Source organism: Gadus chalcogrammus, chromosome 8, assembly GCF_026213295.1.
Source record: "Gadus chalcogrammus isolate NIFS_2021 chromosome 8, NIFS_Gcha_1.0, whole genome shotgun sequence".
Classification (NCBI taxonomy): Eukaryota; Metazoa; Chordata; class Actinopteri; order Gadiformes; family Gadidae; genus Gadus; species Gadus chalcogrammus.
In genome coordinates this window covers 20,943,483-21,013,579 of record NC_079419.1, presented here as the reverse complement: position 1 = coordinate 21,013,579, position 70,097 = coordinate 20,943,483, and the positions used below count along the sequence as shown (strand labels likewise).

General features: G+C 43.7%; 1 protein-coding gene across 1 annotated transcript; it reads right to left on the bottom strand.

Annotated features, from left to right (window-relative positions):
• Positions 1-17,464: 17,464 nt before the first annotated feature.
• On the bottom strand, positions 17,465-51,796 carry LOC130387572 (cadherin-6-like). The gene is made up of 12 exons (XM_056596739.1): positions 51,716-51,796; positions 36,459-36,800; positions 31,424-31,718; positions 30,954-31,073; positions 29,179-29,352; positions 28,307-28,494; positions 26,993-27,243; positions 25,512-25,648; positions 25,301-25,422; positions 24,206-24,323; positions 23,576-23,827; positions 17,465-20,546 (listed from the first exon to the last, which is right to left on the bottom strand). Exons 2-12 carry the CDS (start codon positions 36,711-36,713, stop codon positions 19,990-19,992), a joined length of 2,469 nt encoding a protein of 822 aa, XP_056452714.1. The 5' UTR covers positions 36,714-36,800; positions 51,716-51,796; the 3' UTR covers positions 17,465-19,989.
• Positions 51,797-70,097: the final 18,301 nt, after the last annotated feature.

The following is a 70,097-nucleotide window of genomic DNA, read 5'->3' as shown; positions in this document are numbered from 1 at the left end:
GTCTGTAAACAATGGATATTGGGCAGCATTTATTATGACGTCATTATAGACTCTCCCTCAGCACCCCTCCCTCGGACTGACTTCCAGCGTCCCTGTGCCGGGCTCACCCCGTTAGCACTCTTCACCTCTGATTCTATTTGCCAGTAACCCCTCCTACCACACTGTTAAGTGGTAAGATATGTTCAGGTTCCTTGGCAGCAGGCTCAGAGTCATACAGACCCGACAGAGCATCAGGCTTGGTATTTTGAGACCCAGGTCTGTAAGAAAGTGAGAAGTTAAACTGATTGAAAAAGAGGGACCACCTGGCCTGGTGAGAGTTAAGTCTCTTGACATTCTTTAAAGGTTGGGTATGGGATTTGCGAAACGCCAGCAGATTTTGAAAATGCACAACTCAAATGGTCCTACCTCCTCTCCTTCAACGCTGACTCTGACTCCAACCATTCCAAGTACATGGACGCGCAATCATGCACGAGCAAACACAGATGTGCGAGAGCGAGCCATTAGCTAGCTCCAGTAGCTACCGGAGGATAACAACAAACAAAAGCTTGCTCTGGGTCACGAGCTTTGAGTACGTGCACGAAGGGGTCACGAGCGGGGGAGGGGGAGTGCAGTACGACCGTTTGAGTGACGTACTTACTGTCCAATGTCACTCAGTGGGTCTGGAAATCATTGGCTGGAGTTTTTCAAGCCCGGCCCGTTCCACAGATGATTGACTTGTTTAATTTTCATTTCAGTACTTCTAACTCAGCGGCTGTAAGTGGGTTGTGATAACGATTTCAAGTAATTTCCAAAATGGCCCAAAAAGAGAATTCCATACCCAACCTTTAAGTACTCAATGTTTTTATGGTCCGTCCAGACCAAAAAAGGCTGCTCCGCCCCCTCCAACCAGTGCCTCCATTCCTCTAATGCAACTTTGAAAAAGTTCCTTGTTGCCTATGTCATAGTTCTTCTCAGCTGGATTCAATTTACGTGAGAAGAAGGCACAAGGGTGGAGTTTGTTGTCCTTGGCCGACTTCTGTGACAGAATGGCTCCAATGCCGACATTTGAGGCATCCACCTCCACCACAAACTGCCGTTGGGGGTCCGGAACCGTGAGTATGGGAGCCGCGGTGAACTTTTCCTTCAGCTGTTGGAAGGCTCGCTCCGCCTGAAGATTCCACCCAAACGGATCCTTGGAAGAGGTGAGAGCATGCAAAGGGGACGCAATGGCACCGACATTTCTGACAAACATCCGGTAAAAGTTAGCGAACCCTAAGAACTGTTGCAGCTTTTTGCAGCTGGTTGGAGTAGGCCAATTGACCACAGCACTGACCTTGCTAGGGTCCATCTGGACCTTGTTCTCTGAGATGATGAACCCTAGGAATGAGGTAGTGTTCACATAAAATTTGCACTTTTCAGCTTTCACAAACAATTGATTTTCCAGAAGCTTCTGGAGGACCTGTCGGACGTGCTGGGCCTTTTCATCAGGGGAGAATATTAAAATGTCATGCAGATTTACAAACACAAATCTGTTTAAATAATCTCTAAGCACATCATTTACAAAAGCTTGGAAAACACCAGGTGCATTAGTTAAGCCGAAAGGTATCACAAGATACTCCTAATGTCCATGAGGTGTGTTAAAACCTGTTTTTGATTAGTCCCCCTCCCTGATTCGAACCAAATGGTAAGCATTACGGAGATCTAGCTTAGTGAATATTTTGGCGTCCTGTAAAAGTTCAAAAGCAGAGGAGATGAGTGGGAGGGGGTACCTGTTTTTAACAGTGATTTCATTCAATGGGGCATAGTCGATACAGGGCCTGAGAGACCCATCTTTCTTCCCTACAAAGAAGATTCCGGCTCCCGCCGGTGAGGAGGAAGGCCGAATCAATCCAGCCTTCAACGAGGAGTTGATGTAATCAGTCATGGCCTTCTTCTCTGGACCTGAGAGAGAGGACAGTCTGCCCTTGGGGATGGGAACCCCAGGGAACAAGTCTATGGCACAGTCATAGGGCCTATGTGGGGGAAGTGATGTGGCCTTAGCCTTGTTGAACGCCTCTTTAAGATTCAGATAACATGGCGGTATCTTGGTGAAATCTGGGAAGTCACAATCATGCTCGATTGGTTCAGTCTTGGTCTGGACATGATTGACAGTTAGACTAGTGTCGGTCTCGTGAACCTGGTCTATCTTACCAGTATTGTCTCTAAAACACAACTCGCAGCAATCGAATCCCCACTCCTTGATCCTGCCCGATCTCCAGTCTATTTGGGGATTATGTCTGGTCAGCCATGGGAAGCCTAATATGAGTGGCTACAGTAATGAGTTGAATAAATGGAACTTTATGTCTTCTGTGTGTTTATCGGCGAATGTAAGTGTGATGGTTTCTGTGACATGGGTGACATTGAATACGATTTTACCATCTAGAGCCCTGGCTGTGATGGGTTGAGGCAAGATCTCAGTCTTAATGTTAAGCCTTTTAACCATACTCCAGTCCAAGAGATCTGCATCCACTCCTGAGACTACCAGCACCCCCCGAGTGAGAGCCTGGTCATGAGCAGATACCTGGACTTGAGTCAGGGGACGAGAAGGGAAGTTGAAGACAGGGGGTCCGCTTGCCAGCGCTCTCCTCCTCAATGGCGAGCCTGCCCTTTTGCTGGGCATGATGACCGCTGATGGTCTGGTTGGCCGCAGTAGAAACAGCAGCCCTCATGTTTACGACGCTGTCGCTCCTCGGGTGTGACCTTAGCCCAGCCCAACTGCATGGGCTCCTCAGGAACTTTAGTGAGCGCTGGTCCCTCCGGAGAAGGATGAGGCTAGAGCTTTGGCGTCCAGGCCGTCCTGGGAAAGGGAGCAGAAGTGCGCAGTCTTTCTCTGCGTCTCTCTTGAAGACGGTTGTCTATGCGAGTGGCCATGGAGATTATTATATCCAGATCGGTGGGAAGCTCTAGGGGTGCCAACTGATCTTTGATCGAGTCTGTGAGTCCGTTCATGAAGGCATCAATTAAGGCAGGGGTGTTCCATCCACTGTCTGCAGCCAAAGTCCTGAATTCAATGGCATAGTATGTGACTGGCCGATTGTGCTGTTTAATGTGCATGAGCACCCTAGAAGCCTCCCTAGCTGGGGAGGAGTGATCAAAAACTCGGCTCATGGTGTCGGTGAACCTGAAGAGTGTTTGGCAAACAATTGAGTCTCTGGACCATTCTGCTGTGGCCCATGCTGCTGCTCTTCCCGTCAAATGGGACATAATAAAAGCTATTTTAGCCTGGTCGGACACAAACGCAGCCAGGTTGTGTTTAAAATGTAAGTCACAGAGCACCAAAAATGGCCTACAGTCTTCTGAGCCTCCGGAAAACTTATCTGGGGCAGCCAGCCGAAGTCCAGTAGACGGGTACCGGGCATGGTCCAAAGCAGCAGGCGTGGGAGTCATGGCAGGGAGTGACGCCGAGGGATCAGCCTTAACATGGCAAATGAGAAAACTGAGTTGATCCGTCAGGAGGTTTACTTGTTCGGTGACAGAGGACTGGAAATTCCCCTGTTGCTCAGTGAGAACCCGCAGTCCTTGGTTAATGGAGGACAGGTGTTGCTCATGCAGACGACAGGGATGCAAACAGTTCACTTTTTAAGTGAGACTCACTTTTTTGACGGCCAAATGGGTCACTTGTGTGGTTCATGCAGATCCAAGGAGTTTTTGTTTGGGGGGGGGGGGGGGGTCTAATTTGCGCCGGAACTTTCGTGCGCATGCGCACTCCTCATTCCCGTAACTAACCGTTTCTGCTATCTAGATCGTTCAAAAACTATCAAGCGGAGAAATGGAGCTTGCGCCCGTATATTAATCATTACGGTAGCCCACACCACTTCCGCAGAACTACCGTCAAATCACAGAGACAAGATTCACCAGCACCTGAAGTATTTGAAACGTGAGCTTCTATGTACCGTAACTCCTGAATAGTTGGGGAATTTCAAAAATTTCGACCGGTTTCTGAAAGTTAAGAATGAGAGCTTAAGGTAAGGTTGCAGTCTTTTGCTGAAAGTTTAACATGAATATTATTTGTCTTGGAAGTATCCATGATGGAGTGACCAGACGTTCCCGGTTTCAGGGGACAGTCGCAGCTTTTTGTTGCCTATCCCCGGGAAAATAAAAATAAAACTCCTGTCCCCGTTTTTTTTAAGATAAAAAATTAAGGAAGGCCGATATCAATCAAACTGATGGCCACACAGGAAATCTCCCCGTTTCTCTCCGCCTTTTTGAGATTTATGTCCTGGTATTGAACATCGGATGACTGGTCATTTTCATCCATGATATCAGTTAACTTGAGCTGATGTTAGCTAGCGTATAGACCTGCATAGTTAGAGATAACACTGTTACCAATTAAGTGTGGCGTAGGGAATCTAGGCCTAGGGAACGTGAAAGTTTGCGATGTGTGCGTTCGCACCAAACGCGACGGGATCCCATACAAAGTGAGGCGTATCATGCAATTTTTTTGCGAGGGAAAACCGGCGATAAGTTTTGATTTGTCACACCATACTTTCGCCGTGCACAGGCGAGCGCGTTCATGAGGATTTGTGGCGCGACAAATTCGCTCGACTTGAAATATTTAAACTTTGACGCGAATTTCGTGTGATGACAGCCAATCAGCGTTCAACAGCTTGGCCACTGAGTGACATGTGTAACGTAACAGGCAATCAGGCAATCTTTCTTTATTATTTAAATTAGTATTTTTCTATTCCTCAGCCCCCCCCAACGCTCCACTGCTTGGTCAAAGTTGAATTGGCCGATCTCGCTTCCGCCATCTCTCTTAGGTTCCTGACAGTAAAACGACGTGATCTTCTTCTGCCCCAGACAATCCTTGCTTTTCTTCCCCCCACGGCACGACATTTTAAAAACACTGTAAACTAAGTCACCAAACGCTATATTTTCTTTCTTCTCAGACACTCAGATTCACTGAACTGATACATTTGGTTCGGGAAAAGAGATAAAAGCCCGCCTACACTGTAAACTGATTGGTTGACTTACCGATCCAGGCCAATCAGGAGGCGCCTGAGGCTCACGTGCACACTGCCTCATGCACAGTTTCTAGATCCCTCTCTGTTGTGCTGCGCGCTCGCTACACAGATGCGAACGCGGTTAGGAGCACGTCTGTCTCCTGTGCGCGGTCTTGCTCGCTCGCTCTCCATTCCGGGAGATTTTAAGCAATTTAAAAATTTCGACAAGGAGGCGCTGGGTTGAAACAAGGAGGCGCAGCGCCCCTCTTTCCCGGTTTAGATTAACCCCTGTAATATGATATAATTGTATATATAATATCACAGCCAAAAGCTCTGCGCCTCCGGATGGCCGTAGCGCGGGGAGCTCACAGGGATTGGGCTTCTCAGGGTTTGTTTACCGGCGTTGCTATGGTTTCCGGTCTTGTGTGTTACATGATGAATGAAACAGGCGGTCGAAACTTTTGTGCATTAAGCTTTATTGTTTAGTGACTCTTTTAGTCAGATTCTATCTAATGTAGGGAGGTAAAGTAAAAACCATTCAGGTAGTAAATGTTGAATGAAATTAACTAGGACTTAAAATTTGCAATTTGGTTCACCATGGACTAGGCCCACATGTTTCAGACCTGGCCTATATCTACAAAATAAACTACCTTTGGAGAACCCCATCCTACAATCCCTCTCTGCTGTAGACCCCATCCTCAGAGGTCACTCGCAAGCTGTGATCCATTTGAAGAAGCTGGCCACCAACCTTCAACACTTCACAGACCCTGAAAGTGATGTCCACCTCGAAATTGTGGGGTACAGTGTGTCTCCAGATTTGGCCTCATTCAGTGAGGGAGAGGACCTGGTCACTTGGTTGGCCAAGGACTTCAATTCTCAAAAGTTCCCTGCATTGAGCAAAGTCGTGAAAGCCGCCCTCCATCTTTCATGGCCCATTGGTGGAGGCCTCCTTCAACCTTATGGGGGACATTATTGACCCAATGAGCAGCAACATGGCTATCCCTACATTCAATGCATTCCAAACTGTTAAATACACACTAAAATCAGGCAACATGTCCGCCACTCAAATTTTTAAGAGGGACGATCCAAAATATGGGAAATTGGATCAAAGGCTGTGTCAAAACATCAAGTCTGCTGGGGCAAGGGATGCGGCTAGACGCCAAAAGAACCGGATTTCAGCAATGGAGAGGGCTAAAGAATATGGGTACGAGAAAGCACAAACTGCAGAGGACAGTAAAAGGGCTGCACTCGAAGCCGAAAAGAGGGCAAGAATGAAGCATGCGGCCAAACAAAGGCGTCGGGCACTCGAGATCCTGGTGGCAAAAAAAAAGAAGTAATTCTGTCAAAATGACAATGAAAATGTTGTTTTGTTTGTTGTATTAATCCGTTACTCTAGCTACTGCTAATACGTTTACAATTCAATAAAGAATGGAGTAGAAATCTTTGGCCCTTTTCATCATTGCGCCCCTTCCATGGTCTCATGTGGGATCGGCAAGTCGCCGCGATGTACTCACTTTTTTGACCCTTCACCTGTTTGCATCCCTGAGACGAGCACCCTGGGCTCGCATGGCTATCTTCACCACTTCCGAGTCTGCTGAGTCCATATTTTTGGTCGCTTCGTTCCGTCCCGTCTTGACTCAGGGACCTGGACTTAAATCACAAAAGACGGCAGTATGTTTAAACCAAAAATGCTTTACTAGAAAATGGTACCAAAAACGCTCTCATGGAGGATACAAAACTAACAAAAGGTGCTCGCTAAGGAGGATACAAAACACAATTAAATACATTAGTATCTGCAAGTATCTGGGCACAAAAAAATAGCAAATACCGAGGCTTGACAATACCCAGGGGACGCAAGACAAACTGACATTAGACAAAGGGAAACAAGGGCTATTTATACATGAGGGAGGGGAACACAGGTGAGACGAATCAGGGACTAGGGAGGCAATCACAGTGGAGGAAGTCAAGTGCCTGAAACGAGAGGGAAAAGGGAACTACAAAATAAAACAGGAAGTGAACGACAAGACATGAGTGATTTAACTTGACATGAAAATGCTCAACAGAATTAGCAAACTTTGCGTGACATGACACTCGGGCCCCAGGCCTTCCCCATCAGCGAGGAATAGAGATGGAGTCAAGATGGGAAGCAGAGTATCTGTTAGTAGAATTCAAAGGCAAACCCATGTGTCTAGTTTGCTTAGAAACGATATCAGTCATAAAAGATTTCAACTTAAGTCGCCACTACAACTGAACTGAATATGTTGCACTTAATGTTGGGCCACTGTTTATCTGTTTTGTTTTATTATTGAATGATGTATGTGAGCCCTTTGCACTCATCAATCATGTTGTTGGGCTGTTGTTGGATGTTGTTGCTTCTTTTGAAAGAAACTTTTTGTATTTGTCGTTTACAAGAGTATAAACATGTTACAATTTGTGTAACAAATTGCTCGGTCATGTGGCCCTCTGATGGTGATGCTAATTTTTTTTGTCTCTTTTTATCATGAAAGTTGCCAATCCCTGGTGTAATGCAAAGGGGAAAGTCAAAACAGCATGATATCACCCCTTTAATTCCCCTCAACTGTGTGTCCTTGTTAATCGTGTTTTGCGTGTGTTGTGACTCATCTGAAAGACGTTTTTCCCAGTATACATCAGGCAAGCCTAACAATTAACCCCCAAATTGTCCCCTAGCCCAGCAACAGACAAAATACCTGGCTTTCAGATGGAGAGGAGGAGGTCTCAGAGTGGAGGCCTTCAAAGCCAGAAGGTGACCAGCTGTTACATCCATCAATTGGCTGCTCTCGCCCCTCCTTTGACAGATCTGACGCACAAGTCAAAATCCAAGCTGGTATGGGGAAAAGAGCGGGAGAAGACCTTCCAGGATCTAAAGGAGGCTCTCTACAAGTAGCCCGTTCTCCAGAGACCAGATTCTAGCTGACCCTCAAACCTCCAAACAGATGATTCTGTAAAGGGCATTGGAGGCGTGCTACTGCAAGGAGAAGGAGAGAACCGGCGAGCTGTGGCCTACATCAGCAGAAAACTTCTCCAGAGGGAAACGCCTTACTCTTCTGTTGAACTTGAGTGTCTAGCAGTGGGCTATTGACAGTTTAAAATACTTCTTGTTATGATATGTTAGATATACAGTGAAAAGCAGAGTACAGTGTACCTTATTTTCTTCAACAATGCATACATCCGATTGCAGTAGATCTGGCTATTCAGGGAGTCCAGCAACCTGGCACATATCTATAATTGAACCCTACAGAGGTTAGTATTGCATGAAGACAGAGCCACCGATTGCGATGTCTGCAACTGCATGTACACACACACGCGCACGCACACACACGCGCACACACGTGCGCACACACACACACACACTTTTGTATCTATCTTATGTTTTGATATATATGCTTTATTTATTTGAAAAGTGGAGATGTTGACTTTAGAGAGCAAACCTATTTTGGGGTACAATATGTATGGGGTGCAATATATGTAACATGAACATGATTTTTTTTTATCCGGGACCATCCTTTCCACCATCCCATGAACCTTAATGCAGAAAGCAATCTTTGCTGTAGCCTTACCCCACTCGTTTTCCTCAACCTCAAATCAACGTTTCTCCCCGGGGAGAACCTCCGTCTCCCCAAGAGGACCCACCCTATGCACTGCTCACCATGGGCACTGAGACATGCTGCTGGGGCCAAGGTAAAACAATACGATAGATATGTTCTCACATAACTTGAGAATTTATTGTAAAATATAAATTGATGAAGTTAACATTTTAAAAGTTTGAGCCTGATACATTAATTTTGATTATTTGAATTATTATCTATAGATGTTTTGTAATAATACCAAAGATGTGTGTATCAATATGTGAAGAAGCTTGCATATACATATATTATTAGGCATGGTTAAATGCAACAGTATTCTATCATTAATAAAATATACACATCACTGCTCTACTATGTATCTCAATCTACAAACGGATCAACAAGTCCGCAAAATTTTACGACCGTATAGGTCGTTTGTACTGCCACGGATTACGACCCACTGGAGCGTATCAAGCGCCTCTACAGGTCGCGGGAGGTATGCCTATATGACCAACAGGGCATTTGGTGAAATTGTTACGTAGCCATATTAATCGTTATTATCTGAATGGGAAATGCAATATTTTAGGACAGATACACCATTAAACGTGTTTCTAATGACATTTCTAGCGAGAAATGTACATTTTCCTTGCATAATCTTCACTCAGTGAATGTGTATGATCTTTATTAATCTTTATTATCTGAATGGGAAATGCAATATTTTAGGATCGATTCACCGTTAAACGTGTTTCTAATAACAATTCTAGCGAGAAATATACTTTTTACTTGCATAATCTTCAGTCAGTGATTGTGTCTGATCTTTAGTTTTATAGTTATTAGGAAGATTTAATCGGCTCGCTCGCATGTTTCAACGACGTCAGGTTGCGAGGGACGCTGCTTTCGCTACTCGCAGCTCACGTGTTTCCTGTGTTGTGTTATTAAACCATTACTTTATGTAACTTTTAATGATATTGTAATAACCACAGGCGAGGTATTGAGCGAAGTAAGCTTGATAGCAGGTTTATTGGATTCCACAATCGGACAGGCAGGCACAGCTCCACCGGAAAACTACAACAACCAAAACTCCCGCCCGGAGGGAAACCCCCGGAACCCCCTCTCAGAAGGCCCGCCCCTTCCTCCCAAACCCTGTGACGTGAAACACGTTTATCTGAGAGCCAACCCAGTCGCATTTCAACATGAAATAGCGTGTTAGCACACACACACACACACACACACACACACACACACCACACACACACACACAATGCATTTCGCTGCTAAAACAACAACTTGGGCTGCTTCTAGGACATTTTGGGTGGATTTGGAACGGTATGTGGGCAGGACGATTTTTGCAGGCAGGACCTGGCAACCCTGCGCTGTTGCCCGAGGTGCAGAAATGCTCTGGAACAGATCTGGATCCACCATGGCCAAAATAATTGTCATGAATAGCATGAATAGATTCATGCATTATCATTCAACTTGAACATGTGTTTTACAGTATAGTGGTGGAGGGATGACGTATGTTGGCCAACCAGGAAGTGAGCGTCGACCTGGGTTTCCCTTGACAAAAAGCCAACGGGTTTTTCCATTGGATTTTGGATTATTGCAGAAAAATTAGCATCTTTGAAGCACCTCCACAAAAACTGAAAATAAATAAATAAATAAAAATAACTGTGCTCCAAAGAACGAAATGTAAACCAATGCATTCTGAATGGGAGTGTTTCTCCGATTTTTCCATGCTACACAGAACGAAATGTAAACCCATGCAAATAAAGACTTCATGGTCATAATAATTTAAATATCATTATTCTCCTCAGTGTGTAGGGTGGTATTCTATTTTCTTCAACGGGGTTGCATCCAGTCACTTGACCGTCATGGTTGCTATGGTGGTTGCTATCGACCCGCCCTCTAATCCTTACATGGCTCTAAAAACCACGCGGCAAAGGAGCTGCCGTCCATTGTGTTGTTTTTGTCGTAAAATAGGGTCCGATGGTTAAAAAATAGACAGATATTCCAAGGTATCCTTAAAAGGCAGCTTGGTTGTTTATTTTCTGCAGTTTAGATCTTTTATAACCTATTTTTGAAAGCAAAACACCAAGCTCAATGATTTAACGAGGCAGGGTTATTTGAAACAATTTATTAAATATATATTTGCGAGAGGTCATTCCTTCTCCTGAGTTTGCTTCCTATTTATGTCTAGTGTACAACCCTACTGTCCACAAGCATCACCCCCCCCCCCCCCTCCCCATATGGATTTGGAGAATTGTTGCCACGTCCCAGTGGTGGAGGTATCATATATGAAGGAGGGCATTCAATTATACTACAATGATCAATTAGGAGGCCGAAGCCCGAAAGGAAGTGATGCAATAGGTGACTGCAGGTCGACAACATTTAAGTAAGCTGTACTTTGAGGTCTCTTATAGATCAAAGGGGGTCTCAAAGGACCCCCTGTCCTAGAAGCAGCCCAAGTTGTTGTTAGCAGCGAAATGCATTGTGAGTGTGTGTGGTGTGTGTGTGTGGTGTGTACGCTTCAACCTGTGGCTCCAGCCCTACAGGAAATGACTCAGCAAGTGCTCCATCTCGTTGCACCTGCCCAGCGGCTCGCTTGCAAGATTTTGGCCTGAAGTTCTTCCCAGACCTAACCGTAGCCATCCAACCTGCATATCTGAGAATCAGGCCTTCTTTAATAATGACAAAAAGTTATGAGAGAAATACACATTAACTTTTGTCTCATAACGGCGTGCGTGGTGCCGGCTCCTTTTGACCTTTTGACCCAGACTTCTGGGGGAATAGCTGAATCAATTCATTAGTCAATCAGAAGCATGTAAATATCTTCCCGGAGGTGTGACGGGGCAAACAAGGTGTCCTTCAACATCTACGCTTCCAGGCGATTACAACGATGCCACACATGAGGATATTCGAACATGTTTAATGGTAGTAATTAGCTGTCGAAATTGGAGGCCTTAATCAATAATGAGCAGCTATTGATTTGCTTCCCGATAGAAATTTGTGAAAAATGACATGTTATTTAGCATCTACACGTTGAGCTGAGTCCAATGACACCAAGAACGACACTCTAGCTAATGGTAACATGTATTTTACATGGTACACCTAGGTCTAGGACATGATCTCGGTGTAGCAAGAGGCCGAGCTTGATCTCATTGGACTCAGCTTAACGTGTAGATGCTAATTAACATGTAATTTGTCAAAAATCTCCACCGGGAAGCAAATCTATAGCTGGTCATTATTGATAAAGGCCTCCAAAATCGACAGCTAATTACTACCCCGAAACATATTCAAATATGATCATGTGTGGCACTGTTGCAATCGTCTCGAAACGTAGATGTCAAAGGACACCTTGTTTGCTCTGTTGCACCACCGGGAAGATATTTTCATACTTCTAATGGATTGATTCATATTTTAAGGTTCTCGGAGTGAGACTTTAAGTGGCTGCAGCAGAAGTGATGAGACGAAAGATGATATCAAGAGATTTATAGAATATTCCCATTCACATTATGATTCTTCGTCGTAACATCCGACCAAACATCCTTTACATTCACAGAGCGAAGATTATGAAAGTCCAGGCTCAGCAAGTGCTCCATCTCGTTGCACCTGCACCCAGCGGCTCGCTTGCAAGATTTTGGCCTGAAGTTCTTCCCAGACCTACACCCATAGCCATCCAACATGCATATCTGAGAATCAGGCCTCTCTTTAATAATGACAAAAAGTTATGAGAGAAACACACATTAACTTTTTGTTATCTCATAAGCGGCGTGGTGCCGGCTCCTTTTGACCTTTTGACCCCCGACTTCAAAAACGTGGCCACAGGCCAGCTGTGTCTACACACCTTTAGCCACAAATGTACACCTCCATCCCACAAAAAATGGGGACTAGAAACTAACCTCTGTCTTACGTACATTTACTGTACTGTTGGAGGTCACGCCCCTTTGCCGACCTTTTCGAGATAGCTAGGGATGCTAAAATGTTTACACACATTTCCCGGGGCCCCGTGTACGACATATCCGAGATTTGGAGTTCTAGCCCTTAGAGAAAAAAGTTTTCCCAAATGGAGTGTCATTTGGACAAAGCCCCTCAGAAGTGTAGCCTGCAAGACCTAATGGTTCAGAATGTGGTGGAAAAACAGTTTTTGAGATAGGAAGGTCCTACCGCCCTGAAATTTTAATACCTTATTCTAGGGCCTAACTGGGACCTCCGCACCGAAACTTGGCCCGGTCGGACCCCGAGGGCAGGAAGGGGGGGCCTACCCTCGGGGTCTGACCGGGCCAAGTTTCGGGCAGGAAGGGCCCCCCCTTCCTGCCTCGGGGTCCGACCGGGCCAAGTTTCGGAGCGGAGGTCCAAGTTAGGCCCTAGAATAAGGTATTAAAATTTCAGGGCGGTAGGACCTTCCTATCTCAAAAACTGTTTTTCCACCACATTCTGAACCATTAGGTCTTGCAGGCTACACTTCTGAGGGGCTTTGTCCAAATGACACTCCATTTGGGAAAACTTTTTTCTCTAAGGGCTAGAACTCCAAATCTCGGATATGTCGTTCACGGGGCCCCGGGAAATGTGTGTAAACATTTTAGCATCCCTAGCTATCTCGAAAAGGTCGGCAAAGGGGCGTGACTTCCAACAGTACAGTAATTGTACATAAGACAGAGGTTCGTTTCTAGTCCCCATTTTTTGTGGGATGGAGGTGTACATTTGTGGCTAAAGGTGTGTAGACACAGCTGGCCTGTGGCCACGTTTTTGAAGTCGGGGGTCAAAAGGTCAAAAGGAGCCGGCACCACGCCGCTTATGATAACAAAAAGTTAATGTGTGTTTCTCTCATAACTTTTTGTCATTATTAAAGAGAGGCCTGATTCTCAGATATGCATGTTGGATGGCTAGGGTGTAGGTCTGGACAGAACTTCAGGCCAAAATCTTGCAAGCGAGCCGCTGGGTGAGTTGAAACGAGATGGAGCACTTGCTGAGTCATTTCCTGTAGTGCTGGAGCCACAGGTTGAAGCGTATGCGTCCTTTGAGACCCCCTTTGATATAAGAGACCCTATACAGCTTACTTAAATGTTGTCGACTCAGTCACCTATTGCATCACTTCCTTTAGGGCTTCGGCCTCCTAATTGATCATTGTAGTAGGCTATAATTGAATGCCCTCTTTCATATATATATGATACCTCCACTACTGGGACGTGGCAACAATTCTCCAAATCCATATGGGGAGGGGGGGATGCTTGTGGACAGTAGGGGTTTACCCTAGACATAAATAGGAAGTAAAATCAGGAGAAGGAATGACCTCTCACAAATATTTATTGAATAAATTGTTTCAAATACCCTTCCTCATTAAATCAATGAGCTTGGTGTTTTGCTTCCAAAAATTAGTTATAGAAGAAGTCTAAACTGCAGAAAATAAACACATCCAAGCTGCCTTTTAAGGATACCTTGGAATATCTGTCTATTTTTCAACCATCGGACCCTAGTTTACGACAAAAAACAACCCAATTGACGGCAGCTCCTTTGCCGCGTGGTTTTTAGAGCCACGAGTATTAGAGGGGGCGGTCGATAGCAACCACCATAGCAACCATGACGGTCAAGTGACTGGATTCAGCCCCGTTGAAAAAAATAGAATACCTCCTACACACTCAGTAGTAGCTTAATGATATTTTAATATTATGACCATGAAGTCTTTATTTGTATGGGTTTACATTTCGTTCTGTGTAGCATGGAAAAATCTGAGAAACACTCCCATTCAGAATGCATTGGTTTACATTTCGTTCTTTGGGGCACAGTTATTATTATTATATAATTTTTTTTTTTTCAGTTTTTGTGGAGGTGCTTCAAAGATGCTAATTTTTCTGCAATAATCCAAAATCCAATGGAAAAACCCGTTGGCTTTTGTCAAGGGAAACCCAGGTCGACGCTCACTTCCGGGTTTGCCAACATACGTCATCCCTCCACCACTATATACTGTAAAAACACATGTTCAAGTTGAATGATAATGCATGAATCTATTCATGCTATTCATGACAATTATTTTGGCCATGGTGGATCCAGATCTGCTCCGGAGCATTTCTTCACCTCGGGCAACAGCGCAGGGTTGCCAGGTCCTGCCTGCAAAAAAACGTCCTGCCCACATACCGTTCAAAATCACCCAAAATGTCCGAGAAGCAGCCCAAGTTGTTGTTTTAGCAGCGAAATGCATTGTGTGTGCGTGCGTGCGTGTGTGCGTGTGTGTGTGTGTGTGCTTAGCACGCTATTTTATGTTGAAATGCGACGTAATCCAGTGTTCACGAAAACGTACTCTGTCAACGTAGCTTTTGGCTACTGGGTTGGCTCTCAGATAAACGGGTTTCTAACAAGATGATATTTTAGCGTCACAGGGTTTGGGAGGAAGGTGCGGGCCTTCTGAGAGGGGGTTCCGGGGGTTTCCTTCTGGGCGGGAGTTTTGGTTGTTGTAGTTTTCCGGTGGAGCTGTGCCTGCCTGTCCGATTGTGGAATCCAATAAACCTGCTATCAAGCTTACTTCGCTCAATACCTCGCCTGTGGTTATTACAATATCATTAAAAGTTACATAAAGTAACGGTTTAATAACACAAACGCAGGAAACACGTGAGCTCCTAGTTTAGCGAAAGCAGCGTCCCCAACCTGACGTCGTTGAAACATGCGAGCGAGACGATTAAATCTTCCTAATAACTTTAAAACTAAAGATCAGACACAATCACTGAATGAAGATTATGCGAGTAAAAAGTATTTTCTTGCTAGAAATGTTATTAGAAACACGTTTAACGCTGAATCGATCCTAAAATATGCATTTCCCATTCAGATAATAAAGATCATACACATTCACTGACTGAAGATTATGCAAGGAAAATGTACATTTCTCGCTAGAAATATCATTAGAAACACGTTTAATTGTGTATCTGTCCTAAAATATTGCATTTCCCATTCAGATAATAACGATGAATATGGCTACGCGCGTCCGAGCAACCACGAGCGTCCACGAGCGGCCCCGAGACTTCAGAATGTCGTTATTTGCATGACCGCTAGAGGCGCTAAATACGCTCCAGTGGGTCGTAATTTGGGGCGGTACAAACGACCTATGCGGTCGTATTTTCTAGGAGGACAATACGCTCCAGTGGGTCGTAATTGGGGCGGTACAAACGACCTATGCGGTCGTATTTTCTAGGAGGACAGGCTGAGTTTTCCGGTGGAGCTATGCCTGCCTGTCCGATTGTGGAATCCAATAAACCTGCTATCAAGCTTACTTCGCTCAATACCTCGCCTGTGGTTATTACAATATCATTAAAAGTTACATAAAGTAACGGTTTAATCACCAAACGCAGGAAACACGTGAGCTCCTAGTTTAGCGAAAGCAGCGTCACCCACCTGACGTCCGGTTGAAACATGCGAGCGAGACGATTAAATCTCCTAATAACTTTAAAAAAGATCAGACACAATCACTGAATGAAGATTATGCAAGTAAAAAGTATATTCTTGCTAGAAATGTTATTTTTAAAACACGTTTAAACGCTGAATCGATCCTAAAATATTGCATTTCCCATTCAGATAATAAGATCATACACATTCACTGACTGAAGATTATGCAAGGAAAATGTACATTTCTCGCTAGAAATGTCATTAGAAACTCGTTTAATTGTGTATCTGTCCTAAAATATTGCATTTCCCATTCAGATAATAACGATGAATATGGCTACGCGCGTCCCGAGCAACCACGAGCTCCACGAGGCCCCGAGACTTCAGAATGTCGTTATTTGCATGACCGCTAGAGGCGCTAAATACGCTCCAGTGGGTCGTAATTTGGGGCGGTACAAACGACCTATGCGGTCGTATTTTCTAGGAGGACAGGCTGCAGCGGATCCCTGGCTTAAAAGGTTGAAGACCCCTGGTTTAGACTGTATTTTAGTTAAGGGGGCAATCCTAGCACAAATTAAATTACCTTACTGGTCATCATGCAAAATTATTTTATTATAACAAGTAATTTATTTCTTCTAATACAACAGGAGCGATCATTTGTATTGTGTCGAGAACGTGCCAAATGTCTCATATATACATATATATTTCCCTTTTTGGTAGGGATTAATCATTCACCATTTGGAGATGCAGTAACGATTCACGTGCATTATAAGATGCATATTAACAACAGGCAAGTTTGAGGCCGTCTTGTCCCTGCTAGTGGTCAACTATCAGCCTCTTTGGCTTTTCTTTGGCGATGGTTTCCTGCTGACCGGAAGCCCTGATACTGACACTCAAAGTCTTCTTGCCTCTTATCTGAAGGCTGTCATTGTCGATCAGACCAATACCGTTAGTGGCCTGATCCACAACTACAGCCTGCAGAGAAGTGATCAGGGACTGAGGTTGCAAATTAGCTATCTAGCTACAAACCTTTTATGTATTCACATCTGCAAGTTGTGTCATGGCCTTGCCATGTCATGTTTGTAATAATGTGCACTGCTTTGTCCCTGCTAAATAAACTACAAAAAAAAAGAAAAAGTGCTGAGTAATCACGCAGCTGCGATGAAACAGAAAGTATAGGAGAGGGACCGCAGCCCTTGCGGGATCCAGTGCTGAGAGTATGTGTGGAGGAGGTGCCGTAGCTAAACTGCAGGGGGTCTGATTAATTGGTATTGGTGTATTGATGGCATATTTTTGTGTTAGCCCTGCTCAATTAACAGAGTCCAGCAGCGTGGTAATTGGGTATACCTGATGAAATCCTATAAACAGGAATCCAACACTGCTCTATGTGGTGAAAAAAGACGATGAAAGTGCAACAGGGAACTGGGCAGTGGGAGGCGATACCCATCGGGCAATATAACCGCCTGATGGGTAACCCATTGCACAGACCAACAATATCATCTACAAAAAAGTGCAATGGGAACGCTTATTTTATCAGTATCAATCAATCAATCAATCAGTTCCCTCATCTCATTCCAGACCAGAAGCTCCACAATGGCTGATCTCATATGTTGGCCGTTGGACTCAAAACAACTCATTACTAATACTTCAGAGTACTTATTTCTTACCACGATTTAAGAGGAACCTTTCTATTTATATGGTAAATGGAAACACTTTGAAGTAACTGCAAAAAGTTTATTGATAAAATTATACAATTTATATTACATTACATCGAAGATGAGCAGTAGCCTGCAAACACCAACACTTCCAAAATGACAAAAGATTAAAGCTGGACGTTTGGTCTTCTTTTTGAAAGAATTCAGGAATGTCATTGTGCCTTACAAATGTTAGATACAAAATAGCTGGAAATACAATGGATACAAAGTAAAGATCAATCACGTTTCTGTCATGAGTTTTCGGATCCAATAATTTTAACTCCCCAAGAATGTTTTGCCCTTTAAACCCCAGCTTCTTAATGAAAATCCATTAAATAGAGTGTTAGTATTGAATTAATTCAGTGTATAATCATGTAATATATAGGTTAAATGTTGAGAATTTTAATATTTTTGCTAACTGTGTGTAAGGCTCATTCATTTTGTCAGTAGAATTATTCAAATTCTGTATATACTGTGGCAAATTCTCTGCCAGAAATAAAGATGTAATAATTTCAACTGATGAAAATGGCATTGCATTAATCTTGTCCCACCATCACTGGTTCACAATATATAAATTATGATTTTTCTAGAAGTCTTACATTTGAGGTTTTGTTATGGGTATCTGTTAATGCACTCCTAATATTCCCTAGTATTCTTCCCCGCTTTAATGGGTTCATCCAGAGAGTGGAATGAAAGTGATGCCCGGATCGGTGCCCGGGCTTCTTTGGTATCTGCTTCCTGTTCTGTGCCGACACCCTGGATGGAGGGAGAAGACTAATCCGGCCGCTCACTGCCGAAGCCCAGTCCACGTGTTCTGTTGTTAACCAGATGTTGTTACTTTGAGGGGGAGATGTGGTAGTTCTGTTTCTGGGGTATTGTTTGGTGAGCTTAGCGTTGTTTAGTTTTTATAGTTTACGGAGTATCGCTACGGTCAGACGGCCCATTGCGGCTGGCCCATTGATGCTCCTACCTTTCGTTCTTATTGGCTGATCTCCCGCCGGTGGGTGTGTTGCCCCGCACGTTGAATTTAGTTGTGGTTAGAAAGAAGGGTTGCACGAAGGAGAGGCTGTAACAATATCAAATTAGGAAAGATATTGTAGATTTAACACGCATTTGTTTAGATGCTTTTCCTAAGCACTTCACTTTTACCTGCTGTTAACTAATTGAAGCAGTAATCTTTTTTACACAGAAATTAAATTCGATTTATTTTGTTATTATGTGAGAAAACACATAAGTACAAACAGTGAGTTTGAATATATGACATTCAGAATTGTACAACATAGTACAACAACACCAAAACCGCAGCAAGTACATTAACAAAATTAACAATTGCATTTGCTCTTCTTTTTCATGACTTTCTTTTTTTTTAACTAAACAAATCTTTCAGGTCCAGCTCTGCTCTCCTGAAATGACTTTCACATAAGACAAAACAGTGAATTGAAGAGGATCATATGATATAAAAAGTCATGTGTCCCCCCTCCTGGCAGCCAGAAGTATTGTTCTTCAAGGAGCCGGAGGAGGGTGGTTCTGAAGGCCACTTTGTCAAAATAAGTCTTCACATATTAATGTTGGTAAACACAGGAAAATGTTGGCTTGATTTTTCTCTGCTGAAATTGCTGAAGGAATCACATAAAACCAACAGATAAAACTCAAGGCATAGGCCTATTCAGCCATTTGTTGACGAGAAAGGCTAGAATTAGGCTCTGAAAATCAAATAATTCACTGAATTATTAGCTGAATTGTAATACTGAATCAAATAAAATGTCAAGTGCATTTCAAATGAAATTGCCAACCAAGTCAGGTTTTGGTTTTGAATTGGTGTTTCATCCACGCTTAAAATATGTTGTCATCCATTTGTTTTGATGATTGCAGACAGAGGAAAATCTTGGGGGCAGGGATCCTGTGCTGGCTGATTTTTCTGCACAAATCCGTGTTGATCATAATGACAGTAAAAAGGCTTGTGAAGGTTATCAGACCATTAATCGATGCTGTGTATGTGCATATGTGCTACAAAAGTTGTGAATAAAAGTTTCAGTTGTCCCTTTCAAGATTCTTAAATCCCTCGTCTTTATATTTTTAAGGGATGTTTTTTGTTCTGTAGCAAGCAAATAATGTGTACATAAATTTTGATCAACATAATCAATATTCAACAGTTGAATTAACAATACGCAGCCCCAACACCAGCATCACATCCACGTCTGTTTCCGTGAGATTAATGCTTTTCTTCACAATAAAACAGTTTCCTGAAGATGCACACACACACACGCATACACGCACACATACACGCATGCCCGCACACATACACGCATGCCCGCACAAGCACGGACGCATGCACACGTACACACACCTGTTTGTGGGTGCCCATGCCAAAGTTCCCTGGTATTAGCAGAAGTGGGCGTCCTCAGCGCCATACAGGTCTGCTAACTTCCTGAACCGCGGCCCCCAGGTGCTCAGGTAGTGGTAGTCCTGCTCGCCCTCCGACGACAGGGACCCCAGCGAGCTCAGCGACTCGGCCACCGAGCCCGCGCCCTCGTAGGCGTACGTGGCCAGCGAGTCGTAGGGCGGCGCGGTGGGGTTGCAGTCGTTCTCCAGCACCCTCTGGTTGATGAACTCCCGCACGTCGGCATTGTCCCGCGCCGCCGCTGCACCGGCCTGGGCGACGCCGACCCGGCACGAGGGGCCCGGGGCACCGCCGGGGCCGCGAGGGTAGAGGAGGCTGCCGGTGGGCAGGATGTCCCGCCTCTGCTTGGCCGAGTCCTCCGGGGCGTCGGCGGCCGACTCCGGGTGCCGCAGGGCCCCGATGTCGTACGCCTGCGTGTCCTCCTCGCCGCCGCCCTCGTCGTTGTAGCTCACCACGTTGTCCCGCACGTCCTCCTTGGAGACGATCAGCGGCTCCTGCTTCCTCTGCCGCCTCAGCGCCGTAAACAGCACCACGATCACTAGGGAGGGAGACAGAGGGTTAGACACAACAGCACCACCATCACTAGGGAGGGAGACAGGGTTAGACACAACGGCACCACCATCACTGGGGAGGGAGACGGAGAGTTAGACACAACAGCACCACGATCACTAGGGAGGGAGACAGAGGGTTAGACACAACAGCACCACCATCACTAGGGAGGGAGACAGAGTTAGACACAACAGCACCACCATCACTGGGGAGGGAGACAGAGAGTTAGACACAACAGCACCACCATCACTAGGGAGGGAGACAGAGTTAGACACAACAGCACCACCATCACTAGGGAGGGAGACAGAGTTAGACACAACAGCACCACCATCACTGGGGAGGGAGACAGAGAGTTAGACACAACAGCACCACCATCACTAGGGAGGGAGACAGAGTTAGACACAACAGCACCACCATCACTGGGGAGGGAGACAGAGAGTTAGACACAACAGCACCACCATCACTAGGGAGGGAGACGGAGAGTTAGAAACAACAGCACCACGATCACTAGGGAGGGAGACAGAGTTAGACACAAAAGCACCACCATCACTAGGGAGGGAGACAGAGAGTTAGACACAACAGCACCACCATCACTAGGGAGGGAGACAGAGGGTTAGACACAACAGCACCACCATCACTAGGGAGGGAGACAGAGAGTTAGACACAACAGGACAGACATCAGTGCCACAGGACAGGTCTCCCAAAGAAGCTGAAGTATGATGGAGACGATCGACCGCTGGATGAAGGGGGAGCCATTTTGTGCAAACATGTCGCAGAATTTTCAAACCACCCAATGTCATCAAAGGCAAAAAATTCACACAGTTCCTCTCTGAGATCTACAGTATACTGGTAAGTGACTGTAGATCTTCAGAACAATGCACTCAATATCCACTGACAGCTGATCGCAGGTGTGCTTGCATGCGTTGTTGTTGTTGTGTGAGCTGATTAATTTGCTTTCAGAATGCGATTGTTGGCACTGCTCAATTACTGGAAACCAGAGTGGTGTCTTCCTATGTTAACATTGGCATTTTCTGCTGCATAGTCTGTGATGTCTCTAATATCCAGTAAATTCTCTATTCAAACAGCCGCAGAAAAATATCTCACTCACATTGAGAAAATAAAAAAATAAAAAAAGGCTTTCGTTGAGTCACTACTGCCGGGCCTAACCCATGTCTCTTTTATTTCCCATTCCTTTTTTTCGTCTTTTCTTTTTCACAGGTATATCCATATTTGAACAAACAACACCAGAAATGACCTAGAATTGGCGCAATCAAAAAAACAACATAGTCTGTGCATAGTCTGTGATGTCTCTAATATCCATAAATTCTCTACTCAAGCAGCCGCAGAAAAATATCTCACTCACATCACGTACGTATAGCATAATTGCGCCAATTCCAGTTGTATGGTTTAACTGATGCGCATGAGGCGGCCTGTGTTTGGATGACGGACAATTATTGACAGGTGATCTCACCCATGGCGTGAACAACTAGATTAGCAGTCAATATACGGGACAAGGGAGGTCCCGCGTGGGACAAACCAATTTAGCCCAAAATACGGGATGTCCCGGCTTATTCAGAACAGTTGGAAATCCTTTTCGCTAGGGTTCACTGTGGTCTGGAGCCAAGCTGCGTTTTTATATGTCGAGGCAAAACCGGCATTGAGTTTGCCCGATTTAGGCTGGCTTTGTGAGGCTAATCATGCGAGCAGTCCCGGGGATATATCAATCCGTGGGTAAAGGACAAATTAATCTATATGATTTAGAAGGAGCAGTATTCCATGAGTGCCAGAAATGGAGAGCTTGGTAGGTATGGTATGGAAGGTAAATATCAGATAATTATAATAATAATCATAATAAGTTCTTATTGGTGTTGAAAATATGTTTTAGTAAAGCGACATAGTTTAAGATGTTGAAAGGTTGAGTAGCTTAGTAAGCAATTTAAACATGCACAACATGATAAAATGTTAGTCATAAAAAGAAAAAAGTTAAAAAACGTAGTTTGAAATGGTTGAATCAATCAGTGTTACAGTCTCAAATAAGTGTAGAAGAAGTGTGTGTGTGTGTGTGTGTGTGTGTGTGTGTGTGTGTGTATGTGTGTGTGTGTGATCAATAGTTGGATTAACTTGGAAAAGTGTGTTACAGATGTTAATCTTTCATTGAGATAAGATCACAAGATTGATAAGGGTTATCATTTTAGACTCTATGGAGTCTCAGCTTTCATACAGTATGTCTATACTATATTTAAAATAGAGCTGGCCAACACTAGGATCAGTGGTTCTCAAAGGGGGTACACGTAACCCTAGGGGTACTTTGGAATACTGCAGGGGGTATTCAGAAAATAATAAAGGAAATGAAAATAAAATGTTTCAATACTGAAAGCTAGACAATAATCGAGTGGTTGAAATAAAAATAAAAATAATTTATTTCAAATTTTCTACCACCCCTTAGAGGTAGGAGCCGCACACTGCGCTGAGTGGCCAATTGCCGCCAGGCAATTGGCCACCCCAATTGGCCACCCCCTCAACAATTCTGCGCAGGGGGCAGTACCTCTTGTATACAGGGCCCAGAATTTGGTGCTACGGCCCTGGAGACCACACACCTTTGAAGAAATGAAGATAAATTAAACCTTTTGGTCATTGCGTTTCTGAAAGGCAACAATTTTGCCAACAAAGCACACCACACACTTTACGATTTCAATTCCCTAAAAAACCAAGTCCAGATTCTCAAAACCGTAACTCTTGGTGTCAATAGACATGGCAGACGGCGGCCATGCAATGCTAGCTTTTGCACTCGTATTTACCGTAGCAACCAAAACAATTACTACATTGCTATGAATGAAGTCATGAGACGGCATGGAAAACCCTGCACCTTTGCTGCGTGAGATGGACTTCTTCATCTGCCAAACCATCACAATTGAGTTTTTGGTGAAAAATTAGCAAACTAAACAATCAAAATTGGTCGGCAGGTGGAAATCAGGCCCAATATCAGGCTCCTTATCCTGTGAAGCCAGCATCACTTACTCAGGAGTATGATGGCACAGAGGAGGATGGCGATGAGTGCCCCGGTGCTGATGCCAGCCGAGCTGGTCAGGGCCTCTGTGTTGCACACCTCCATTTTCCCGTGGCGGTCGCACAAGCAAACGCGCACCGACAGTGTGCCTGTGCTGCTCTGCATGGGGTAGTCCCCGTCGGTGATCACCACAGGGACCAGGTAGACACTCTGCAGCTGGCGGTTGTAACTGGAGCGCCGTGTGAGGATGCCTGCAGTGTTGTCTGGTTTTGGTGGGTACAGGGAATCTTTTTTAGTCGTTATGTAACTAAACTATGAATATTATAAAAAAACACAAATGTTGAAACAGAAAGCTGCAACTTGATTTGGTGAAATTGGTAGTGCACCTACATTAACATAAACACTTAAAAACTGCTAAAGATACTATTCGACAGCTTAGGTGGCCATTTCAATCAGATCTGGGTTACAACAAATGCAGCAATAAAGCAGCTATTTTTAACAGCTAACCAGCAAACAAGCAGATGCCCATCATTAGTTTCCAAAACAAAAATAATCCTGTAGAAGAAACTAATGCTTCAGACACAAAGTGAAGACTAGTTAACGTCATTAACCAGTCCTGTCTGACCTCAGTCGGCTCCTACCTCCGTTGTCGCGTACTGTGAAGTTGCTGTGATGAATTCCCTCGGGAGCCAGGCTGAAGAAGAAGCGGTGGCCTGAGGCCGGCTCATCAGCGTCCACCGCGCTCACCGTCTGAATGCGCTATCAGGAAGATCAAATGAAACATTATGATCAATACTAAGAGGCACAGACAAAAATGGACACATCAAATGGCTTATTGCTGATTAAGCAGGGTTTCCCAAACTTTTTGGCACGTAACCTTGTTTTTAGGTCACCACATGTTTGCCATCCCATCTTCTTAGTGTTGTCTGTTCCCTGCAAGTTCCCCACAAGCCAAACAACGTAGATCCATAATAGCCCCGTTCCAGGGAAGTAGTTTGCTTTTGATCAAAGAACATTAGGCACACTGCTTGTGAATAAGAGACCTTTACCCTTCAATGTGTTCATAAAGAATTTACCCTGGAATACCTCCAGCAATCTCCTGCAATCCCATATGGCCATCAGGCGTCCACTGGGACTGGGGGCGGCCAAGTGTTTACATGAAGGCCTTTGCAGAATATACATACATTTGCGGTGTACAAAGATATTTGATTGAATGGTTCAGACCAAAACCACTAAATGCAGATACAACCAAATGTGCCTTTTTTTTTACCCTAATTATTAGGTCACTTGTGTTGATGTTGACGATGTTCTTGGATCTGGCGTATATTAAGATACAGGTTTCTACCCGAAACAAAGAGATAAGCATGGATTGATTCAACATCAATCTTTTCATACACTTACAACATACATGGATGTAGAAGCAGGCATACATCCACATTTAGTTTAGATAAGATTAGATTCAACTTTATTGTCATTGCACAAGTAAGGACAACCAGTATAACGCAACGCAGTTTAACATCTAACCAGTAATGCAATCATTAAAAATTGCACCTCATAGAAAACATATATATTATGTACATAATATATATAAGACACAGAATGCAGTTGATTTAGATTTAGGTACGTTGCATAGATTGATTGTGTGATTGTAATTCTTGCGCGACGTTCTTTCATAAGAACCATGAGTGAACAGAGTTTAAAGGGGCTTATAATAAAATGAGCTGTGTCATCCTTACCTGTCCTGATTTGGTCCTCTCACAGACAAAGGTCTCGTAGGCGGTGGCAAAGGTGGGAGCATTGTCGTTTATGTCCAAGAGGCGAATGAAGACCGGCACATGACTGGTCAGAAGAGGTTTGTCTAAAGGAAAATGTAACGTTTTAATTTAAAGATATTCTCAATTCTGACACAAAGAAAATTCAGTTAATTCCTTTGTTTGAGCAACTTACTGAACTCTGTGGCAATAACTGAGATGTTGTGCCAGGCGTTCTCCTCTCTGTCCAGGCTCCTGAGCAGGAAGACGGATCCGTTTCCGGGGTGGACGTCGAACACGCGGTCCATGTCCGTGCGGCGGTCAATAGAGTACCTGCAAGATCAACAGTGGATGGAATCCAAGTAATAAGTTGTCAATCCTTTCTGTTGATGGTGTTGGAACCAAGTGAAGTGTTTCTGTAAGATATTGATCACTTCAATAAGTCAAAGTAACAAACCCAGGGAGGGCATATTTGCACAGGTGCATGTCAGGCCCAAAGAACCCATGCAAGTGGACATGCATGGGATATATATTATTATGTAACGAATACGTTTGTGTGGGAAGGTTGTTAAACGTGTGAGGGTGACAATTCATTTTAATTAGAAAGCAGTGGACAGTAGAATATTAATCCTACAACCATTAAGAGATTGTGTGTTAATGTGGCAAATCAACCGAATGCGAGTTAACTAGCTCCAAAGTTAAGTTATGTTATGGTATTACATGCATTAGCTGGCAAACATGTTAATTATTATTATGCCTGAGCATGTCTAATGTTTTGACATTAAACTGGGATCAGCCCTCAAGGGAAGAGCAAATATTTCTTTTAGAAAATGCATTTCCTGTACAAACTTGGTGTGTTCAATAAACATGTTAAATAAAGCTTCATAGTTTAAGACATTTAGAAATCTTGAATAGCTGAGATTGTGACATCCAACTGTTTAAAGTCTGAATGGAGTAAGTGCAACAGTAAAAACCTCCAAACCATTTAAATAATGTCAAATAGTTGGATAAAAGTGCAGTGTTGTCCTGTTCCTGACCTGTCTAACCCTGTTCCTGACCTGTTCCTGACCTGTCTAACCCTGTTCCTGACCTGTGTAGCACTGTTCCTGACCTGTACCTGACCTGTTCCTGACCTGTTCCTGTCCTGTTCCTGACCTGTGTAGCACTGTTCCTTTGTAGCCCTGTTCCTGAGCCTGACCTGCCTAGCCCTGTTACTGACCTTTCTAGCTCTGCTCCTGACTTGCCTTGCTACGTTCTCGACACTGTGCTTGAAAGCCCTAAGCCAGAGGGAGCCAGAGCTGTTGTAGTGGATTAATCAACCTTTAGTCAGGGGGCCTCTTCCTTAAAGTACCTCTGTCTCACACCTATCGACAGAGGTCCACAAATGATCCCTGTTCCCGTTCACACGTGACCCCATGACCCCACGACCCAATGAAAGAAATGTTCCAGAACATTGCAGAGAAAGACTGCATGTGAGTTGGTTAATGAGTGAATGAGTGAGGGAATAAGTGAGTGAATGAGTGAGGGAATAAGTGAGGGAATGAGTGAGTGAGCTAGTGAGTGAGGGAATGAGTGAGTGAGTGAGTGAGTGAGTGAGTGAGTGAGTGAATGAGTGAGGGAATGAGTGAGTGAGTGATGGAGTGAGGGGGTGAGTGGATGAGTGAGTGAGTTAGTTACCTGAGGGGGCTGTGGGCGGCGTCAGGGTCCTGGGCGCTGACGGAGCCGGCGGCGGCCCGCGGCGTGGCGTCCTCCCTCACCTCCATCAGGTAGCTGGCCGCGCTGAACAGCGGCGCCTCGTCCACGTCCTCCACGCCGATGCGCACCGTGGCCACGCCCTTGGGGCCGGGGGAGGAGAAGCGGGGGTCCACCTTGGTGTTCTGGACCTGGATCTCCACCGTGTAGGAGCGCTTCCTCTCGTAGTCCAACGGCTGCCAGGGAGAAAGGGGTTGTTGTCGTTAGTTAAATGTACAATATGCAAAGAAATGGGTTTGACATGTGCTCTAAAACACATTCTGTCATGAAGGCGCCAGCCTTCACAGGGATCAAGGTTAACGTCTGACTCCGCAGCAGCGCAAAGAAAAACTCCTGTTAAATCTCTTGATTTTGATTTAGAATATGTTTCTGCTAAGGAAGGTTGTGTGAAATTAGCCAGAAGTATCCAATGGCAGCTGTTCTCTAAACGCTAAGGAGAGGTGCTTCAATGCTTCCTCTCATATGTCCTATAGCAAACATCCTACTGGACTTCAAGCAACTTGGATTCTGTGCCTCACCATTCTTCCTCCAGACTCTTGGACCTTTGATTTCCAATTGAAATGCAAAATCGACTTTCATCTGTAAAGAGGACTTTGGACCACTGAGCGACAGACCAGCTATTTTTAGCTCAGCAAAGGTAAGACGCTTCTGGCGTTGTCTTTAGATCAGCGTGGCTTCACGCCAGGAATGCGACAGTTGTAATAGCCCATGTCCTGGATACGTCTGTCTGTGGTGGCTCCTGCCTCAGTCAACTCCTTTTGAAGCACACACACATTTTTGAATTGCCTATCAAGGAAGCAGTCTTCCCCATTATTATTAATCCTGCGGACCAGACGGAGGGAGCATTTAAAGGCTCAGGAAACCTTTGCAGGTGTTTTGAGGTAAGTAGCAGGACACTTTGATTCTACAATATTCAAATTTTCAGAGATACCGATTTTTGCCATAATCTTTTCAGCCATAATCATCAATAAAAAAATACAATCCAAAGGATAATGACTGGATGGGGAGACATGCACATTGTCTGTTAGAATTGGATGGAGACTTGCAGATTAAACAACTGGTCATCCGTCTATCTGAGTACCATAAATGGATCCACTACGGAACCACTGTTTTTAATTTCTTTTTGAGATTTCTTTTTTTGTGAGCCAGTGAGCCAGTTGTTCATAATTAGTAAAAAAATAAATTAAAAGATAACGATGATTTGACGAAGGTGGAAACATCCTGGGTTCATATCCCGACCTTGCTGACGCTAATGACTCCTTCTTGGGTGGCCTGGTCTGTAGAGATGTCGAACATGTCCATGCCGTCCCCACTGGCGATGGTGAAGAACATCTCTGCATTCTCTCCGATGTCTTTGTCTGTGGCTCGGATCCGGCCCACAGGTGTGCCTGTTTGGGACGACTCCAGGACACTGAATTGGAATATACCTGAACAGAAACAGATGAACACTACGTTCAGTGGAGTCCCAGTGCAGATGATAAGTGCTGTCTTTCCTTGGAGTCAAGGCAAAGAATTAAACAAATGAACATGCCTGGATAGTCGTTTCTTTGGGACTGGCAGGATGTTCTCCACACATTGAGAAGGGATTTATTTCATGTTCATTGGCTGAGAATAAGTGTGTGTGTGAGTGCTTGTGCGTGCGTGTGCGTGTATGTGTGTATGTACATTCACATATTCTTTGTGACATAAACACTGGAATAATGACACAATCTGTCCGCTTCCCACAGGAAAACGATCAAAGAAAAGCCAGAGAGTGTATGCAGTGCATTCGTGTGTGTGCCTTTACATAAAACCTTATATTTGTTTAACTTTAAAAGCCTAGGTTTTTCGATCAAGCATTCAAGGACACCTAGCCGAATGGATTGTCATGACTAGACTAAAACAGAAGAGGAATGGACAATGTGCAGATGCTGCTCTGCTTCAACAGGATCTTACCACTAGGGGTCCACTAGAGAACCACAATGCCATCCAGGAGTACAATGGATACATCTGTGTGTGTGTTTGTGTGTGTGTGTGTGTGTGTGTGTGTGTGTGTGTGTGTGTGTGTGTGTGTGTGTGTGTGTGTGTGTGTGTGTGTGTGTGTGTGTCTGTGTGTGTGTGTAGTGTCTTACTCTGTGTAAACAGCGGGGGGTTGTCGTTGACGTCCGTCAGGGTGATGTTGACCACGGCCGTCCCGGTCAGCCCCCCCCTCTGCCCGGCCATGTCCTTGGCTTCGATCACCACCTGGTAGGTCTCCCTCTGCTCCCGGTCCATGTCCCCGGGGCCCAGCGCCGTGCGGATCACACCTGGGGGGCAACACACACACACACACACACACAACATGGTTCACATTCAGGTGCTCCACATGTCAGTCCTGTCATTCACAGTTCATTCCTGTGACCAACTGCACTAATACACCAGCTAGAGAATAACTACACTACTACGGAATAGAACCACTTCATTCAGATGTGAAGGGATGTATTGGGTTACACAGCATTGTGATGAATGGATCCTGGGTTAATCTCGACTAAAATGTATTAAAAACTGAGGATAAGATTAGAATGAAATGCTGAACAGCAATATAGCCCCGGAGAGGAAAGTGTGCTTCGCAGTGGGGAAACCATCAGAATAGAGCACATCTTCTGTCCATATTTATATAACTTGTACACAGCAACATTCAGTGGTTATTGTTGCAGTATTTTCCTATTTTCTGGCTTGAGTAATAGCCAGCATTCACAGCTCATTTTATGGGAAAACATGAAGATTAATTCATTCATCTTCATTTTCAGTTGTGTGTTTGTGAGTAGTAGTGTGTAGCAAGCGAGTGTAAGCCTTGCTTGCAAAATAACACTCCTTTCATCTAATCCCATTTAATTCACAGTAGTTGTAAATTCCAGTGACTATAATTCTGTCACTTTGATACTCTCTTCTCGTATCTGGTATCATTTGATTAATCCATCAACATAGAGATCCTCCCTTGGCTCTTGCGGCTAGCAGATGGGCTAACCCTCTCAGTATCAAATGCATGCAGTCCCAGGAGTATCACTGCTCTTTAATCCAGGCCCGACAGTAATCACTCCCTGGCCCAAGCGATTGTTTTTCTGGCACTGTGGTTTATTTATTTACCTTTTACCCTCCTTAAACCAGATGACTGCAAGAGATTACCGTACCAATTATACAAAGTGATGCTGGACTCAGGTTTTGATATTGAAGTATTATACATTTATATTTGATTAAAAATGTTTTTTAATGACAATTGTTGTCTTTGTTCTGGTTGTGCAGAGGTCCCTTGGATGCTAACCCGGTAGACTCAGGGTGAGCCGGGGGCTGGCTCCTACCTTTGGTCATTTTAATGTAAACGGTCTGCATTAGGATTCAGTTTTTTCCTATGTTATCAAACCAAGTCTCATGTCGTCAGACTGACTAATTGAGTGTTGATGCTTTCACTCCATTGTCCATCTGAATGTTTGGATGTTCTCCCTGCAGAATACCAACTTTCGCCTGTGTCCCTGAGCCATGAAGGGTAGCACTGATTACAACACCATGTCTGTAGCCCTTCCAGAAGAGGGCTGCTCATATCTACTCATTTGCCATTTTGCACTATAAGCTATTTATATATCTTGGTACACTATTTTATATCGTTTACATTAATACACATCATTTGGCTTTTGTTTTTATTTATGTCTTATTTAAATTCTTGTAACCATTGGGCTGAAGTCATAGGAAGTTTTGCACAGAATAATTTCCCTCTCGTCGGTGGATATTTGTGATGTGACACTAACACACTTGACCCTTGAGTCTGGAAATTATGCCATCATCTTAGAACAGTGATTCCACGCAAAAAAAAGCAGTTTTCCAGTATTGCCAGCATTGTTCATGAAGAGAAGGGTTACTGTGTGCTTGTTACCGGTGTTGGGGTCCACGGAGAAGTAGGGATGTCCCTGGCTGATGCTGTACACCAGCTTGGCACTGTTCCCATACATGCTGTCATCAGCATCATTAGCCGTCACCTGAATGATGGATGTGCCTAGACACGTGGGCACATGCCACGCATACAGACAGACAGACAGACAGACAGACAGACAGACAGACAGACAGACAGACAGACAGACAGACAGACAGACAGACAGACAGACAGACAGACAGACAGACAGAGGTAATAAGCGAGAGGGATAGCGTTAGAATGGATACATTTAGGAACAGACTGTGTTAATTTCTTCTGTTCCTTTTCTTCTTGTCTTGGCCTCTGGCTGTTGAATTATTATTAAATAATATCCTTACATTATTATTATTATATGTTCAATAAGTAGAATCATGAATTCAAAGGAGTTCCACCCTGACCTCACTATGTGAAGGCACACACCTCTCTCTACACACCTATCTCAGACCTTTCCGGCACACTCCCAGTGTAAACCTCCTGGCTGAACTGGGGCTCGTTGTCGTTGATATCGTGAAGCTTGATCACAAAGTCCGTCTCGGGCTCCAGCTGGTGCCCTGTGCGCTTGTTGACCACGGTGGCCCGCAGCGTGTAGTAGGCCTTCTCCTCGCGGTCCAAGCGGCGGGTGCAATGGAGGTCCCCGTTATTCTCATCGATGACAAAAACACTGCCTGCCCCATCGCCAGACAGCACGTACTTCACCGTGCCATCCCCCCGGTCCATGTCCGATTGAAGCTGTATGGAGACACACACACCTTTAGACATACATTGGCGGTGCTGCTCCTATTAATTTCTGTCTCTTTGTTTTCTACTTCAGACACATGCTTGGCGCAACCCTGCTCATACTAAAGTGGCAAGTTTGTACTCTCTGTTTCTAATTAGAAAACGGGTACCTCGCAACGGCCAGACAAGCTGAGTTTAGCTTGTACCGCTGCCACCAACCCCCTCCCCACCACCACTGAACCAGCCCCTGTCCCATCTGATCCGTCCCACAAACATGATCTAGAGTCCGCTAGCAACAAGGCTGGTGTGGCTGTTACTGCTAATGTCCATCCACAGGCCAATATGGCATCGTCCACGTAACGTGCACGCCTGGCTCACTGTTGGTGTATCTGTTTGTCTGTCCGTCTTTGTTTGCCCGGCTGTCTTTGTCTTTCGATCAGTCTGTCTGTCCATGACTGTCTCTCTCTTTTTGTGCATCAGTCTAACGCAAATGAGATATTACAGAATCACAAGTAAGAAATCAGCAACTCACAACCAAAAAATGGCCATTGCTGGGATTAACCGATTTAATTCAGGTTGAATGTCATATATACTCATACAATTATTAAGGTTATTCAACCAACAGATGATTCCGTTTGAACTTCAACCAAGTATAACTACCAAGCATTCTCCAATAAAACACTTACTATGAATTACAATCTGACTGCAGGGATATGTGCTGTAAAAACTGAGGCTGTTTTTTCCTTATTCTTCTTGCTCAGGCAACCTTTGTCACCTCTTCCTCTTTCCTCCCCCTCCATCCGTCCCTGCTCTTCTGTGTTTTAAGAAGTGTGTTGTGTTTCCTTCCTGGGTCATGCCTCACACCCTGAGGCCAGTCTGCACTTTCTTTATTTTCAACCAAAACTGCAGAAAACTCAATGAAAGATTGATGAGAGACAAAAAAAACAACAATAGGGAGAGTGTTGAGAGGGTGAAGGGAAAGAAAGTTTGGGGTGGTATTGCAATGTGTGAGTGTGCATGTGTGTGTACGTGTGTGTGGGTTTGTGTTCCTGGGTGCATTGTTGTGAGAGTGTGACTGCGCCTATATGCGTGTTGTGTGTGTGTGTGTGTGTTTGTGCGTATGTATGCCTACATTCTGTCGTCGGGGTTCTGTGTCTTTCATTCTCGCTTCCTCTGCAATTAGTTATTTTTTTCTCGATTCTCCAACTAAATTTAACATACTCCCCTTATTCCTTTCTTTTTATCTGAGGTGTCTCTGGGATTCTCCCCTTCTCTAATCGTCTGCACTCGTTTCCTCATCGTTTCCACCTTGTCCCCTTCTGTCTCTCACTGAACCCCATCCATATCACCCTGGAGCACTGTGTGTTACATTTGAGTCGTTTGAATTTGCTCTGTATGTCCTCATCCTCATCCTCATCGTCATCCGCTTATCCGGGGTCGGGTCGCGGGGGGAGCAGCTCAAGCAGGGGGCCCCAGACTTCCCTTTCCCGGGCCACATTGACCAGCTCTGACGGGGGGATCCCGAGGCGTTCCCAGGCCAGTGTTGAGATATAATCTCTCCACCTAGTCCTGGGTCTTCCCCGAGGTCTCCTCCCCACTGGACGTGCCTGAAACACCTCCCAAGGAAGGCGCCCAGTGGGCATCCTTACCAGATGCCCGAACCACCTCAGCTGACTCCTTTCTAAGTAAAGGAGCAGCGGCTCTAATCCGAGTTCCTCACGGATGGCTGAGCTTCTCACCCTATCCCTAAGGGAGACGCCAGCCACCCTTCTGAGAAAACTCATCTCGGCCGCTTGTACCCGCGATCTCGTCCTTTCGGTCATCACCCGAGCCCTCAATGACCATAGGTGAGGATAGGAACGAAGATCGACCGGTAGATCGAGAGCTTTGCCTTGCGGCTCAGCTCTCTTTTCGTTACAACGGTGCGGTAAAGCGAACGCAATACCGCCCCCGCTGCTCCGATTCTCCGGCCAATCTCACGCTCCATAGTACCCTCACTCGCGAACAAGACCCCGAGGTACTTGAACTCCTTCACTTGGGCTAAGGACTCATTTCCTACCCAGAGTAAGCAATCCACCGGTTTCCTGCTAAGAGTCATGGCCTCAGATTTAGCGGTGCTGATCCTCATCCCAGCCGCTTCACACTCGGCCGCCAGCCGATCCAGTGAGTGCTGAAGGTCACAGGCCGATGATCCAATGAGGACCACATCATCTGCAAAAAGCAGTGACGAGATCCTCAGACCACCGAACTGCAACCCCTCCCCACCACGACTACGCCTCGATATCCTGTCCATATATATCACAAACAGGATTGGTGACAAGGCGCAGCCCTGGCGGAGACCAGCACCCACTGAGAACGAAACTGACTGGCTGCCGAGAACACGAACACAGCTCTCGCTTTGGGAGTACAAAGATTGGATGGCCCTGAGGATAGACCCCCTTACCCCATACTCCCGCAGCACCTCCCACAGTTTCTCCCGGGGGGACCCGGTCATACGCCTTCTCCAGATCCACAAAACACATGTAGACCGGATGGGCATACTCCCAGGCCCCCTCCAGGATCCTTGCGAGAGTGAAGAGCTGGTCCGTAGTTCCACGTCCGGGGCGAAAACCGCATTGTTCCTCTTCAATCTGAGGTTCGACGATTCGGCCGAACCCTCCTTTCCAGCACCTTGGAGTAGACTTTACCAGGGAGGCTGAGAAGTGTGATACCCCGGTAATTGGCACACACTCTCTGGTCCCCCTTTTTGAACAGGGGAACCACCACCCCGGTTTGCCACTCCTTTGGCACTGTACCCGACTCCCACGCGATGTTGAATAGGCGTGTCAACCATGACAGCCCCTCAACACCCAGAGCCTTTAGCATTTCTGGCTGGATCTCATCAATCCCTGGGGCTTTGCCACTGCGGAGATGTTTGACTACCTCAGTGACCTCCACCAGGGAAATTGACGACGAAACACCATCAACCTCGAGCTCTGCCTCCAACATAGAGGGCGTGTTATTCGGATTCAGGAGTTCCTCAAAGTGTTCCTTCCAACCTCCTCAGTTGAGGTCAACAGAGTCCCATCCTTACTGTACACAGCTTGGATGGTTCCCCGTTTCCCCCTCCTGAGGTGCCGGATAGTCTTCCAGAAACACTTTGGTGCCGACCGAAAGTCCTTCTCCATGGCCTCTCCGAACTTCTCCCACACCCGCTGCTTAGCCTCCGACACGGCAGCCGCTGCAGCCCTTCGAGCCTGTCGGTACCCTGCAACCGAGTCAGGAGTCCTCCAGGATATCATATCCCGGAAGGCCTCCTTCTTCAGTCGGACGGCTTCCCTGACCACCGGTGTCCACCACGGTGTCCGAGGGTTACCGCCCCTTGAGGAGCCTAAGACCCTGAGGCCACAGCTAGCCACCGCAGCTTCAGCAATGGAGGCTTTGAACACCGCCCACTCCGGCTCAATGCCCCCAACCTCCACAGGAATGCCAGAAAAGCTCCGCCGGAGGTGTGAGTTGAAGATACCTAGGACTCTGTATGTTTTCTGCTCTGTATGTATCCAGGCTAATATTGGGAGCTCTTTCTCTTCCTCTTCATCTTGCTTTAAATGCTACAATGACACAGTAACATCACATCACAAATCATTCAACCACTACAGACCAACCCCCCCCCCCCCCACTGTGCCCACCACCACCACCATGAAACCTTTGAATGTGTTAACGGTTATGATTAGGGGCGTTCTGTCACTTGAGGAAGCTGAGATCGAGCATTGAGCGTGAGTGACCGTCCAGGGAGAATCAGCACTCATGACAACGGAGTGAAAGCCGAGCACCAGGGATCTGTGGATCTGAAGCCGGTGGAGCCTCTGAGGCTTTCTGATGGACGGGGAATAGAGGAGGTGTTTCTCAGAATTAGCTGCCGACTTCCCTGTGAGTATGCAATTATATCAATTACACTGTATTTCATTGAGTTGATGGGTAATAGTGGAGGCCATTTTCTTAGAACGTCAGCTGTAGTTTCTCTGTATTTACCTCAATATTTACAGTGGTATTTACCCAATTATATATGATAATCTACCATATATTGAACTGGTAAGTACTTAGTAATTAGGGGACTAAAAGTAAAAGGAAGGGTTAGTAGCTATTTTCTGCCACACTGAGGCACAGAGGACCGGTCCGGTTTTTATACGGCATTGACATGGGGATTGGCACACACAGTAAAAAAAAAAGCAGTCGATATCAATGGGACTACCTAAATGAGAGTCTGCCTTTAATCATCTATCTTTTTCAAGTTACAAAGGTCACATGTAAATATGACATGAAATAGTAATCTCCTGTTGAAATCATTGCAATGAAGGAGGTCGGGCCACCAACCCGGTGTATGTGTTATGATTCACTTAAAGTTGACCTGTACCTTACTGACTGCATAGAGTGTTTTATGTAGTATAACTTCCCTTGGGAGGTGATGGACCCAAGTAGTACTATTGTTACACAAGATGAGTGCACTCATACTCATGTGTAATCATCTGTCCCAGTATCGTTGTGACGCAGGGTTCACCCTACTGGTACTATTGATAAATTTTTCTACCTACTGGTACGAGTGTTGAACAGTCTTCAACGTACTGGTACTAGTTTTGCACAGGGTTCACCCAACTTGTTTGACGCAGTGTGCACCCTATATGTGTGACACAGTGTGCACCCTACATGTGTTACAGTGTGCACCCTACTTGTGTGACATAGTGTGCTCCCTGACAGTGCGGCTGCATCACGTACCTTTCCAATATACAGGTACTCAGTTCCTGTGTACTCCTCTTGGATGGAGAACTGGTTCCACATCCATCCTCTCTTCACCCGGTTCAGCCATGTCCTCTCATTGGTTGTTCTGTCGTCCTGCTTCCTGTCTCTCCTCCCCTCTGTGCCGCTTGCTGTAATATCTCTTTCTCGGGCTCTGATGAGAGACAGGGCGTCCACAGCTAGAAACAGACCAAGCAGGGTCAGGAGCCCAGAGCCCACATAGCCGGGCCTCATGTTTCCTGTAGCTGTGGTTCACGCTGAATGGCAGACGTCTCTGTCAAACAAAGTCCATGGGGTTTTCTGTTGGGTTGAAGATAGGATCTGTAGACGAAGGAGAAAGAGACAGAGATAACTACATAGTTTGATGTCTCTGGGAATAGCATGACATCGGGAAATTGATTTGGCAGCACGCATTTCACTACACACATTTTAGATCTTCATCTTAATGTCAACCCAGTTGCAGTGTAACAAATTCAAACTTTCCCCTTGAATGTCACGCAACCTATAACCTTAACATGATGTTATTCATGTTTTGCTTCTTTTTTTTTAACTATTGTCACCTAAAAAAAATAAAATGTCACCTACTACTGACATGAGAAAACAAGTGCAAGCTGCAAAAATACCAGTATGTATAAGCCAGGTCATAAAACCATGGAAAGGCCAAGGACCCCCAAGCAAATGAGTGTAGATGAAACGGTATGAACATTTCATATCACGATTATCGTGACCAACGTGATCAATGTTATCAGTATTATCGTGGTATTGTTATTATGTGCTGACATTTTCAAAAAGTACTTATACACACACTGAAATCAGTTTCAAATAGAAAACCAAAGAAAAAGGAGCGATATACATTTTTTGTTTGCATAAACATTCAAATAATACAATGCAATGTTGACCAGACAACAGCAACACAAATGGATAGACATCTCGAGAAACCAATGTACAATTTTGACACTTGAACCCTCGATTGAAGTTCATTGCAAATAATATTGAATGAAACCAAGCTAAACGATAGCAATTGCTCTATACGGCCACCAGATGGCGATGAAGAACGTGTGTTCTGATTGAAGGCAATTTACCTATTTCCCCTGAATCCCTCTGTTAGCTACCATACATTGATTTGGAAAACCATGTTAGTTACAAAATTGGATTATCCTGTATATTTGCCTCTATGTTTTAGTGTGTGATATTGTTTGGAATGATAGAATCTGGGATTCTTAGCTTTCGTGATACATGGTTTGTGTAGATCAAATTATGTGAAAAACATCACTTTTGCTGTGCATGTGCAGTTTTAAAATATCTCTTTTTCCTTTCTCTTTTTATTCCATGCTCATTTCGTTTGGGGTTGGAATTGTCTTTAGTGTGGCTAACTATGGTTATGATAGTCTATAGATGAAGAATTTCATCTTTCTATGGGTGTCAAACTTGGTGCACATCACAGATGAGAGACCTCTCCGGAGGTGCTGCCCTCGCACATGTTCTTCATTAAATGCTCAACAAACTGCCGTTGTGTGCTGCACCTGCACGCCTGCGTCCACTGTCGCTTACTTTGGTTGACGTGGATGAGGGATGAAAAGGTTACTGGTTTAACGGTTAAACGCGGTTCAATTATTATCACGCAAATAATAATAATTCAATTTGACACGGTAATGATAACCGTCATGAGTTTTGCCGTGGTATACTGTAAGACCGGTAACCTTTTCATCCCTAGTTTTCAGAGTATATAGAAAATGTAGCTGAAATTGCCCCAATGTTTGGAAGCCTTAATATATCATGTGTTTTTGTGTATGTGTGTGTTTGTGTGTGTGTGTGTGTGTGTGTGTGTGTGTGTGTGTGTGTGTGTGTGTGTGTGTGTGTGTGTGTGTGTGTGTGTGTGTGTGTGTGTGTGTGTGTGTGTGTGTGTGTGTGTGTGCGTGCGTTTGTGTGTGTGTGTGTTGACAAACATCCACTGGCAGCACATGAACCACTACCAAGCCCTACACCAAGCAGCTCATGAGTTAATCACGACCAGCAGGAGATGCTAAACCTTAGATTTGAAGGATAAAAGTAACTGAAAATGTTTTCTTGATATGACTGCATATTGGCTTCTCGATATTGCTCCAAAGCTACATCGTGAAACTGCCTTTTTCACTTGTAAACAGAACAGAATCAATACATTAATACACAACTGCAACACTGAAGAACACTAAAGAAACACTTCAAAGCAATTACTTTAGGAAATATGTATTTTTCCCTCTACTAGGGGCTGTTTGATAATGTCTCGCTTGAAATGGGGGAACAATGACCTGGTTTCTGTTCCCCTTTCCACCATGGTGCCGGCTGTATTAATAGGTTTGAAAAATACCCACTTTGAGGCATTTTGCTGCTGTTTACAGTCACCACAGGCAGGTCTACAATGCTCGTTCATTCAGACATAACACTCAAAGAAAAACACAAAAGGCGTGAAACACTTTTTGAAAACCAAATAGGAATCCCATTTTTCGGCACCATTTAACACAACGTTCTTGTCAATAGTTGTAATTACATAAAAGCAATTTGTTGTATCCTCAATAATTCTATTTCTTAAATCCTAATAACACACATACACTCCCACACACAAACACACACAAACACAAACACAAACAATCATTTTCATTTTCTCTGACTAACTTAATAGACTCACGTGTGTGTGTGAGTGTGTGTGAATAGCACTAACAAACTTGTGGCTTGTGGTACATTTTCTAGTTGAGTGTGTGTGTGTGTGTGTGTGTGTGTGTGTGTGTGTGTGTGTGTGTGTGTGTGTGTGTGTGTGTGTGTGTGTGTGTGTTTTTGTTTGTGTGTGTGTAAAGGGGAGTGAGGGCGGCTACAGATTATTTCAGCGTGATTGAGGTGTAGGTTGGTCTGAACATGCGCCACTATGAAGTCTGTGTGGCATGTGTACATGTGTGTATCTGCATTTTGTCAAAAAAGATGTTGCAAAAGAAAATCAAACCCGGAGTCCCAAACAGTCACATAGCTTGCCATATTTTTGATATGCGCCGTGTCTGAACTCCAATCCAATTACAGAGATCACAGGAGACTGAAGTCGCCGAGGCTAACACAGTCTGCTGCCAATTAGCTTCCAGTTCAATCATTCTGCTATTTGAAAGCAACTTGATCATGATAGTTTTTGATTTTATGAGTGTGTGTGTGTGTGTGTGTGTGTGTGTGTGTGTGTGTGTGTGTGTGTGTGTGTGTGTATGGGCGATGGTACAGTGGATTTGGCTGGGGGGGGGGGATGTTACATCTGCATTTGATCTGTATATTGTGCAGTGATGACGTCCTACAACTACAAGCATTATTCAATTTGATGTTCACAACATGCATGCACACACGCAGACACACAAACGCACGCACAGAGGCATACGACACACACGCACTAAGACAAGTATGTCTGTCCTGGACTTTGCTCAACATTGTTTTCCTTGAAGTTCAGCATTCCACTTATTCTACTTATTCTATTCTACTTCATTCTACCCTTGCTTCCAGCTCCTTATTTGAGCACCAAACATGAAAAACAAAATGCTATTTTGTACAAAACCCTTCATGGCTGGTTGAGTGAATGAAATTAGATTTCCCAGGTCCTGGTGGCGTCTCAGTTCAAAATGTGTCCTTTCTTACTTCTTACAGGTGAATTTATTTAAATGTATTTTCTACAATACAAGGAAATAATAGAACATCTTATTGGTATGAAATCCATAATTGTTACAAAATGAATGTTAAAATAATGATCTCTCCGAAATTAAAATAAAATCAGTTCTTACTTTGTTACCAAAGTGATTTTATTCTGAGTACATTTTGACATTGGCGATTTCCTTTCCTTTTTTACTCAATTTTTGCAGCTGTCTCAGAAGGCTATTAATAAAACAGACTGTGACAGGTTTCAAAGCCTTACAACTATTTCTAGCGTTCAGAGGTTGATACTTTTGGTTCTTCTCCCATATGGCAGTAAATTGGGCTCCGATTAGGAAGGGATGACCTTCACTGGCCATAACAACTGTCCAGCATCATTATCACTGTCTTCTCTTAAGCCCTTCGTACTCTCCTGCCTACCCCCTCACCCCTCAACCCCCTTTTGCTGTCACCTTTCCTTGTTTTTCAAGTGTGCAGTGCGGGATTGTGTGCCTAAGAAGGTGGGCTTGTGTGTGTGTTGCCACCTTGCAAACAGCCACTGAGACCTCTGACAACTCCCATAGGACCAATTAGAGGGTAAAAAAGGAGAATGTCAGCCCCAGGTTGCCCAGCCTGTGTGTTTTTGTGTGTGTCTGTGTGTGTGTGTTTGTATGTGTGTGTGGTGTGTGTGTGTGTGTGTGTGTGTGTGTGTGTGTGTGTGTTTGTGTGTGTGTGTGGTGTGTGTGTGTGTGCGTGCCTGTGTGTGTGTGTGTGTGTGTTTAAGTGTATGCGTGTGTGTGTGTGTGTGTGTGCGTGTGTGACAGGAGCTAAACCAAATGTCTCCCCCCGTCAGAACAGGCTAGCCCCCATCTGAAAGCGGCCAACATTGTTCGACGCTTCCTAGCCAGAACACGACACACACACACACACACACACACACACACACACACACACACACACACACACACACACACACACACACACACACACACACACACACACTGCGCCTCAGTCCTTTGGACTGTGAAGCTCAGCATCCTCGTATGAATAAACCATAAACAAACTCACAGGGTTCCCTGAATTTCCAGACTTTCATGTTTTTCAAATTCACTTTTTGCGGACACTTGTGCGAGTGTGTGATAATGGCAGACATCAGAACGAAACCCTTTCCATTGTCTTTATGCCGGCATTGTTTGTAGCAGTACCCTTATTTCTCTGACGAAGATGCCATCAAGTGCGACAACCGACTGGTTGAGCTTTGAGAAATCATCCGTCAGTCAGCCAGGGAGTCTAGTACCCCTCCACTTGGCAGGCTGTCCTTGTATCCTTATATCTCACACATCACATGTTGCATATCTAGCCTGTGGATGTATCAGTCCATCAACCTATAGGGCTTTGCAGTCTTTTCCCTAGCCAATCATATGCCAGTTAAGATGACAAGGTTCGCCCTTTGGCACTAGAGAGAAATCTTTGATATTGAAACAAATTGATACACAAACTGGTAGCAGCTATGAACAGTTTGTCTGAAGGACGTGTAGTCAAACATTCTTTTTACTGATATTCTGGTTAAAGTACATTTCCCTCTTTGCTGAAAGCATAGCTTTACATTCCAAACATTGAAATGACCATAAATATAAAACGTAAAATTATTTGTTTCGCTAAAATAAGATGGTTACCTTATTATATAACCGTGTTTGTGTTCAATAAATAATCACTTAGCCATCTCCTCCCGGTCGTGTCCTAATTCAGCAGCACTCTGTTTGTAGAGCTCAGAAATGTATTGCTTATAGACAAGTCCTGAATATAAATCACTACTTACACATTCTTTTTATGTTAACATTTATTTTAAATGGCAAATGGACATTATTGGGTTTTCAATGTATACTGACAAACAGAAAAAAAAGTACTATTCTGGAAATTTGAATAAAGCTGCCTTTGAGATCTTTTTCATACAATGTGCAACCCTTTCCTAGTATGTACTAGTAGAAGCATGTAGTAGTACGAGTATGTAATTTAATGTATACAGTACATGCACAATATCATTAAGCAGTGTCAGGTAGCTCATTGTGAGATACTGCCCAGGAAATTGCACTCGACGACTTACATTGCACTTGCATTTGCTTTGCTTTGATCCGACTACGGTTGGTATATCTATATGCATGTTAACATGCTAATTTATTCACACAAACGCTGTGTTAGGGTTATTTGCTCTGATCTCTGTTCGTTTGCATCATACTGTGATGTGGCACACGACAGGCAACTCAACACAGTAATGTCAGTCGTATGTATGGATGTATAGGTTTTGAGAGTATGATATCTTATCTATAAAATACAAGGCTATATTCACAAGGTTCTTCAAGAATGACCATGAAATGGCAATGAGGCTCCATACAAAAGTTTTCAGTTGTAAACCTGTGCCAGGAGCTCTCCAGGAGAATTATACGGACAGCATTTACAACTGGTTCTTTATTAGTGTGTTTGTGTGTGTGTTTGTATTTTATATAGACAATAGGAGGATAGAAAAAGAAGGCAGGTCATGTGTCCTTTCCCACTTGTCTATGCACACAAACACACACACACACACACACACACACACACACACACACACACACACACACACACACACACACACACACACACACACACACACACACACACACACACACACACGCATTCACACACACACACACACACACACACACACACACACACACACACACACACACACACACACACACACACAGACATACACTTACAAGCTGCATATCTACACTGCCGCTCCCTTTTTAAGGCTTAAAGGAACGTACAATTTGCATGAGGGATTACATTTGGAGAAGCTTTGTAATTAATGGCTATGGGTGCGTGTGGTAAATGTGTGCCGGATTGTGCATGCATGAGTTTGTGTGTGTGTGCCTGCGTGTGTGCGCACCCACATATACATGGAGCTCCATGAAGCTCAGAATGGCGTTGCCTTGCGCATCAACAACAGTTAGTCTTAGATGGTGTCTTTGGAGGCACATGGGGTTGTGGACTTAGAGCATTATATAAGCAGCAGCAGAGTGGTGTGGGGGGAGAAGGGGGAGTGGATAGGGATTAGAGGGAAAAGAGGATCGGGATCAGGAGGAAAGCAGCGTTGAAACCCAAAAGAGAAGAACAATTAGCAAATGCACACCCAGCCAATGTCAGGGAAGGTGCACAAGACCATGTGTGTGTCGTGTGTGTGTGTGTGTGTGTGTGTGTGTGTGTGTGTGTGTGTGTGTGTATGTGTGTGTGTATATGGGGGGGGGGGGGGGTTCTGTATGTTAAGATTGTAAAAATTGTAGAAAGTGAAGAACGGATGGTTAACAGACCTAACAGATGGTAAAGAAATGGCAAATGGCATATCAATTATTTAAATTGTCCACCCAATGACAGCCAAAGCAATATCTCTGTGTGCTCTCTTACATGTTTTACGTTCAAATGACCCTGCACATGCAATGTTAAACGGACATTCTACGGATACCTGGAGGGGCTATATGTGTAAAATGTCCGAATGCGCCCCTCCAAAGAGAGCGGGACAATTCCCAGTGAGCGGGAGGGCGTGTGGCTGAGGCGTTGATGACGTTTCATCATGCGACTGGCGTTGAACCGGGAGCTGCTTCATACACACTAACAGTTTCTCGTCTTGTCTGTATTTTGCCTTCCAACTTCTTTCTGCCCCCCTCGTCTGTTAATATTGCGGATAGGCCTCAATGAATGCCAGCCCTTGCCTAGAGTATCCAGAGTATCTCTGATACGTGTGAACATGTCTGATGCGGCTTATCTCCGGCGTGTGTTGGTATGTTGCATGTGTGAAAGGGCAACGCCGGATCATCTCCGCACCACATTCTCCGGAGCTAAGCTTAAATCATTTGTCAAAAATGTTGATATAGACTGATTTAATCTATAGAATGGTTATTTCAATCATTTGATCATTTGGAAGGGATTACAAGTGTACTGTTGATTAATGAAACTATTTGAAATACACACTACAATTAGTCAGGCTATTGCCAGACCAAGCTCAATCGTTGCATGTTGGTCTGGGGAAGCTGCTGTCTTTTTCTTCAGCCAAGAGGCGTGATCAATGGGCCTAGTTCAAATGACTCTGTACACAATTGGCTGCTTGCCGTAGATTCGCTGTCATCATTGTGTTATACCAGCCAATAGCGCGCCAGGGGGAAAAGTCAGCTTGGTGATTGTCTACCGCAAAAACATATCGAAACTAGAAAAATAGGCGGGGCTACCCAGTCTAGCCTACAACATCAATTGCAGCCCTGAAACTATTTGAGCAGATGTTTAATCCATTTCCTTTGGGAGCATTCTGCCAACTCTGTAAGGAGTCCCTGTTCATGTAGGGACTTGATGCTGCCATCAAAGTTTAGCATTTAAGATTATATTTAAGCTTATACGACATGTTATTGTTGGACACTGTATTCTTCAGACCTTTTAGTGAGAAATAGTATTGGTATAGTGAGTCAATCCTTGGTATAGTGCATCCAGCTGTTTAGGACTCTTTAGAATTTAGAATAATCTGCAAAACTAAAAAGAACAGCTCACATTGACAGGGTAAGGCCATTCTTTAAAAGGACTAATTAATAAATGGATTGTAACCAGTGACCAGTGACATCAAGAATCTCAGAGAGAGAGAGAGAGAGAGAGAGAGAGAGAGAGAGAGAGAGAGAGAGAGAGAGAGAGAGAGAGAGAGAGAGAGAGAGAGAGAGAGAGAGAGAGAGAGAGAGAGAGAGAGAGAGAGAGAGAGAGCGCGCAAGTGAGCAATAGATTTATAGACAGAGGGATAGAGGTGATAGGGGGCTGACTCAAGATCTCTGGTAGTAAGGGTAGTGGCGATGTTGGGGTCAAGCATACAGTGAACTTTCGCAGGTTCAGGAAAGATATTGATTAAGATAGAGAGAATGTGCATTTTTCTATCTCTGCCCAACTTGTGAGTCCCAGATGCAGTCAGATGATTGGCTGAGCAAAGCAAGCGTTATCTGAAGTGACCTCAGAAAGAAGAATGGCTCAGCAGCACTATCAAAGCAACATTCATTCTTAAATTGATTTGTTATTCTGGGTATCAACAAAATTACGTTTGCCAAGCTGCAACTAGCAACGGTTAAGAAATACAATTAACAACAACAGATTTCACTTATGGCAAATAACTTCACAAATGTCCATCTTAGATAGACAACCTTCTCTGTTGTAAAACACTGAAAACTACATTAAATAAAAACGGCAAGGTTGTGCAAGCCCCATTCCTCAGTCATGATTTTTATTGGAACAAATATATACATGTTGGCAGAGGATAGCAACACTTTAAACAACAAATACAAAACAACTGAACTGACTGAATATGTAGTCGTGATTGCCTGGTTAGAAGTGAATCGGTCCAAAACACTGTTCTCCTGTCTCACCCAGAGTGTACACATATTCTGAGGCATGAGGAACGAGTAAATAATGTATTTTTAAGATGACTTTGTGTTTATTCAAACCCAACCCTATTTTACCCTAAATTTGGGTCGAAGGGACCAATGCAGACAACTCTAATTGGAAAATGCCACATATTTGCTTCAAACCCCAAAACCATTCATTATGTGCCTGAAAAAAAAGGACCTTCATTTGCCTAACCTTCGAGGGTCTCTTGAAATGTTGTTCCTGAGACTAATAGTCCTGGGTCATTTTTGTGGAAACATGGCTTATGGCCTCATCTTCCTCACTCATCACTGGACGAGGTTCCAAAGTTGGTGTCCGCCTTGGTCCCGTGGACCCTAAATAATGGGAATATAGGATAACGGTTGACGTCAGAAGTGACCCTTTGACCTATGATCAGAAATTGATCTTTTATGAAAATACACAATACTTAAAGACCAATTTATTTAATGGTGTAATGTTATTTATGCCGCTCGGGATTTCTCAACGAAACCAAAACAAAAGTTATTGTTTGATGATGTTGTGAAGTTGCATGGAAACTGTTGGCTTTACTGCCATGTCACCATGTCATCTATCTGATGAGACTCATGTCCTCGGATGAGTTGACAATGAATACAAGCAACAAGTACTCGTTGAGATGTAGACACTGTTTAGATTGGATTGTTGGGGCATTCTATATTCAGATTTCTGTACTCGGATTGATTCTATACAGGAATTTGGACTGCCATCTTCTCTGCAGGTAACAGCCAGCAAAAAAATGTCCTCCCGTGCATCGTCATGTTTTGGTGATGAGTGTGCATAGAGTGAACACTGGCCATTCACAGGCGGCCTGCTGTCAATGTGTTGCTCATAGCAACACATTGAAATAGCATTTCACCAATTTTAAATATAAAAATAAATGACACTGATGACGTTGTTCTCTCAGACGGAGGAAAAATTCTAATTAATAATGACCTGCCCAAGTAAAGTCTGTGTGCGGGAAAGAATGCATTAGCTTGGTGGTTGGCATGAGACACTTATAGCATAAGGGTAACTAGTAAGCTGGATCGATGTGTAAATTTTAGCTCTGCTGAATTACTGTTTTTGCGTATTTCCTAGGAAAAAAATCGTCCATGACATTTTGGACCAGACCGGCCCAACTCATTCGATAATGCACATCTTTTCTGTCTTTTCAGTATCTTGAATGTGTATACCAACTGTTCCACTCTTTAGAACCACGTACCTTAAGCCATTCAATGAGTTAACGGGAATCCTTGAGAGTGGACACATTAAACACTTCCAAAACGTGTAATTATCGACACTACAAAAGGGTATACTCCACCACTCCATCACAGTAATTCAGCATCTAACCAAACCTATCTAACCAATCTAGCGTCTGTCAGGGCCACCAGGGCCGATACCCATTGGTTATGAAACCCAAAGAGAAGTGATTGGTGTCAGTGTCAATCGGGCCGCTGATCAACTGGTTTTATGGGCCGGTCAGACCAATATAAAAATAATTTAAAGTGTCGGGACGGTCCGCCCAAATAGCACGTCGGCCCACTGGGAAAATGCCCAGTATGCCCGAAGGCGAGTCGGTCCCTGATGCCATCAACATGAAACCTCACCAAGGTAACCAGGTAAGGACCATTATCCTAAGGCCCAATCCCATTTCTACCCCTTACCCCTTCCCCTTACCCCTTCAAAATAAGGGGGAGGGGTAAGGGGAAGGGGTAAGGGGTAGAAATGGGATTGGGCCTAAATTAAACTACGTATTTCTGTGGGTCAGCCATTGTTGTAGAAAATTTGGATAATGATAACAACTCAACAGAATATAGAACATAGGTCTAGTTGTTTTTAGATAATTTAAGGCAGGCATTTCCCATAATATACCTGTACAGTTTTGCTGTTGTGGCTGTGTCACAAACATCAATGCTCTATCTTCTCAAATCTTTCTTTGCAGTCAATTACGACAGAAAGAGCCTAAAAATATGTCCCTCTCAACCAAACAAATCTCACCAACTTTAGCTATAATAGAGTTAGTATCTGTGTGTGCATGTGGTTGCTCTTTGTGGGTCTTTGTATGGAAATAAGATATATAAATATTTGGTCTTTGCGTGTCTTTGTATTAGATTGTGTGTGTGTGTGTGTGTGTGTGTGTGTGTGTGTGTGTGTGTGTGTGTTTGTGTGTGTGTGTGTTTGTGTGTGTGTGTGTGTGTGTGTGTGTGTGCAGTGTTGTTTGGGCAAGCTACTTGCTAAATGTAGTGAGCAATGCATTAAATAAAGCTTCACTACGCGGAAGCTTCCCCAAGGAAATGTAGCACGCTAAACTACAAAACAGGGCAAAAGTGGTTCACTACATCAGAAGCTACTTGTTTTTCCATCAACTTCATGATTATTCAATGCTATCTCTGGGATCAATATACTTGTCTTTCAAACAGATACCGGGTAAAAATATTCCAGTTCAATCGTTAGTGACACAATTTATTAAACACTAACCGGAGAACCTAACCATGATTGCCATGCCAGATTGACAGGTGTTTACGGGATTAAAGAAGCTCTCATTCCAATCGTAAGCGAAGTCAACCTGGAGACAAAGTTCCCTGTGCCGTCTTTGCATCCACTTTGTGTGTCGGGTCTTTGTGTGTGTGCGTCAATGGTCGGAGCAACAGCTCATGATAGGTACGTGGTGTCCCCGTCATACGGAAGCAGTAATATTGACATAGAACATCTCACGTCTTCCAATGTTTATCATCGGGTACTTACACTTATTTATTTCATACTGCAGCAGAAAGCTCCACTGTGCTCCACTGTGCGGGAAATGTACCTTGTGTTGACGCTAACATGCTACTGGATCAATAAAAGAGCTAAGCTATTTGATATAGAAAACAGTGACTTTACCAACACATTACAGAAAAAAGTAGTTAAACTAGTAAGGTCACTACTTGTAGCAATGCTACTGCCCCAAAATGAGTGTGTGTTTGTGTATTGTGTTGTCTAAGGGGGTCTATAAAGCGAGACAGAGGACACAAACAGTGGGCTTTGGTGAACAAAGCCTCTCCACTGACCTGATAACAGCACAAAGCACTTTACAGTCTGGGAACCCGATGTAAAAAACACAGGCTCAAGAAACTCACAGTTACTTTCTTCACTGCATTTAGTTGTCGGGATCGTTTTTTTACCCATATGAAAAACATACAGTTTATGTAAATCAGGTAGTACAGACAAAATTCAGAGACAAAACACTTTCACTGTAGATCTTTGTACATTTCACTAAAAACGCCTGTATCAATGCTCAATAGATGTTGATTCAATGCCTTTACCACACAAACACACTGCAGCTGCTGAAGCTGTACACAGACCGATCGCTCCTGGGTCAGCAGAGCCTTGATATGCTCTGGTCGCTTCATTAAACCAAACCTTTTTGGTATTGGTATTTGATAAACAGGAAATTCCACTATTTGCAAACACATCGTTCTTATTACTCAGTGAAGCGGTAGTTTGAAGGGGGGGGAGCAGTGAAGCGCACGGGAAAACAAGGCAGGAAAGGTTGTCTTCAAACAAACTGCTTACCAGTGCTGACTGCTGGTAGGGGTAAGCCCCCCATGGGATGTGAGATTGTGTGTGTGTGTGTGTGTGTGTGTGTGTGTGTGTGTGTGTGTGTGTGTGTGTGTGTGTGTGTGTGTGTGTGTGTGTGTGTGTGTGTGTGTGTGTGTGTGTGTGTGTGTGTGTGACATACAGGTACACAGAACAACACAAGCAACACAAGTTTCAGAGGTGTTGTAAGGACAGTAGGAGAGAGAGAGAGAGAGAGAGAGAGAGAGAGAGAGAGAGAGAGAGGGTGAGTTTGCAGTTAGCTTTGATCGGATATCTCCTTTATATTGTCTTTGTGTTTGCATGCATGCAAGCACAATCAGTCACAGCAGGCAGCAGGCGTACACAAACACACACACACACACACACACACACACACACACACACACACACACACACACACACACACACACACACACACACACACACACACACACACACACACTACTCCGTTAGGATTCACAAGTCAATTTGCAAATAGGACCTTTTAATGGCTTGATTTGCATACAGTGTGACATTATCTCCAACTAGATTGGAGCTTTCTCTAAGATTGCATCATGTCAACCCTGAATGATATTAACTTCCTCAGAGACTAAAGGGTACTCATTTACCCATGAATGCTGATGATAACTAACACATTACGCAAGCCAAAAAAGTTAATTGCTCTCTTTTAATGTCTGATGGTAGAGGAGATATGCTGCTAATGCCCACATGTGTTCTTAAATGTTTAGCAATAAATGATCCTGGATGTGCAGATTTGAGCGAGATTTGTCATAGAGAAACACAATCAACGTTTTTCATTGTGCTGTATCCATGACATTTGTAAGCGTCAAATTGGCACTACAACAAAGCAGGTGTTAGTTAAAGCATGCCAACGGACAGAAGCTTGTCTCAGTCTGAACATAAGACTAATGATCCTTGTCTCTGAACAGGAGAGTAATGCAGCATCAGTTAAGTCTAAGAGAGCATTTTATCTGTGAATGCTTGTATGATGTTGTTTGGCTTGCGTTGTAATAAAACGTGCATGGTTGTTTTTGTTTTAAAGCCCAATCCTAGCGGAAATCTGAACTGGATTGATTTGTTTGCATAAAATAGTATTTGAGTAAAAACCTATATGCCCTGTTTAGATAAAGTAAGAAGAACAATATTTGTTTTTGGAATGTTGTGGTGTGAAAGGTAAGCAGCTGAATGTGTTATATAAACCCTAGACCTCCAGGTATCCCGGCCCAACCAATATGCCTCAGGTCAAACCCTCAAATGGCCTGAAATTAATTTAAAATCATTATTGTGATGGAAGCGGGAGTGATGATAGATGCCACATGGACCAGCCCAATGCATGCGTGTGTGGACGCAGCCCTCATCCACTCCATGTCCCCAAACAGATGCGCTCTGGTAACCATTGAGGCGGATGCAAAACAATGAAGGGATGCAATATTGAAGTACATTTAAACATTGTGAAAATGGAAATAAATGCTAAACACCACCGTGTCCGCCAGTACGCCATCGTTCAACATCATGCAAGCAATCCTAAATTAAACGCATATCAAACGCGCGGTATTTTCCCTTCTATTTTTGAGCTGTTTCTACTGTTCTACTGCGGTTGGATCATCTGAGAAGAATAAAGTGTTGAATTAATACTAACCCTTGCACAGTTAAAAAAACACGAGACTACTGATAATATTACTTAATGATACATTACTATTGTGTAACAGACATATCTTCAAGTTGCCCTCCATCCACAAAAATAGCAAAACAGAAGAGATGAATGCACGGTATGACATGACAGCCAATCCAACCATCATCCTGCGACTCGTTTATGGTTCATGTTGAAGAGAGGAGGGAGTCGGAGCACAGCAGGTCGTCAGAGGACGGCGATCAGAAGTGATAGACCGCAGCATCAATAAAGTCGCGAAAACGTTTTTTTTTTTTGCCTCTCTCGCTTTCTCCCTCTCGTGTTCTCTTTTTTTAAATATTATTATAACCTCAAGCCCAACAACACAGACGTAAGTGGTGATCCGGCGTGTCTCTGAACAGCGAGGCTGTACATGACCTGGTAGAACACGATCCAATAAACCAGGTTATTGAAGAGCTTCGTAGACACACACACAATCCCATGTTGTGTTGTTATCTACATTGAATGGAAAGTTGGATGGTTTCATCTTACATTTAGATCCCCTTCGTGGACGATCACTTTTTATACTTAAAAACAACTGAAACTGCTTTTATAGGCTGTAGGCTAGCCTACAAGTACACACTTATCTCAGCAGTGCGATTTTTGAATATTTGGCAGTGAAAAAAATATTGCAATCTAGCCCCTAAATGCACCAGCCTATAAGACCTACATATTGCCTGGAATCTTTGTTGGAGCGCAAGACACAACATCACTTAAATGCATTTCGATAAGGAATCAGCACAATTTATATAGCCTAATCATATCTGACAAATTAACGCTATTCCACATAACCTGTGACTATATACAACATATAGTCGAGGCACTACAATAACTCCTGCACGTGTTCGCAGTGTTTAAATTAATCCATCCAGTCAACAGAGCTTTCCTAAAGTCATCAAATAATAGAACTTACCACAGTTAAAACAGCGGTCTGTAGTCCCCCGTCCGAACACTGACCGACTGAACGGCTCGTCCTCCTATAGCTCTCTCTCTCTCTCTCTCTCTCTCTCTCTCTCTCTCTCTCTCTCTCTCTCTCTCTCTCTCTCTCTCTCTCTCTCTCTCTCTCTCTCTCTCTCTCTCTCTCTCTCTCTCTCTCTCTCTCTCTCTCTCTCTCTCTCGCTCTCTCGCTCTCTCGCGCGCTCTCTCTATCGCGCTCAATTGGCGCAGTTTTGAAATGACCGCTGATTGGTGCATCATGGGCAATGAAGCCTGATTAAATGGTTGTCCCCAATCCCCACATCAAAACACAACAGGACTGCCTATCAACCCTCCCTCACAGCACATGAAGCCATACAAAAGTGGAGAAGTGAAGAACTGTAGTCCAGTTATCAGTAAGCAGCCCAGATACAGAAGAGAGGGGACAGGGCTTTTTATAAGTTGTTCAATGCAATGTAAGATAAAGTGTCACGTTTATAAAGCCCATAATAATCAACTCGGCGACAAAACCATAAGCATTCCACAACATCATATGGAAACCTCACAGCCTCCAGAACAGGACCCTCTCATATTCCGCTGTTTGTTGTTAGATTGTGTGGTCGATAGCAGCACTTTCGATCTACTGCAGCTTAGAAGCATTAATACAGAAGTAGTGAATAGTGACTGCGCGGTCAATTCAGCATTTACAAGGCATTGTTCTTTAGGAATACTCATTACTATGCTATTCAGTTATAAATTATTATTATGATAATGACAGTAGGGTTTACAAGATAATTTATAAAGCGTAAATTGATCATTTAAGCTATTTTCAACCTATTAATTATGCTTAATAACATTTAATAATAATATACAATAATTCATAATTTAGGTAATTAGCCATTAGTTATTAGTTAGGTAGGCTATGTTGTGTGAACTCAAAGTGAAGACTATACATGTCTCATTACTATGTATTAATACTTATTACTTGGTACTGCTGCAATCCTCTCAATGTCATTTATGAATGCTTATAAGGCATAGAGAGCGACTCCTCACCATAGTAGTAGATAACTTTGTGGTCCCCGTGGGGCAGTTGGGTTGGCGGCACAGCCGCACTTCATGACAGGACATCAGACCTATGACACAAACAAATAGTCCATACATCAGACACCGACCGACATAACATACATCACACACTACAGTACAATATACACCCTTGAGTGTGACCAGGCCACCTGGACATCTTGCTTATTTTGACAGATTTAAGGCTTTTATGGCTTGTGGTACAAAAGAGAATTTGGATCTGTTCTTGGTCATAAGGGGAAGGCAGAAATTACGACCAGATAGCAGTAGTTTAAATGGGATGCTGGGGGGTGTGTCAAATACAATGTTATTGGCCTTTCTCACCAGTCTTTTTTTATAAATGTGTTCAATGCTCGGAATATGATCCAAAGTAACTTGCTGGCAGTTGTAACTGTTTTTCTGATTGTCTTTGTCTGTGACTCAGTGGCATTTCCGAACCAACAGGTAATACAGCAACTTAAAACAGTTTCAATCAATGCATTGTTATTGACATTAAAAATAAGCAGGGGGGATAACCTCACACAAAGCAAACTTAACTATGCTTTCTACCTTAACTAATCATGAATTGTCTTATTAATAATGGAATTATGAATAGCTTACTAATATCATGTATGAACAATGCTTCATAAATCACTTTTTACTGGACTACTGCTTTATAAGAGCCAGTGAGCCTAAAATAGTTTTTTTTTTTGTTTGAACGTGGTAACATCTCTTAATTATCATAAACCTATCCATGCCATTTCATAACTGTTTCTGAAACAAGATAGTTATCTAGAGGAACCAGTAGTAAAAGAACACTATGTTTTTATTAGTCTCGGCCAACAGTTTGTAAGCGCTCCACTCTGCGTTGAATGCAAGGAACTTTCTTTTGGAGACGTCGAAGTGCCCTTTATGGTGTTTTTCCACTAAACTATACTGGTACTGGATACTACACTACACTGGTCCAACACGGTCTGAGTCCTCAGCGTGGCTGGGGCTTGTGTTTCCATTGCATCAGAGTTTCCTATAGAAGGCTGTGAGCGCAAAAACATTGATTTTGGTCGCGTTGCGTTAACGTAACTGATATATTGACACGTTAACGTCACCAAAATTGACGCGCTAACTCAGGGTTTCCCAATAATTAGATCGCGATCGATTGCAAAGGTAGTGCGGGCAGATCGTGTGACAAAAATTGATGAAAATTGTCTGTCAGACTTCAACAAATGGTTTCAAGACTTTTCTTGACTGATGTCAATTGTTACATTTATGTGCTATCCATTGAGGGAAGATGTTGAGGTTGATTTACTGACAAAATTGCAGCACTGTTTCACCTGAACACGTCTGCAGTTAAGGACGAAATTTTGATAATAAAAGCTGATATCGAGCTTAATTCCAGGGCTCATTGACAATTACTCTTGTCAATTACTTACTCCCGAAGGAAAAGTATCCAAACATGAGGAAATGTGCTACCTCCTTGACATTATTTCGCTCTACTTATTTATGCCAGTCAGCCTTTTTCCAAATGAAGATTATTAAGCCTAAATACCGTTCCACCATGAGTGATGGTCCTTTGGGGGCCTGCTTGAGACTAGTTACAAGCAGCTGCTCTCCGGACTACGCAACCCTCGATGACTCCATTCAGTGCTAGGTATCAAAAAACAGATAAATAAATATATGTGTAGTATTTTTTAATGTAGCTAGATCATTCTGACCTCGTCATTTTGAAAGTAGATCACAAAACCGAGAAAGTCTTGGCACCCCTGCTTTAAATGTTCCTGCCGCAAGGAATTGTGGGATGGCATTATCTCTTCCCTTTTCGTAAAGGATGTTCCATTATGCTAAAGGGGATAAATAAGGAAACATTGAAGCACCTTTCCTTAGCATTAAGATAATTCAAACAGCTTTTATCATGGCTGCCACTCAAATACAAAAACCTCCTCAAGCAAAAAAGACCATTCGACCACAGCCGAAGACCTTTCACCTGGAACCCGAGATTGTAATGGAATGTAAACATAACCGTGACACTGTTACAGGTGTAATCCCCCTTAATGTGTAGGGGGATTGGAATGGCTAGTTAGGCACTTCTGAAATAAAATTGCACATTTTGTATTTTCGCTAGATGGTTTGTTACACAGGACCATTTAGGAATTCTTCATTGAAAACTTTTAAGAAAAGGGGAGGCACTTTCAGAAAATACCTTGAAGGTGGATGAACCATCTGTCTATAACCGTCTACCAAGCATCAAGTTTGGTGTGCATTACTGTGGTTTGGCCACAGGGGCATGACGCAAAGCCTTGCAAAATGGCTTCACGCATGATCATGATCTCGTGAATCCAGCGGCCTTGCAAGGTCCGATCAACGGAGATACAAGGTATAAAATAAGAATTGCCATACATTTCAGCTTTTCGCCGAGATTGTGAAAATAAGGCATGTGCTGCTTTCCAAAGCAGTTTCACTAGCCTCGAGGCTACAGGCAAACCAAGCAGCCTGCACCAATGGTGATCTTCCAAACGGCTCACAGTTTGCTTTGAATTGGCATCATTTTAATAAAGCCATCCGCTATTTAGCACCCAAGATACACACTATTTTTTTCTTGCTTTTCAAAAAACTATGACTGGCTGAGCAACATTTATAAAGTTCAAGTCAGCTGTCACTACTAATTGAGAAAAGTGATTAAAGGGGACATATTATGCCACCAGTTGTGTCCACCTAGATCTGTGCTGGATAGATGAGCAACGTTTACTTCTGTGCACTGGGTAGGCTTGCAGACTGCTCATCTATCCAGCACAGATCTTGGTGGACACGCCCACTAGTGATGTCATATGGGGCCGATTTTCTAAACGGCTTGTAAGGCTAAGCACACTCACACCTGGTGGTATAATATGTCCCCTTTAAGATTGAGCTACACCTTGTTTCCAATCAATCAGTGAGTGACAGAAGACTGTGATTGGACGTAGACAACAATCAAAAGCGAACTTCAGCAGCTAAGCTAACTTGACTCTGCATAAACACAGTTCTGTTTTTCTTGGATTTTCAGTCGCTAGCTGCTCCAGGCTCAAGGGTTTACTGCAGTGTCTCACAATTTCTAGAATGGCTATTATCATAAGGTTTTTTCTGCATGTTTTTAACAAAGAACTTTATCAGCTGTCAATGAGTATATTAAAAAAGTGAGAATATTAAGTGTGAGCATATTAAGGCATTTGTTATGCTTCTTCCAGGGTACTGCAGTTGTGTCTACTGTTCACTGGGGGATGCCAACAACATGGTGAGTTTATCCTAAAATGTCAAGTTAAAAACGCTAGTATCATGTGGTAATGAGTATGCTTAACAGCCTACAGGAAAGGATTGACTGAATATTACAATGGGCTGGAGAAGCCTAACTATGTTCTTTGGCAGATTGGATATGAGCCCAAAGAGCCCCAGCAGGATCAAATGCAGCAGGCTCAAAGCTACTGAGGCCAGCACTAGGCACCAAGCTAAAATGGCCAGCAGCAGCAGGCTCCAAGCTACTATGGCCAGCAGAAGCAGGCTCCAAGCCACAGTGGCCAGAAGCCGCAGGCTCCAAGCTACGCACGTAAGGAGCGGCAGCAGGCTCCAAGCTCCGGAGGCCAGCAGCAGCAGGCTCCAAGCTACGCACGTAAGGAGTAGCAGCAGGCTCCAAGCTACGGAGGTAAGCAGGCTCCAAGCTACGAAGGCAAGCAGCAGCCTGCAAGCTACGGAGGCCAGCAGGAGCAGACTCCAATCTACGGAGGCAAACAGCAGCAGGCTCCATGCTACGGAGGCCAGCAGCAGCAACAGGAGTGGGCCTAAAACTGATCCTTGTGGGACACCCATTTAAACTTCTAGCAAGGATGAGGTACAGTTATCTAATGCCACACACTGAGTTCTACCACTCAGGTAATTAGAAAACCAATTTAGCACAGTGCTACTAAAACCTATGCTTTGCAATCTTTGCAGAAGAAGGTAATGCTCCACTGTGTCCTTTTTGTCAACTTTTAACAGCAATTAATTGTCGGCATTAAAATATACTAGAATGATCAATTAGCAGGCCGTAGCCCTACAGGAAATGATGCAATAATTAGGGGATTTTTAAGTCAAGGACAGTAACAAGTAAGCTATAGACCTGGGGTCTCTTTTATTTTAAAGAGGGTCTAAAATGACGAATACAATTTACAATTTGGGGGCTCCAATCTTACAAGAAGTGATTTAAAGCCTCAGCAAATGCTCCATCTCATGGACTCACCCAGTGGCTCGCTTGCAAGATTGTAATCTGAATTTCTTCCCAGACCTACAGCCTACCCATCCAACATTCATATCTGAGAATCAGATTGGTCTTTCATAGCAAAATTTGAGCGAAATGCACATTAACTACTTTTAAACTCATAAGGGGCATGGTGATGGCTCCTTTTGACCCCAGACTTGAAAAACTAGCTGTGTTTACACACCTTTAGTCATTTCCATCTCCATCCCAACGAGAATGGGGAACAAGAAACTGCCCGCTGTTTTATGCCCATTTACTCTAAAAGTTCCCCTGGGTTTATGAGTCAGGGTAAGGATCCGCCTTTTCGCTAAGCGACCCAAGATTTTTACAGAACGATCCCAAGATGGGACCCTCTCTTTTCTACAAATTTAGATAAACTTCTAGCAATGGCTTCGGTTCCCTATGTATTTCAATGAGGTATGATGATGCTTTGTGAGCCAAGTCGTGTTCTATGGAGATGAGGCTAGTGTGCTCTATGCTGCCTAGCGTTTGTAGTGTTCGGAGTTTGGAACAACTTGCTGGTGTGGAAGTGCTTCTGCTTCTGCTTTTTAATACTGCTCCAGTGGTAAATATTTTAATTGTTGAAATTGTTATTAGCGATAGTAGTTATTTGTTTGTATTTACATGTTGAATCTATAAAAAGCAACAAGGCACAAAATATTTCACAACAAAGCAATGTGTATTGCTTTCCACCTGCAATTTTTAAATACCCCGCGCAGTGTGTGAACGCAAAGGAATGTAGGTATTTTGGCTCATTGAGGATCCAGCGATGCATCCTTGAAAACTCTCGGAATTCCCAAAAATAAAGAACTCGAAAAGGGCATGAATTTCCAAGTGTTCTCAACATTGTAACTTGTGCTAGGTGTTCTATGACGTGGCGTCCTTAAAAGGGCGGCCGTTGAGCATTCTTTCTTCACATAGACCTCTGAAGAATAAGTCCTGCCATGTCTATGGGGAAATAACATGTTTTTTTTGAAAGATCGTACATAACAAGCTCTATAGGTACTGATGAATTAAAAGCTGTGTCAGGTTTTGAACTACACACTTTTTCCATCTAGTTTCGACTGGATTTTTTGATTGTCTGTGCCGTTAAAGCAGTATTAATAATCGTTTACTACTTTAACAATTTAACTACCTGACAATCCAAAAACCCAGTCAAAACTAGATGGAAGGAAGGGACTTTGTAGTGGCGGCCTGATGGTATTAACTACAAAGACTTATGCAGGGGATGGCTGAGATCTGATGTGATGTGGTTGGCTTTCCTTTTGTTTGTGTGTGTGAATTACAGATAATTAAGTTTGATTATTGGCAATTGTTTTACTTGCTGGGTTATTGTTCCTGGAGAGCTTTGATTTACTCTTAAGAGGACTGCATTTCTAAAGCGCTTTTCTAACCAGTGGCCAATCAAAGTGCTTTACAATATTGTCTAACATTCATGCACAGATTCAAACAACAACGGCAGAGTCAACCAAGCAGGGCGACAGCCAGCTCGGGAACAGTCAGGGTGAGGCGTCTTGTTCAGGAACACCTCGACAGCCCTAACCGATGAAGTTGAACCAGGTTGAGATATTGAACATGAACATTGAGTCAGTGTGGTGGGAGAAGGACAGGCAACTGTCAATCTCCACACCCAGGTACCTGAAGGTCTCTGCCTGCTCCACTGCCTGCCCATGCAGCCTCAGGGTTTCAAAGACGGGGTGTTCGCTTCCCCCAACAGCACAATTTCTTAGTTTTAGCGATGTTTGGTTCTAAGGAGCGAGGGAGTTCATGCCCCTGACGTGAGCTACTAGGGCCATTTCCTCTGCATTCTTTAGCAGTTAGAAGTCCATGTTGTTGTTGCAGGTGATGTTGTTTGTGTAGATAGAAAATAAACGGAGGGATAAAACACAGCCCCGGGGGACTCCTGTGTTTAAAATGTTTCTGGATGTAAAACCATTGACCACGACATGTTGTGGTCTATCCAATGAAAAAAGTATTTTATCCATAAAATCAGAGTTTGGTTGACCTCTAATTCAAGAGGGCGGTTGCATAGAATGTGTGAGTCACCCGTGTTAAAACCAGAAGAAAGTGAATGAAATCTGTGTGTGTGGTTGTGAAGAGTCCAGGTGCTAGCATACGGTGTCCAGAAGAGTGAGGCAGGCATCATCCACCCCTCGCTTTGCCTTATAGGCAAACTGCAGAGGATGTAGTCGGTCTGCCACCATAGCACTGAGATCGTCACACAGCCCTCTCTCCATGCACTTAAACAGTATGGAGGTTAGTGATCTTTGTGAGTTCCACGATATTAGATGGCATCTGTTCACCAGATGTTATTTTCTTCTCTAGGATTCTTTTCATTTGATGAACCTCATGTCTGAGGTCTTCTATGTCACATTCATAAATAGAAGGAAATGCATATAGAGCATCAAAATAATGCACTACATTTAAGGCTTGGATACCCATCATTATCGCACAATTTGGTTTTGAGTATCTTCTATTGAGCTCATTCAGCATGTTATCAAGGACTGGGTAGAATATTCTAGCGGGAAAACTGACCTTGGTCGGCTCAGAACGCTCACCTAATGGGGGCATCCCGCTAAGTCCATCTAGCCTTTTGTCTTGCTTGTCTTACATTTAATTGGTTCTGTTTCAACACTGCATTGTTCAGGTGTATTTAAAACTTCCTATTTTTTTTTTGCAGAACTTGGGCTTCAACTAGTGACAGCAGAACACAAATCAAGAGTTAGGGACTGGAGAATGTCAGAAATACTTCTTGCATCACCAAAAATCTTATTGCGTGTGACCAAAAGTGCAATAAACTGCAGATCAATTAGGGCAAACAGGCCCCGTGCTTCAACAGCTTTTCCTATCCATCATACATTTCCTTCACACTTCCTTCGTTAAGCCATTTGATGTGGACATAAGAGCCAGACATAAATGTATATAGGAAAAAAAAGAAATACTGCAAATGCGACAAGGGTGGCCAATGGGGTGCATATTATTCTTGGTGAAGAAAGAGACAAAGAAACATTTCTAAACAATGCCAATAACTTGTTTTAATGTTTATGAGATGATGAAAACATATTAAAAAAAACATTTAAATTATAAAAGATTTTTTGATTTGAAATGTAATGTTTTCTCATGAAACAAATTCAGTCACGTCAATTTCAAGTCTAATACATTTTATTTGTGTCACCCTAAATCACAGTTGTGATGGCTTCACATTGTAGAACTCTGGCTGATCCGAAGATGCCGATACAAATTTCCCAGTAAGGAGTAAGAGTCCAAAAACGAGTTTATTCAACAACAATGTGGATTGTAGGAGCGGTCAGTAAATCAACGCGCATTCATCCTTTCGTAGCGTCACAATGCGATCTTTTATTGCATAACCGTAACAGCTAAATAAATTAAACCCATCTTTATCAGAAAACTTGCTTCATCTCGTAATGCGGTTGAAATTCGTTTGCCCGCTCTCTAGCCAAAACACCTGTGCTCAGGTGACGCCTACATAATATGAGTTACCAACTCCTGACATCATCAATGCATCATCATCATCATTTTATGTCAACATGATCAATAGTATTTCATGATAAGTTACTCACATGAATATGATAAATATGACACAGTTAAAACACAAATCAGTATAATGGCTTCAACATGGATACTTCAACACACAACCGTCTCCTGGTAAACGATATTCAATAAAGCAGTTCCTAGGAAATAAACACTCTCTGACAGGCTGCTGGCCTTTAAAGCCCACAGCCAATCTTGATTGGTTGACTACACCACTGAGCCCTGTGCTGAATGGTGTAGTCCAACATGTTTCTTGACTACACCTCTTAGCCCTGTGCTAAATGGTGTAGTCCAACATGTTTCTGGACTACACCTCTTAGCACTGTGCTAAATGGTGTAGTCCAACATGTTTCTGGACTACACCACTGAGCCCCGTACATATCAAATTAACTTGACTTGTATTGTATTGCATCAGCCTCAATAGAAAATATAAACATATGTATAGCAAAACAACACATATAACATAATAAAAAACGATGTAACGCTAAATGTACCGAATTTAACTACTACATATGCTTAGTAAATACCAGTTACATAAGCCTTGACCCTTAATAAAAATGATTTCCCGCTATGTTTATGAAAGCATCAATAATATACAGACTGCCCCCCCTCTAACACTCCCCTCTCCTGAAACATGAAAGAGAGGGCTGAGCCCAAGGGACCTCTCCTCCCTGGACCCCTGTGGGCCTCCATCACACCCCCTCACCCCTAATCTCAGCAGCATATAGTTCTTGCGGAAGAGTAGTTTGTATTTATATTTATATTACATTGTTGAATACCTGATGGGTATTCTAATCAATAACGAGCCATTAGTGTGCATTATTTTCAATAATGGGACACCTCTCCTTTTAACAGTTCTGAGTCCATGTGCTACCCCATTAAAAACAACGGTTCAACACAACTATTAATGAGATAATTCCTTGAAAACGCGGAAACAACACACTTTGAGCGCTAACAGCCGATGTGGTCTTTGAACAACGAATGACATTATTAATGACGGTAATTAAAACCTAATCATGTTGGTGACAGTGGTGTAAGCAGAATAAACCACCTCAAAGCTGTGCCTTGGCATACAATGGAGGACAGGGATGGTGATGTGGCTGAGGCAGTGCGCAGCTTGCTTACCAACGCTGAAGAATATTATTAACCACTATTAGGACACTCCATTGTGGTTTAATCCTATCCTATTTCCACAATCTTATTCCTGATTTCTCGTCTCCATGGAGAACAAACTGGTCGTAACTAATGGAGGGTTAATGCATTAACGATGAACCACGTTTGTCTGTGAAGAACTTGTTTGGTCTGCACCAGCCTTGAGACATGTCCTTCTGCTGGAGTAAGCGGCCGCTTAGCCGGCTCACAGGTGAAATCAGAGTGAAGAAACATCTAGAAGGAGCAAAGATAGAGGGATCCCTTCTTCCAAGGATGGTTAGCAGTGCAATGGGTGCCATAATGGGCAGACATAACAAGTAAAACAGAGTTTGAAGAACTAAGAAAATAGAAAAGGAGTAATGTCCATCTACTGGTATAGCGGTGGGCGGAGCTGGGAGTGACTGGTGCCCAGTCATGACCTAGTACATGTTTTTACATCCAACAGATACACTTCCACTTTGGCTTGAATTGTAAACTACTATATCAGACGACGAGGATGATAGTCACACACTATTAGTATTATGAAGTAATATGGAGACATGTAGATGCTCCACTTTCTTTGAAGTCATGCAGAATTATGGATTCACCACACACACACACACACACATTCCCACATGTCCATCTTCCTACTGGAATGACACCATGTTTGTGTCAGAGTGGCTCTGTGTCGAACATGCTGAGTGGGAGCCACTTGAAGTGCTCTGACAAACACACAGACACCGGCTAGGGCACAGGCTCCTTTAGGCGGCCACACACTTGAAGGGGAGAGTAAACGTCATGGGGCCTACTCTGCAGCAGCGTACTCTCTGCCTGGCTCCAAGCTATAAGTCCAGTACTGTCACGCCTGCTGCTAAGGTTGAGGACCCAAAATGCACAACACAAAGATTATTTTCCAAACGACAGGTTTTACCCACACAAAGCTCTGGATACATGAAACACGAGGCACAATGTGCACACAACAACAGAAACAATGATCGAGCAAGGAACTGAACCAATGCAACGACTTAAATACACATGGCTAACAAGACACAGGTGGGCAGGGAACAAGGTAGAACATTGGGCAAGACAACAATCATCCTCAAACTAATAACTACACTCAGGAGGGCAGGGAACAAGGTAATGACGAGGATAGTAGGCGGACCTCAGGTGAGGGGCGGAGACACAGAATCACAAGAAAAGGGAAACCTCAGGTGGACGGACGGGATGCTGGCTGGATTGCTTGGTAGGGCAGCCTGGACGACGGCGGAACCAGCAGGGCAAGTCAGGAGGGCGGCCGCGCAGCTGACCAATAGGTAAAGCAACCACCTGAGGTCCGCACGATGGTTGGGCAAACCTGGGTGTGGGCTTGGGATCGCTGGACTCAGCAGGTGAACCGGACTTGGTAGCGGGGAATGCGCGGTGGGCTTGAGACTGCTGGGCTTGAGAGCGGGCTCGGAAGCGTTAATTGGGGACTCGGGACTGGACTCCGGGGCTGGGACCTGGACTGCTTCAGGGGAAACGGGGGACTTGGGGGGCTCCGGGGCTGGGACCCGGACTGCTTCAGGGGAAACGGGGGACTTGGGGGGAAACGGGGCTGGGACCCGGACTGCTTCAGGGGAAACGGGGGACTTGGGGGGCTCCTTGGCTGGGACCCAGGCTGCTTCGGGAGACGGGGAACTTGACTCTGGTGCAGGGGTCGGAAACCTGGAATTTAGGGCTGGGACTGGCCTTAATCTAGGAGCCGGAACTGGGCTGGATCTCGGAGCGAATTCCGAATGTCTGCTGGGTCCATCGTGGCTCGATCACATTGGACAAAAAAAATGTAGTGGTAGATATATAGATATAGATATACATATATACTCCCATGCAGAACTAGATACAATTTATGTAAAAAAATAAATACATAATGTGCTTTTGATTTTCAAAAGCTTTGCCTCATCCTCATCCTCATCGTCATCCGCTTATCCGGGGTCGGGTCGCGGGGGGAGCAGCTCAAGCAGGGGGCCCCAGACATCCCTTTCCCGGGCCACATTGACCAGCTCTGACGGGGGGATCCCGAGGCGTTCCCAGGCCAGTGTTGAGATATAATCTCTCCACCTAGTCCTGGGTCTTCCCCGAGGTCTCCTCCCCACTGGACGTGCCTGAAACACCTCCCAAGGAAGGCGCCCAGTGGGCATCCTTACCAGATGCTAAAAGCTTTGCCAATATATTTAATTGGAATGGCTGAATTACATAAATTATTAATTCATGATTATTACTCTGCTATCCTATTATGAATATGGCCCTTCAATCAATGTTCCATGAGGGAGCCTTAATATATAACGTTTTTTAAATAATATATTCAAAAACTTAACTTAACGTGACCCAAGTAAAACAATCCCAGCTGTATTTCCAAACTTACTAGCTGAAAAAAAAAAAGTTGAACTACGCAAAATAATTATTGAAACACTAGCCATAATTTTGCCATCAGATCAGACATTGTCATTGCATGAACAGCAAGTAGAATTGGACCAGATAAACAAAAACAATAATTGAAGCATCTTTAAAAACTTAAGATTTCATGATATCTCTTATAACTCATTTGTATAGCCCTCGCTGAACATTAACACCAGTATTATACCATACGTATGATACAGAATCCACCAAAATGGTTTTGTTGTTCAGTCCTGCCTTCAAATAAACATTGATTTACAAGTCTGCACGTTGAATTCATGATCATCATTTCTAAACTGATTGTTTGCTGTATGAATGACATATTCAAAATAGATGCAGTTAATCATTTCTGTGCAATCATTTGCAATAATTTGGGCATATAGAATAGCAAATATCTGTCTCAATATGCAATTTTGTTTTGTTTAATAGCTGTGGATAGCTCCCATGCTGCTTATTGGTTCAGTGTTTCTGAGATGTATGATGTCAGACACACAGACGTGAGACCCCCCTCTGTCCCTGAAGACAGACCTTGTCATCTCATCCCCCCCCTCCCTCTTTCACCTAACACAGACAAAGTAACGGTTTAGAGATAGGATCTTGTGCATGCAAGTGTGCTTGTGCTTGTGTTTGTGTTTGTGTTTGCATATGTATAAGCGTGAGCGTGATAAGTAGAAGGCTGGCAGAGACTTGTGATCCACCACTTCCCATTTCAGTTTCTCACCAGATATCAGTCCTGCCTCGCTCCTGTTCAAACCATCTCTCTTAACCCCAAAAGTAGATGGCTCTAGGGGACATATTTTAAGGGAGCACATTCGATTTAAGACAATTCCCTGCAACCGAAAAGTTATATGTTTTCTGTTCCTTCGGATCTAGTTGAAATCTCTCAAATAGAGGAGAAAATGTTTCCTTGAGATATTGATGCCCAAGTATTTAAAGCCATTTTTAGGCATTTGGAACAATAATGCACTATCCTGTATTTGAAGTGTTAATTAATTAAACGGGTAGCATTCACATTAACCAAAACTTTGATTATACCAAAAAAGTTTAGCAAAAATGTTCAACACATAGATGATATGAGGTATAGAGTGGCAAACCAATAAAATGCGGCGTTTTTTTGTCATTATTGCGGCCAAAAATCCTTGATTATGCGGCATGTTTCCTGAAAAATTGCTATGAAATATGCGGGAACTTGCAAAATTTGCGCAAAAATCTGCAATTTATGCTGTGAAAGTGCGACATATTTGAAAAAATGCGGCCCCCGCATGAATTGGCTGAGGGAGCACTCACACAAGGCAAGTTTGCCTGTTCCGCGCTGGCCCGTGGTCACACTGCTCCCAAAGGCCGTGGCCTGGGCACGATTGCTCCTTCAAACGACTAAAGACTGGGACCAGAAGATAATTACTTTCTATCCATTGAAACCCATTCATATTTTTCGATCTCATAGGTCCCATGGGCTCTACGGAAGGGGCGTGACTTCGCCACTCTATACTTAAAATAGAAACATACATACATACATACATACATACATACATACATACATACATACATACACACACACAAACACACACACACACACACACACACACACACACACATGATGGCAATGCTTTGAGTGTGATGTATAAGGGCTCTACTGCTATGGCTTATCTGGTCGCCATGGCAGGTTGCCCTTGACAGCTGGAGTACCGTTATTGCTTACCATCTGTAATTACAGATCTTTAGGTGAGGTAGGGCCTATAGGAGAGTTTAATTCCTGAAATAAAATTAGGACCATGCCCTGATTTTTAAACATATACATAAATAAAGTAGTCAATTGGTTGTTACATCTGAATGGTTCAATTTTGTGGGGACACCCCAAATTGGTGGACATTTATTATTGCCCATTTTCATGTACTATAAACTCCACTTTTCAGGTTTTCGAAGGTTGATTCAAACAGGAGTGAGAACAGACTGAGTGAGAATCACATAATCAGGATGAAGATTTACGGTTCCTACTTCTTTTTGTTGCCAATTCCAGTTACCAGCAGTTGTTTTCTTGTGCAGCGGTGAGTCTCTCCAATGAGCTCTTTTACTTTAATAGTTCTGCTTTGTATCTCTCCGGGATGAATTACTGAGTGACAACTTCAAAGAGGATCAAAAATGCCATGGTGGCACTGTTAGCCAGTCAGGGGAATGAAAAATGAAAAACAAGTAAGGATGAATAATGCTGGTGACAAAAATGATTGATAGTGCTTTTTCTTTTCTTTTCTTTTTATCAATGCAAAGCTCTTTCAGACATTTGTTACTGAAACGTTTCATAAGCTGAGAAGATCAATTGCACAAATTGTTCCCTTTCCTTTATTCTGTACAGCTTTGGAGGCTTGAGGTATTGATCTTCTCTACAGGTAACACTGGAACAGACAGCAAGCTGAGTGGGACCTCTCTCAGGTTCCGTGTGTGTGTGTGTGTGTGTGTGTGTGTGTGTGTGTGTGTGTGTGTGTGTGTGTGTGTGTGTGTGTGTGTGTGTGTGTGTGTGTGGCATGCACAGGTAAATATGAATTACACATTACTAATCAATACAAAAAATTGCAAGATGAGCAGGTTCACAGGAGTATTTCAATTTGGTTTCAGGACCATAGTGATGATAGATAGTTCGCCTCAACACAAGTCATCAGTCTGATTAGTTTGTTGCCTATATTCAGCAAAACTTTTTCTAACCCTTACCCAAGTATGTTTAGTCAAGTTAATTCCATTGACAATTTAAAGTCAATTTTGTATGGACTCAACAGATGTTAGAAGATTGCATCATTTACATTGGCCACTGCATTTCGTCTTTTGAAAAGATATATAACTACATTAACAAATAAGGTAGTTGAGTTAATTAGTTGATTGTTAATAAAATGGATCAACCCTTACCCTATTCTTTCAAGTCATTGAAGCAGACCATAGCCACTAATTTGTCCTTTCTCTATGCTCTGGCTTCCATATAACGGAAGGTGCAAAACCGTGGTCTCATGAACGCTTGGACCATGTTTTGTAAATCCTTTTCCTTCCTACTTTGTCTGTCTCTTCTCCCTCCACTACCCTCCCACCTCACTACTATGACATTCCTGAGCCCCCCCCCCCCCAACAAACTACAACAACTAACACACACATACTCCTCTTCTCACCTAGCAGATCACTCAAACAGCACACAGCAGGAAGACAGAGGGACAGAATGATGAGAAGCAATGCCTAGGCTACTTCCATGATGTTTATGACATGTGTACAGGACCTTATGGTCTGTCCTTCCCAGGCCACCAAGGAGCCAGTGTTGTTTGACTGGTGGGGTGGAACCAGCAGGGTACTGGTCTGAACAATGCTTTATTAGGCTTTCTCTTCTTCTTTTTATTGCTGCCGTTGGGAGACCAGAAGAGGGGGTGGCTCATTGAAGTCAGGGATGTAGCTATTAACCCCAAAACACGTGTATCTCACCTCATATTTATTGCTCGACCCTACAACATTTTTTTCGATCATGTTGTTTTGAGGTGAACCCTGAAAACATTTTTGGGTCTATGGAAGACAAAAAAATGACATTATTTTTATGTCTGTCTCAACATGCCCCGTGTGCTTTGGGCTTTCAGTTACATTCACTTTTGATTAAAAATGTCACTCATACAATAAACAATAAAGGCTCAATAGGCTTTTCATAAAAAGACAAGTTAAATTAGAATACGCTTGTTGCAACTTCATGGAAAATCACACAAGGTTTTTCTTCTTTCCGTTTGAGGAAGTAATATGACAATGGCAAGGTTGATGAAGCACACACTGTCCTCAGACACACCCTGCGGTCAACAAATTCTACTATCAGTCTAAAACATCTGCAGCAAATCTGTCGTCTGGCTATCTCTGGGATGGACCCTGTTACTGCCTGTGGTTTCCCCATCACCAATCACCTACCCCCAGCTCCACCATTACTATTTCCTGACTCTGACTTCCTGTCTGCCTGTGTTGTCATTCTTTGGTCTATATTGTGAAGCTCTGTCCCTCATCCTTCCTGTATGGAGTGAATTGTATTTCCACCCAAACCCAAGGGGACCGTGTCAGCATACTCCAAGGTTGCATTGTTTTTAAAGGGCTCATATATATATTTTTTGGGGCCAGACTTTCATGCTTGTTAAAATTTTAGAATCATCTAATCATTTTCACACTGCAGAACCCCTCTCAGCTTATGTCGTGTTTAAGCTCCTGTCTCTTTAAGAACCTCGATCCAGAAAAGTCCAGTGTGCTCTGATTGGGATTGGTCAAACGCATAGCACATGTGTTGGCTATCTCATGCCCCTGAGTATCCAATAGAGCTGCGACCAAATAGTATTTTTTGCTATGGGAGTTTCCTAACTGACTGAAATTACCCAAAATTATCCAAGTGAAAGCCATGATAAGAGTTATCTTGAGTTGTTAATTGTTACTTATTTCTTCGTTATGAGTGTTGTTGAATTTCCAGCCTTTTGGAATATTATTAATACATTTTTATTTAGTCCCGAATTCTGAAAGGTTTGCTCTAATAAAGAAAATAGTTAAAATGGATAATCTCTTCAGTGGGAAGAGAAATCGGTCCATTCAGGCTAGGAGTAAGTGTTTGTGGGTTACGGCGTAAAGATGAATGGGTATGGCAAATGAAGCTAACGCAGAGCGTCAGGCTGTTGGTGAGGGGCACCGACCTTGAGGGGGCAGGTCACTGGCCTGCAGGTGCCAAGAAGTTGGACAACTGGAAAGCCAAATGCAAGGTAGAGCAACTCATATGGCTGGGCATCGTTTTGGGGTATTTGCATAATTGATGCTATAATATTAAAACACACAAACAAGCTAAGGCCAAAGCTATTTTGACAACAGCCACAACATTGAATTGATAGTAGCAGTTAGACCATTATTGGTCATTCATTATTAGTCAGTGTGCATTGAGGCTCAACCCCCCTTAGGACACATTCTGTTATTCATGGTGTCAATAGCAGTTGATGAATCCCCCTACAGGCACATGCAGGACAGCAGCTACTCGGCCCTGGAGCCCAGCGGAGGACCGGGGAGGCAGTACAGCCACAGCCATAGGCCACCGTCTGCGGGTACCCCTCCTGGGGTCAGCCCACGCAGCCCAGGCTAAGAACTCCTCTGCCAGCCGGCACGTCAGCCAAAGGGCCCCGTGCTCCACCAGGGAGAGGGGGAAGGCCCAGTAGCCCTGGGGGAGGGGGCCCTACCGAGTCCTACCGCTGTAGCCCCGCTGTCACGCCCACACCAGCCCCATCCAGACAGCCCTGCCACCTCGACGTCTGCTGACGCCTCCGCCCATCCAGGCAGCAGCCCACTGGGTCAGCTCTCCCTATCTCCACACACTTTGAGGGAGAGATCTCCTGCATGGCAGCATGGAGCAGCAGGCCATGTCTCATTAGCTACAAACTTACAATAATCCGCCTCAACATCAGCGCCCTGCGTGCTTGTCTGGAGGGGCCCTGTAAAGTCACCCAGGTGGAGGGAGGAGGCTGGCAGCCAGCTATGCAGCGTGTAGCATCATAATTTGCTACAAGGTGGTTTGGCAGTCGGAAGAAATCCGATCTTATTCTCGTTATACAAAGCCCATAATGTTTTCTTTGTTCAGTTAGGATCTCAAGGGCTAGTTTATGATCTGCAAGGTCCTGGTTGACAGTTTTATTTAATTAAAAAGATATTACGGTTTGAATATGATGAGTTTTGGCCATAGACTTCAGCGAGTCCGGCCCTAATTGTGGCGGATATGGACTGGTTCGGCAGCCAATAATCACGACAGTCCGTGATTCGACAGTCCGTGACAGTCGCTTTTTTTTTTTTGCTGTGACTCAGATCAATGATAATGCACTGAATGATTAACCCCAAAACTCCTATATTTTCCAAACAGAGAAACCTCATTTGTATTGTCTTCAAAATGTGTACATTAAGGAGAGCCTCATGGCAGTGG

Coding starts and splice junctions, on each gene's coding strand:
- LOC130387572 (XM_056596739.1), bottom strand. CDS start 36,713: ATGAGGCCCGGCTATGTGGGCTCTGGGCTCCTGACCCTGCTTGGTCTG. Junction 31,074..31,423: donor GCCGGAAAGGTCTGAGATAG/GTGTGTAGAGAG, acceptor CCACGTGTCTAG/GCACATCCATCATTCAGGTG. Junction 23,828..24,205: donor CACAGTACGCGACAACGGAG/GTAGGAGCCGAC, acceptor CACCAAAACCAG/ACAACACTGCAGGCATCCTC.